Source organism: Cervus elaphus, chromosome 2, assembly GCF_910594005.1.
Source record: "Cervus elaphus chromosome 2, mCerEla1.1, whole genome shotgun sequence".
Taxonomy (NCBI): domain Eukaryota; kingdom Metazoa; phylum Chordata; class Mammalia; order Artiodactyla; family Cervidae; genus Cervus; species Cervus elaphus.
In genome coordinates this window covers 11,328,824-11,400,912 of record NC_057816.1, presented here as the reverse complement: position 1 = coordinate 11,400,912, position 72,089 = coordinate 11,328,824, and the positions used below count along the sequence as shown (strand labels likewise).

At 42.8% G+C, this 72,089-nt stretch overlaps 1 protein-coding gene and 2 pseudogenes across 1 annotated transcript; all 3 read right to left on the bottom strand.

Annotated features, from left to right (window-relative positions):
• LOC122704743 overlaps positions 1-2,001 on the bottom strand; it is an 8,764-nt pseudogene extending 6,763 nt beyond the window's left edge.
• A 30,775-nt stretch (positions 2,002-32,776) lies between these two features.
• On the bottom strand, positions 32,777-37,802 carry LOC122704738 (annotated as a pseudogene).
• Positions 37,803-52,226: 14,424 nt separating this feature from the next.
• Positions 52,227-61,905, bottom strand: LOC122704733 (pregnancy-associated glycoprotein 2-like). Its single transcript, XM_043919656.1, has 9 exons — positions 61,838-61,905; positions 60,556-60,706; positions 59,487-59,604; positions 59,291-59,409; positions 57,848-58,041; positions 56,834-56,950; positions 54,625-54,766; positions 54,440-54,538; positions 52,227-52,509 (listed from the first exon to the last, which is right to left on the bottom strand). Exons 1-9 carry the CDS (start codon positions 61,888-61,890, stop codon positions 52,372-52,374), a joined length of 1,131 nt encoding a protein of 376 aa, XP_043775591.1. The 5' UTR covers positions 61,891-61,905; the 3' UTR covers positions 52,227-52,371.
• Positions 61,906-72,089: the final 10,184 nt, after the last annotated feature.

The following is a 72,089-nucleotide window of genomic DNA, read 5'->3' as shown; positions in this document are numbered from 1 at the left end:
AGGGAAGTCCTGGTGCCTTCATTTGAGAAGCTCTGTAGTCTCTTCAAACCCAGCCTTAGCACCCCCTTCTCCAGGAGGTCCTTCTTGATCAACCTCAGCCACTCCCTCTAAACTCAGACCACATTCAATCAAGCACAGAGGTGACCCTTTCATTTGACATGATTTACTAATATGCCTATCTCTCGGGCCAGCATGAGCATTCTTGAAGACAGAATAAGCCCGTTTTCTAATCTAAAAGCAGTAACCACAATGTTAGATACTTATGGCCTTACACGGAATATGGGTTCAGTAACTTTTTACGGCTGTGGTTCTTGTCTGTGGAAACTGAATTCTTCTACCTGGGAATTCACAATGACTTTGCCATTGGTTCTGCCATTTGATCAGTGACGGTTCACTCTTCATCTGTAACTGACTGACTCACTTATTTCAGAGGGAACAATCTCCGTCAAATTAATGACACATATTTGACACAGAAATGGATATTTACCTGCCACCTGCTAATTTCCAGGCCCAGTCACAAAGAGCAACAGTTGAGGATGAGAGTGTGTTCTCCTCTGGGTGGGGTCCCTGTTTTCCAGAGTTTCTGCCTCCTGCAGGAACCCCAGCCCCAACATCTCACCTGGCACCTCCGGATGAGCCCTGGTGCTAGTCTAGAGCACCAGAGGGCGCTGTGGAGCACCATCCTCCCAAAATACTCACATCGTTGATGTTTCTCAGGGGGTGAGTAGTTGTGTTTGAGCCAGGAGAAGAAGTCAGGAAGAGTCTGTAAGCATGTTCCTTCAGGAAATTGTTCAGCATGTTTTTTTCACTGCGGGTTTTTCTCATGATATTCACTCTCGTTAGAGGTATTCTTTACCGAGCATTTGACAAAGAAAACAAAGAGGAAGCTACAGTTAGCTGTCAGTGTTAAGGTAAAACCGTCGTTGTAATGGCCCTGTGTATTTTCTAATCATTTTTATGAGGCATATTATTATCAGAATTTTATGCATATACCATGACAAAGACATAGGTTTAATTACGGATTCTGTTCTGCAATCTGGGATAAGCCATATGACCATGTGGTGTCTCAGTCTCCCCCTCGGTCAAATCCCCCTCCAAATAGAATATCCTGGGGGTAAATAAAGTGATGGATATAAGGTACCTGATAAATAGAAAGTCTCAACAATGACAGCCATTGGCATTGCTGTTGCCATCCCACTGTATCCTTCTCATAGAACCTCAAGGAAGGAGGTAGAAGGGGGACTCGTACTCTTTTACAAGGGAGCAATTTGAAATGCAAGAGGTTACTGAGTTGGCTGTGGTCACACTGCTTGTCAGATATAAATCAGTATATAAAACAGTGTATCTTTCTCCAAGTTGAAAGAGAAGGGGGAGTTGAAAGAAGAATCCAGGAGATAGGCAACAAGTAAGGGAAATTCAAAGGCTTGAGAAGGAAGGATGAGTCAAATGAAAAATTAAAACAACACAGAGAGAAATACACTCACAGAGACTTCCAAAGAGATGGAGAGGTAAATGATAGTGATACAGAGATGCAGACATAGACATATACACACTGAAGTAGACAGGGAACAAAGATGACATGTTGAATAAAATGTAGAAAAGTGCTATTCCACAGGACCACACCTACATCTGCATAGACTCTGCACTGAACAGTTGTAAGGAGTTGCATTTTCAATAGCTCATGACTGGACCCCAAGAGTTGTGCAACCATGCAAATCTACACCAACACCCTTGGGATCCACAGTTCCTAAAGCAAGCTACTTATCAATAAGTAAGGGTTGAATTTCAAGACTGTCAGGGAAATATTCATTCCCATCTAAACCTGATGGGTGGAAGAATAATCAGATGAAAAGAAAAATCCGAGAAAGGAAGATGATCAGCTTACAGTCCCCATACATACTTGACTATGCACTCTGAGAAGACCACCAGCCCGAGGAGCACAAGCCACTTCATGCTTCTTTCCTGGCTCCAAGTACTCAAGGAAGTTCAGGTTCTTAGCATGTACTGGTGAGCAGGAGCCCCTAGTTATATATGCTCTGACCTACCCTAGTTTTCCCCTTTATGCCACTAATAGATCTGATAAAAACACAAAGCTTTCGATAAAATCTTTACCTTCATCAGTGTCCTTGGCGAGTGGACTTTGAAGCTTCTCAGAATACAGACAATATAACTGCAATCTCTTCCTTGAAGCTTGGCTGAAGAATCTAACTGATCTGCATGGACATCTAAGGAGAAGGAGAACCTTGCTTACTTGGGGAAAAATCTGCTAAGAACATCATGAAAATGGTAACTAGGGACCATAATCAACATTCATGGTTTCATGTCATCTTCCTAGCCACTTCATGAGATATGCATTGCTATCTTCGTTGGAAAGGAGATTGCTAGGAGGATAAGTTGTCAAGTGGCAAAGTGAAGACTTCAGAGACAGCCCAGGGACATACAACTGGCATTAGGTAGTGGGTCTAATGGCAGAGATCAGGGCACCTGTGATGCCAGTCTGCATCAGAGACTTAGGGCAGAGCAGTACTTCCATTGCATTGGTTTCAGTATGGAAAAAATGTCATATGCCTACACAAGATATTTTATATCATCCAACAAATGTACAAGGAAGAACTGTGTGCTGGGTTCTGGGTTAAAGGCTTCAAAGTCAAAGCTGATCAAGACGAAAGTAGTCTTTATCTTAAGAGAGCCAGCAGTCTAGTTCTCACAAACTCATGGCCCCAGGAGGCAAAAGAAATGATAGTAGGACGAGGTGGCCATGCCGGACCCTGACCCCTGGGAGCACTCTTTCCTCCACTTAAACCATGCTGGAAAGCAGGCCAGTCGGCCATGTTTTCAAGAGAATGAGAAGGTTGGATATTTATGTACAATCTACTGATTTTAATGTTAGCAACTAATTTTTTTTTCCCGAAAAGTCAGTGGGAAGGAAATGTCCACAACGATGTGCTGGAATCAGCCTTCAGTCTCTGCAGGTTTTTATCTAGCCTACACTTGGGAGTGCAGTGGGGATAGAAAGGAATGTAATTCAAGATTCAAGCTGGTTGATTTAAAAAGAGACTGGATGCATATTGAACATGTTTGTTTCCTTTCTATTTATAAAGAAAGATCACTGGGGACATACAAAACAACTGAAGATATATGGATATATTTCTGATATAATTTCCCCTATAGGGTCTATACCATGAAAAATTTTGTCCGCCAAAGCAAACACACAAAAACTTAATTTTGAAAGGTCTTCCCAATCAAAGAAGACAAAACACCCGTGGCAGCCAAAGTAAAGACAACCGTGTTTAATGACTCATCCAGGACTCCCAGGGCCTATTCCTGCATGAGATTTATCCAGGCCTGTCCCTTGAATACAACAGGAGCCTCTCCTATTGCCAGGTGTATGTAGGTGGGGCTCTGTGTCTTAATTCTCATTTTTGCATATTATTTAAATTCTGTTTTGGTGGTTAAATCCCAACAGGGGAAATATGACATCACTGACAAATGACACACATATATGCCCTTTGAACTATGGCCTTGGAGAAGATTGGTTTTTTTTTCTTTCATTTATTTTTATTAGTTGGAGGCTAATTACACTATTGTAGTGGTTTTTGTCATACATTGACATGAATCAGCCATGGATTTACATGTGTTCCCTATATCGAGGCCCCCTCCCACCTCCCTTTCCATCCCATCTCGCTGGGTATTCCCAGGGCACTAGCCCTGAGCACATGTCTCATGCATCCAACCTGGGCTGGTGAACTGTTCCACCCTTGATAGTATATTTGTTTCAATGCTATTCTCTCAGAACATCCCACCCTCCCCTTCTCCCACAGAGTCCAAAACTCTGTTCTGTACATCTGTGTCTCTTTTTATGTTTTGCATATAGGGTTATCATTACCATCTTTCTAAATTCTACATATATGCGTTAGTATACTGTATTGGCCTTTATCTTTCTGGCTTACTTCACTCTGTATAATGGGCTCCAGTTTCATCCATCTCATTAGAACTGATTCAAATGAATTCTTTTTAATGGCTGAGTAATATTCCATGGTGTATATGTACCACAGCTTCCTTATCCATTCGTCCGCTGATGGGCATCTAGGTTGTTTCCATGCCCTGGCTATTATAAATAGTGCTGTGATGAACACTGGGGTGCACGTGTCTCTTTCAGATCTGGTTTCCTAAGTGTGTATGCCCAGAAGTGGGATTGTTGGGTCATATGGCAGTGCTATTTCCAGTTTTTTAAGAAATCTCCACAATGTTCTGCATAGCGGCCGTACTAGTTTGCATTCCCACCAACAGTGTTAAGAGGCTTCCCTTTTCTCCACACCCTCTCCAGCATTTATTGCTTGTAGACTTTTGGATAGCAGCCATCCTGACTGGCGTGTAATGGTACCTCATTGTGGTTTTGATTTGCATTTCTCTGATAATGAGTGATGTTGAGCATCTTTTCATGTGTTTGTTACCCATCTATATATCTTCTTTGGAGAAATGTCTGTTTAGTTCTTTGACCCATTTTTTGATTGGGTCATTTATTTTTCTGGAATTGAGCTTCAGGAGTTGCTTGTATATTTTTGAGATTAATCCTTCATCTGTTGCTTCATTTGCTATTATTTTCTCCCAATCTGAGGGCTGTCTTTTCACCTTGCTTATAGTTTCCTTTGTTGTGCAAAAGCTTTTAAGTTTCATTAGGTCCCATTTGTTCAGTTTTGCTTTTATTTCCAATATTCTGGGAGGTGGGTCATAGAGGATCCTGCTGTGATTTATGTCGGAGAGTGTTTTGCCTATGTTCTCCTCTAGGAGTTTTATAGTTTCTGGTCTTACATTTAGATCTTTAATTCATTGTGAGTTTATTTTTATGTGTGTGGTTAGAAAGTGTTCTAGTTTCATTCTTTTACAAGTGGTTGACCACTTTTCCCAGCACCACTTGTTAAAGAGGTTGTATTTTTTCCATTGTATATCCTTGCCTCCTTTGTCAAAGATAAGGTGTCCATAGGTTCGTGGATTTATCTCTGGGCTTTCTGGTGCTGGACTTTTGTTTGCTGGAAGATTTCTGATTACAGGTTTGATTTCCTTGCTTGTAATGGCTCTGTTAAGATCCTCTATTTCTTTCTGGTTCTGTTTTGGAAAGTTATACTTTTCTAAGTATTTGTCCATTTCTTCCAAGTTGTCCATTTCATTGGCATAGAGCTGCTGGTAGTAGTCTCTTATGATCCTCTGTATTTCAGTGTTGTCTGTTGTGATCTCTCCATTTTCATTTCTAATATTGTTAATTTGGTTCTTCTCCCTTTGTTTCTTAATGAGTCTTGCTAACAGTTTGTCAATTTTCTTTATTTTTTCAAAAAACCAGCTTTTATCTTTGTTGATTTTTGCTATGGTCTCTTTAGTTCTTTTGCATTTACTTCTGCCCTATCTTAAAGATTTCTTTCCTTCTACTAACCCTGGGGTTCTTCATTTCTTCCTTCTCTAGTTGCTTTAGGTATAGAGTTAGGTTATTTATTTGACTTTTTCCTTGTTTCTTGAGGTAAGCCTGTGAACGTTACCCTTAGCGCTGCTTTTACAGTGTCCCATAGGTTTGGGGTTGTTGGGTTTTCATTTTCATTTGTTTCTATGAATATTTTGATTTCTTTTTTGATTTCTTCTATGATTTGTTGGTTATTCAGAAGTGTGTTATTTAGCCTCCATATGTTTGAATTTTTAATTTTTTTTTCCCTGTTATTGAGATCTAATCTTACTGCACTGTGGTCAGAAAAGATGACTGGAATAATTTCCTTTTTTTTTTTTTTTCCTTTTTTCCTCTCTGCTTCATTTATTTCCACCTTTTTAATTTCTACCTCACTTATCCTATCTTCTGCCTCGGTTATTCTACTGTTGGTTCCCTCCAGAGTGTTTTTGATCTCATTTATTGCATTATTCATTTTCAGTTGACTCTTTTTTATTTCTTCTAGGTCCTTGTTAAACATTTCTTGTGTCTTCTCAATCTTTGTCTCCAGGCTATTTATTTGTAACTCTATTTTGTTTTCCAGATTTTGGATCATTTTTATTATCATTATTCTAAATTCTTTTTTAGGTAGATTCCCCTTCTCCTCCTCTTTTGTTTGGCTTGGTGTGCATTTTTCATGTTCCTTTACCTGCTGGGTATTTGTCTGCCTTTTCATCTCATTTAGATTGCTGTGTTTGGGGTGGCTTTTCTGTATTCTGGACATACATTTGGGGGGGGGGTTATAGTGTGTTATAAAAATGAAAATTAAGGAGTAATAGAGGAATAATAGAGGACATTAAAAAAAAGAAAGAAAACAATTTTAATTAAAAAATAATAATAGTAAAAATATATCTCGGAATTTCTCTGGAGTTGTTACAAGCTTGTGGATTCAGTTCAGTTTCAGATAGCTCCTTGTTCCAGCTTACACTTCTCAGTATCTATAGGCCCCTTCCAGTGTAGTCGGTATTAACTACAGAGATTTTAATCCATTGCACCTGTCACTTCTGAGGCGGTTCCCTTTGTTCATTTGGCTTCTGTTTGCAGGTCTCTTCAGTGTCTAATTTCCAGCCTGACACAAGTGGGCGGAGGTGGTCTCTTGTTTAGGTTCGCTTGTTCAGTGGTGCTGTGGGGAGGGAGGGGCACTGCAGACAAATATCACTAGTGTGTGTGGGGAGTACTCGCAGTGTTCTGGCCACACTGGGTTTGCCCCTGCTCACAGCATGTGTGCTTTCCCTGTCTACACTGCTCAGGCTCCAGTCTGGACTACAGGGAGCGGGCCCTGAGTTGTGTGCACTTCCCAGTCCTAAGCCACTCAGGTTCAGGTTTTTGGGTACTCCACAAAGGCCGAGACTCAGTTGGGCCTGCGTTTTGTGCCTTCCCCGTCCGAGAAGCTCAGACAACCAGGAGCTTGACGAGTGCACTCTCCCCGGGTGCAGTGTGCATTATTCCCTCCAGGGTCCCAGCCTCACTTTCCGGGCGCGCTGGTAAGGTGCACCGTGTGTCCCTTCTGGGGAGCTGATTTCTGGCTGTGACCCTCCCGGCAGATGCCAACCATCCAGAATCTCAGGAAGTCTTTGGTTAGAGACTGGAAGCCTGTTTGCAATTTGGTAGGGGATGCCGTCTCTGGGGCTGAGTTTGCCCCTTTCCCCTCCCTCCTGCCTCCAACCTCCGGCAGGGGATGGGCCAGTCTGCAGCCGGCTAGCTCTTCTCTGGTATTCGCTCAGTCCTTTCTTCTGGGAATGGGCGGGTAGTGCCTAAGTTTAGGGCTTTTCCCAGGTTAATTCTCTCTCTCTTGCTATCCCACAGTTTAAGTTGCTATCTCTTGTTAGCTTCCTTAGATTGCCCTCAGGGCTTTCAGGCCCAGTCCTTACCCTACGCAATGCCACCCGCTCCTCTCTGCTCAGCCCCCAATTGCTGCTGGCAGATGCGAGCGTCTGGGGTACTTTTCTGCTGGGAATTGTTTTTAGGCATGTAATCTGTGGGTTTTATTTATTTTTCCTCCTAATTAGGTTGCCCTCTGAAGTTCGGAAACTTCCCCCAGACCCGCCGGTGAGAGGGTGTCCTGGTGTTTGGAAACTTCCTCTATTAAGACTCCCTTCCCAGGATGGATCTCCATCCCTACTCTATTGTCTCTCTTTTTACCTTTTATATTTTGTCCTACCCCCTTTCAAAGACAATGGGCTGCTTTTCTGGGTGTCTGATGTCATCTGCTAGAGATCAGAAGTTGATTTGGGAAGTTTGCTCAGCATTCAAATGATCTTTTGATGAATTTGTGGGGGAGAAAGTGGTCTCCCTGTCCTATTCCTGCGCCATACTAACTCCTCCCCCTGGAGAAGACTCTTGAGAGTCCCTTGGACTGCAAGGAGACCAAACCAGCCCATCCTAAAGGAAATCAGTCCAGAATATTCACTTAAAGGGCTGATGCTATGTTGAAGCTCCAAGTATGTGCCCACCTGTTGGGAAGAGCTGACTCATTGGAAAAGACCCTGATGTAAGGAAAGATTGAAAGGAGGAGGAGAAGGGGATGATAGAGGATGAGATGGTTGGATGGCATCACTAACTCAATGGACATGAGCTTGAGAAATCTCTGGGAGTTGGTGATGGATAGGTAGAAGCCCGGCATGCTGCAGTCCATAGCATTGCAAACAGATGGACATGACTAAGGACTGAAGTGAACTGAACACATTGAGAACAAAGACTAATAAACCTAATTGCATAATGTTGGTGACTAGCTGCCTATAACAACACATTACTTAAGTGGCTTTAAAATTCAGGTTTATGACTACATTCAGAGTGGAATATCTTCTAAGGAAAAACAAAATTACTGCCCATCAAAAACAAAACCAAAGAAAACAAAAAGAAACAAAGGAAAGAAATCTGAAACTATATTCAACAACTTCTGTTCAGTTCAGTCACTCAGTCGTGTCCAACTCTTTGTGAGACCATGAACCGCAGCTTGCCAGGACTCCCTGTCCATCACCAACTTGTGGAGTCCACACAAACTCATGTCCATTGAGTTGGTGATGCCATCCAACCATCTCATCCTCTATCATCCCCTTCTCTTCCTGCCCTCAATATTTCCCAACATCAGGGTCTTTTCAAATGAGTCAGCTCTTTGCATCAGGTGGCCAAATATTGGAGTTTCAGCCTCAGCATCAGTCCCTCCAGTCAATATTCTGGACTGATTTCCTTTAGGATCTGGTTGGATCTCCTTACAGTCAAAGGAATGCTCTAGAGTCTTCTCCAACACCACGGTTCAAAAGCATCAATTCTTCAGGTCTCAGCTTTCTTTATAGTCCAACTCTCACATCCATGCATGACCACTGGAAAAACCATAGCCTTGACTAGACAGACCTTTGTTGACATAGTAATTTCTCTGCTTTTCAATATGCTGTCTAGGTTGGTCACAACTTTCTTTCCAAGGTGTAAACATCTTTTAATTTTATGGCTACAATCACCATCTGCAGTCATATTGGAACCCATAAAAATAAAGTCAACCACTGTCTCCACTGTTTTCCCATCTATTTGCCATGAAGTGATGGGACCAGATGCCAAGATCTTAGTTTTCTAAATATTGAGCTTTAAGCCAACTTTTTCACTCTCCTCTTTCACCTTCATCAAGAGGTTCTTTAGTTCTTCCTCATTTTCTGCCATAAGGGTGCTTTCATCTGCGTATCTGAGGTTGTTGATATTTCTCTTGGCAATCTTGATTCCAGCCTGTGCTTCCTCCAGCCCAGCGTTTTCATGATGTACTCTGCATATAAATTAAATACTCATGGTGGCAATATACAGCCTTGACATACTCCTTTCTTATTTGGAACCAGGCTGTTGTACCATGTCCAGTTCTAACTGTTGCTTCCGGATCTGAATACAGGTTTCTCAAGAGGCAGGTCAGGTGGTCTGGCATTCCCATCTCTTGAAGAATTTCCCACATTTTATTGTGATCCACACAGTCAAAGGTTTTGGCATAGTCAGTAAAGCAGAAGCATGTGTTTGTTTGTTTGTTTTTTAATTATCTTGCTTTTTCCATGATCCATTGGATCATGGCAATATGATCTTTGGTTCCTCTGTCTTTTCTAAAACCAGCTTGAACATCTGGAAGTTCACGGTTCATGTATTGCTGAAGCCTGGCTTGGAGAGTTTTAAGCAATTCTTTACTAGCACGTGAGATGAGTGCAATTGTGCGGTAGATTGAGCATTCTTTGGGATTGCCTTTCTTTGGGATTGGAACAAAAACGGACCTTTTCCAGTCCTGTGACCACTGCTGAGTTTTCCAAATTTGCTGGCATATTGAGTGAAGCACTATAACAGCATCATTTTTCAGGATTTGAAATAGCTCAACTGGAATTCCATCACCTCCACTAGCTTTGTTTGTAGTGATGCTTTCTAAGGCCCATTTGACTTCACATTCCAGGATGTCTGGCTCCAGGTGAGTGATCACACCATCGTGGTTATCTGGGCCGTGAAGATCCTTTTTTGTACAGTTCTTCTGTGTATACTTGCCACCTCTTCTTAATATCTTCTGCTTCTGTTAGGGCCATATCATTTCTGTCCTTTATAGAGCTCATCTTTGCATGAAATATTCCCTTGGTATCTCTAATTTTCTTGAAGAGATTTCTAGTCTTTCCCATTCTATTGCTTTCCTCTATGCTTTGCAGTGATCACTAAGGAAGGCTTTCGTATTTCTCCTTGCTATTCTTTGAAACTCTGCTTTCAAATGGGTATCTCTTTCCTTTTCTCTTTTGCTTATTGCTTCCCTTCTTTTCACAGCTATCTGTAAGGCTTCCTCAGACAGCCAGTTTGCTTTTTTCATTTCTTTTTCTTAGGGATGATCTTGATTCCTGTCTCCTGTACAATGTCATGAACCTCTGTCCATAGTTCATCAGACACTCTATCTATTAGATATAGTCCCTTAAAATTATTTCTCACTTTCACAGTAAAGTCATAAGGGATTTGATTTAGGTCATACCTGAATGATCTAGTGGTTTTTTCCACTTTCTTCAATTTCAGTCTGAATTTGGCAATAAGGAGTTCATGATCTGAGCCACAGTCAGCTCCCGGTCTTGTTTTTGCTGAATGTCTAGAGTTTCTCCATCTTTGGCTGCAAAGAATATAATCAATCTGATCTGGGCATCAACCATCTGGTGATGTCCATGTGTAGAGTCTTCTCTTGTGTTGCTGGAAGAGGGTGTTTGCTATGACCAGTGTGTTCTCTTGGTAGAATTCTATTAGCCTTTGCCCTGTCTCATTCTGTACTCCAAGGCCAAATGTGCATGTTACTCCAGGTGTTTCTTGACATCCTACTTTTGCATTCCAGCCCCCTATAATGAAAAGGACATCTTTTTTTGGTGTTAGTACTGCAAGGTCTTGTAGGGCTTCATAGAACTGTTCAACGTCAGCTTCTTCAGTGTTACAGGTCAGGGTGTAGACTTGGATTACTGTGACATTGAATGGTTTGCCTTGGAAACAAACAGATCATTCTGTCACTTTTGAGATTGCATCCAAGTACTGCATTTCAGACTCTTTTGTTGATTATAATGGCTATTCCATTTCTTCTGAGGGATTCCTGCCCACAGTGGTAGATAGAGTGGTCATCTGAGTTAAATTCACACATTCCAGTCCATCTTAGTTAGCTGATTTCTCGAATATCGATGTTCACTGTTTGACCGCTTCCAAATTGAATTTATTCAAGGACCTAACAAATCCAGGTTCTTATGCAATATTGCTCTCTACAGCATCAAATCTTCCTTCTATCACCAGTCCGATCCACAACTGGGTGTTGTCTTTGCTTTGGCTCTATCCCTTCATTCTTTCTGGAGTTATGTCTCCACTGATCTCCAGAAGCATATTGGGTACCTACCAACCTGGGGAGTTCATATTTCACTACCCTTTCTTTTGCCCTTATCATACTGTTCATGGGGTTCTCAAGGCAAGAATACTGAAGAGGTTTGCCATTCCCTTCTCCAGTGGACCACATTCTGTCAGACCTCTCCACCATGACCCATCTGTCTTGGGTGGCCCCAAGAGGCATGGCTTAGTTTCAGTGAGGTAGACAAGGCTGTGGTCCATGTGACAGACTGGCTAGTCTGCAGCCACTGCTCCTTACCTTAGAAGCAGGGTAGCTCATCTCGGCTGACGCCCCTGATCTTCAATGTGGGGAAGCTCCTCTCCACCACGCTTCTGCACTGCCTTTGCACCCACCACGTTTCTGCACCATCATAGCAGCTGTGGCTAGCAATAATTCAACAACTTATTCTTCATGATATTGTTTCTGTTGTTGTGACAGAATCGTATGTATCTTAATAGCTAAAAGCAAGACAATAATTAAAACTAATGCTCTGATGTAAGCCTTTCAGTGGCTAGAAAAAGAGGTTCACACATAAAATAAAGAAGTTTAATTAAAACCCTGCTGTCTTAAATTTTTTATACATTCTCTAAGGAAAATGTATACTTCCTCCTGTGACCACTGTAAAGCCTAGAAGCAAGAAAACTTGATAACAGTGACTGTTATGAGGTCTAACATGTAGCTTCTAAATATATTTCCCATCAGATGATCTTAAAGGGATAGCTGATTTCAGGACTGGGTCAAGAAATGCACAAAATCATCTTGGGAATCTTGAATGACAGGAACCTGAAGGACTTCAAAAGCCAGTGGGGACTGGACAGAAAGTTTAGGAATCCAAATGAAAAGGCCAAACATCTACCAGTTTGTTGTGCAGAATGATATTTCTGCTTCTTAACACACTGTTTATGTTTGTCAAAGCTTTCCTACCAAGAAACAAACTTCTTCTGATTTCATGGCTGCAGTCACAATCCACACTGAATTTAGAGGATACGATGAAGAAACCTGTCACTGCTTCCACCTTTTCTCCTCCTATTTGCCATGAAGGATGGGGCTGGATCCCATGATCAGAGTTTTCAATGTTTAATTTTAAGCTGGTAGATTGTGTCCAAATGTTAATAGGCAACACCTAATGTGTCACTGTGATAGACTGCTAGGGCATCAACTCACCATTCTGAGCACTGAGAAAGGAAATAATCATCAATATTTATGCTATTTTTGTTTCTATTAAGCATATGTTATGTAACTACAAACAGTTCCAAGAAAACAAGATAGACTGTCCCTTCTGGGGGTAATGAGAGAGTGAAAGAGAACAGCTATAATACAGATAAAGCCTCACTCACTGGCCTGCAGCTCACCTCCTGCTGCGGAGGTCTGGTTCCTAGTAGACCAAGGACTGATACTGGTCCTGGCCCACTGTGCTGGTATTGTGGACTCCTGCTCTAAACCCAATAATGGAACATTCTGGAAGACCAACCACCCTGCTTCCTCCCAGTTTCTGAACAAGTAAATGGCATTAAAATTGGGAGAGGTGCAGTTATTTTGTCTTAAAATAGATCAACCAAGTGCAATAAATGAGTACATTCTTTCAATAAACTGTGAAAAGACAACCGCTTTTTGAAAACCGGGGAAATTTGCATATGGACTGGATATAAGATGTTCATTTTATTGGGAACAAAAGAGCAATTTTTTCACATCCTATCATTTTACCCCAAATACTCATTATGTACATTTTGTGAAATGTTCATCTCGTCCCTAAAATATTTCAGAAAAAAATGAGTACGGAGTAAAAGAGAGAATGAAATGAGGGTCTATCTTGATTTACAAACAGATGTGTATAGCTACTATGGATTGAATTGTGTCCACCCTTGACTCCCAATATGATGGAATTAGGAAGTAGGGTCTTTGGGAGGTACGCAGGTTGATATGACGTTTTGATGGTGGTCCCTCATGATGGGATTAGCCTCTCCCTCTTTTTCTTTCTTATTCTCCCTCTTCGTCCTTCCCTTCCCCCACCACATGTGTGAACATAGCAAGAAGAGAAAGACCTGATGCAAGTCAAGAATGTCTTCACCAAGAACTCAAATGCCCACCACCTGGATGTTGCATAGTCTCCAGTCTATGACAACCTGTGGGACTAAGAGGTTAGTTTTGAAGTTATAGATGTCAAATGATGAAATATAGGGTTCATGACACTCTTCCTACTTATATTTGTTATGTGTGAAATCATTTAGTAGTAAGAAGTTTATAGAAAGTCCACTTTGAAGATTTTGTCTTAGTGATACCCTGAGGAAACCAAGATAGCAGATTCAGGCAGGTTCCCAGTGAATGAGTGATTGGAGGACCACATGCTCCTTACTCCAACTAGTCTCTTGTCATCTGAAAACTGTCCCCCACACCTAACAAACTTATCGCCCTCCCCCCAGCCCCTCCCCACCATCTGCATCTCCATTTCCCTGCTAAACTGAGTCGTCTAGCTGGAGATGTTGATTCAGGACAGGGTCTGGAAGCAGACAGAATGTGGACATTTTTAGAAAGAATGAACTGGGCAGGCCCCTCCTTGGTTTTCCCATCTTTAGTGCCATAGTCGGGTAAGGGATTGGGCCTTGGTAGGGAATGAGCCACAAGAGGGGCTGCATAGATATCTGCAAGTGAAGGGAGGAGGAATTCAGAACCCAGTAACCAGGAGGTGGACAGCTTGCACAGGACCCAGGATGGAAGGAAGAAGCACTGGAAATAGAATAGTGCCTAACAGAGGGCCAGACCTACCTGAGTCTTCTGGTTACACTTGGAGGTCACTTCCTTCCTGCTGGAATTCTTACTCCAGATGTGGAGGGGATGGATCTGTACTCACTGCCAAGCAGTCATGGGGAAATAGACAGCCTCTTCCAGAGGCCCTTATTCCACTCTAACTGTGGGTATCCTCCCAAGCCAGAGAGCAAATGACAGGCCACCCAAAAGATGACCTACTTGAAATAGTGTTTAAATACTAGAAAATTTGTCCAAGAGTCCTGCTATATCCTGTTCCCAGAGTATTTTAGAAGAGAGGATTCTTCACCCTAATTTGGGTTTCTGCTGAAGAATCTACAAGCTTCCCCATTGGTAACTTCTGACTTATAACCACCTGATCTCATCCCACAGAACCGAAGTGATGGTAAGTTGCAGGGGGCAAGGCCTCTAAGGTCCTCGGTGTCACAGCAGCTGTGTGCCAAGTGGTCTATCACTCCCAGTCCTGAGCCCAGGACCCAGTAACATCACCAGACAGTTACAGCCCCCGGCCCACCAGAGGAAGCCTCAGCATCCTTAGCAACACACACCTCTGAGCCATTTGTCCGCTGATTGGCACTGAGCGTCAGTCTGGAACAAGTGTGCTGGAACAAGTCCAGCCTCCCTCATCCAAGAGATGGCAAACAGAACCCTGGGAAGTGTGACTCAGCTTAAGGCTGCAGGTAAGTTAGTGAAGACTTGGGATGAAGAAACTCTGGTTCCCAGGCTAGGAGACTTCCAGGAAAGGCAAGATGAACAAAAACTCAATTGCATCCACTGCTGAGGAGTGCTCAGATGTCTGCAAGCACCAGAGTGGAAGTTCCTTTCCTGTTGCCCCTCAAGTCTGGTTTTGATTTTATCAGCAGACCTGTCTCCATGTAGCAGCAGGAAAGCCATATTGAGGGCTTTTTCTTCTGTGTTCAAGTAACAGTGGGGAATCCCCACCTATAGTGACCCCAGGAGGCTGTCATGCAGGTGGTGACTGACTCACTCCCAACTTAGAATCCAAAGAGCACCTGCTCCTCATTCACACAACATAGACCCTTGGCAGCCTGGGTAACATGAACCCACATTCACATTGAGAAGCATTCTCTTCTCAGCCTTCTGGCAACTTAGGCAAGTGTCTTATGTTTCTGCAGGGAACCCCTGGAACAGCAAAGTTGGGGTTTGAGACTAGCCTGGATTAAGGGGATCTGTTCCCTCTTTGATGCTCCAGGAGACCTTGGAGCTTCAAAGGCCTTCAGGAGGTTACAATGACATTTATGTTTTTCAGGCACTATGCTTTATGAATCTGGCTGGAGATAAAGGACAGAAACACAGGACAAGGCTGGACATCTCTGGGTCCCAGCTGATTGTGAGTTGAGTTTCAGCCTCAAGGCTTCAGAGTCAAGGGCTGATGTTATTCACAAGCCACCTTTGAAGAAGGAATAGAGGAAAGAGTTTTAGGGCAGACAGCAGTGTGGCCAAAGGGCCATGGGAATCACACAGGGTAAGATGAAACAAGAGTGATTACTTGTTTCTTTGCTCTATCAGTTCCTTGGAGTTTCTACGCCTGAGAACAAGTACATGGAGATAGTCAAGGCATTGGTGGTGCCCCTGGCACCTGATGCTCCTGGTGATAACCAGTTTGTGTACACGTCCCTGAGTCCAGAGCTGATTCAGCCTTGTGATAGCCCCAGGTTCTTCCTTCTTGGGAAAGTTGATATGGCTCATTGCTGCTAACTCACAACTGAAGTATGGGATGAGGTCATGGTGGTTGGCCTGTAGGCCACGTTTAGTGGAAAGGTAGCCATTTATTAAGCTCAGTTACCTTGGTTCTTAGCAGTGGCTACTTCCCACATCTAGAATGATTTTCTCCCAGCATTTTGCATGGCCGGGTCCTTCTCAACATTTAGCATCATATCAAATGAGTGTCTCTCAGGTTTGCTTTCCCTGGCCACTGTGCTCTCACAAGCACAGACTCTGATTCAAAAAGTGCCTAGAAACTTCCCTCGGTCAAAATAATAATTCTAGTTACCACAGTGGTAAGGTGAGAGAGGAATAAACTGATAGTGTGAGATTAATATATGTATACTACTATATTTACTAGATAATCAACAAAGACCTACTGTACATCACAGGAATTCTGCTCAGTAGTCTATAATATCCTGTATGGGAAATGAATCTAAGAAAGAATGGATACATGTGTATGTAGAAGGGAATTATTTTCCCATACAGCTAATATTAATACAATACTGTAAATACACTATAATCCTATATAAATTAAAAGCTCAATTTAGAAAAGAAAGGTTACCTGTAGAGACCCATGGGGTTCTTTAGACATGCAGGATTCCAGATATGATGCTGGAGATGGCAGAGTGGGTGCAGAAATCTAGACACGATCTGAGGTTGCATTTTCCTGAGCTTTGGTGTCTTTTGCTTCTAGTGTCACCTTTGACTTGTCTTTGGAGGATCTAATACAAGGGCTCGGAGACACCAGCTGGGTGAAGTTGCAGCATGAGAGGGAGGTGCTAGTAGGAGAGTGAAATCCCAGCTCTCTAGCCTTGGTTTGGGGCACGTTTGAGGCAAAACTTATGTCCCAAGATCCCTGTGAGAACAGACTGTAGCTTCCCTCTCCACGACTTGCATGAAATCAGACCCAGACTGGTTTCAGCCTTTGTCATGTCCTGCTTCCCCTGAGACCACACTGGTTTCTCTGGGAGGATTTATTTTTCTTTAATTTTGGCTGTGCTAGGTCTTCATTGCTGCTCCGGACTCCTCTATTTGCAGCAAGCAGGGGCTACTCTGTAATTGCAGCACACTGGTTTTCAATCCTGTGCTTCTCTTGAGCAGATCACAGGCTCTAGGGTACTCAGGCTCAGAAGTTGTGGCCCACCGGCTTAGTCGCCCTGGGGCATTTGCAATCTTCCCAAACAGGTCTCAAACACATGTCTTAAGCACTGGATCAAAAGGAAAAACACTCTGGAAGGAATTAGAAATGCAACACTTTTACATGTAACTTGCCCCCATGGCCTATTTATGAGGAGACTCATAGAGGATATTCCCCTGCTTCAAGCAACCTCCTGAGACCAGGACTGATTTAGGTTCCCTTCCCAAGTGTTCCTATAGCATCTTGACTGTCCTGCCATGTGTCTCTGTTCTTGCTTGAGTTTCTGAAACCCACACTAGACCACAGCTTCCAGAGTGCAGGGCTGTCACGTGACTCACTTGTAAGTATACGTTGGTAGATCTTGTCTCATTCAGACTCTAATGTCACAACAAGGCTAACACAAAGATCAGTTATTCTATCATAAGTGTTAGGTTACAGGTTCAACTACTGTAATCAAACCCTAAATTACATTGTCTTAAATACAATACAATTTCAATTATCTTTCATATAATGGTAGTGCTGGTCTCTCCAGAGAGATGGGGACCCACTTCTTTCTTGTTACATCTTCCACCTGTGCTACTTACCTCTGGTCTAAAATGGCTTCTCCAGCTCCTGTCATTACATCTGCATCCCAGCTCAGGGACAGAAAATAATACTTCCATTTGGAAGTGACTTATCAACTCTACTCAAATTCCACTGACCAAAGTATCTTCCATGGTCATGGCAAACCTGGGGGTGGTGGGCCCACAGAAGGGCAGGGGAATGTGAGCCTACTACAGAACATTCATGATGAGTCACAAGGGCCACCACCCTTCATTCATGTCCCCATAATTCATTTCTCCTGGGTTTTCCCCACACAGCTCTCAGTCTGTTTTGGCCTGCAGATATGGATATGGATGAGGTTATAAGACACGACATGGCCCAGGCTGTACAAATAAGAAAGGAAAGAAGATAAGGAAGTATAAAAATGCAAAATCTATAGGAAAGCATACTTGTAATCATAATTTTGCATTTATACAATTTAGTTACACCTGGGGGTTATAAATCAATTTATAAAATAAAAAATAAGAGAAATGTAAAATATAAATGTATTCACTAAACCCAACAAAATAATAAAGCTATATCATATTAATCACATAGTAGTATCAGGGTTAAGTTTGGATGCACATTGCAAAAAACTAGAACAACCATAACTTTAGCAAGATAAACTGGATTTTTCTTTCCCACTGAACCAAAGCTGGAGGTGGGCCCACAAGAGCTTCGGTATAATCCATCTCCAACGTTACATGATTGTCCAATTCAACTGCAAGAGTTCCAGCCATCACAACTAAAATCCAGGCAGCAGTTAGGAAGCAGGTAGGGAAGGGAAGAGACTCATCTCTCAGCTAAACCAGCTTCTTGAAAGCAGTCTTCCAAGAAATCCCTCTTACAGGTCTGTTTGCATCTCAAACCCACCAGTCATAACTAAGAGCACAGGTGTGCAGGAAATGCAGTCTGGTAGCTACTGGGCTCATGAGTATGTAACAAATTATTTTCAGTTTTTAAAGAAAAGCAGAGAATAGATCATTTTGTAGTCAGCCAGCAGCATCTGCCTTAAAGAACAATCCTTTTCTGAATAAATGAGGCTGAACTGCTGGGCACAGTGTGGGAACCAGGAGGAAAGAGCAGCAATGAGAAACAGCTAGATGGATCTGAATTGTGCTCCAGAATAAAGAGGCAGTCTAGTCAGTAGAGATCTTCTAAGGACTGAAGTGAGGATTATACATACCACGTGACCCAATTTGTTTTGAAAACTGCTTTTCCTCCTCAGGTCCCAAATCTCTCTCAATTCTTCAGCTTCTAAATACCTTGTCTTTGTTACCTCACATTCTGACCTACCTGTCTCACCTTCCTGATTTCTGTTCACATTACTTCTCCTTCTAGTCCACCAGTATTACAAGATCCAGTACTGAGGAGTTAGCAACTTTTTAGAAGTGGGGAGAAATACAATGACTATTTCTACTTTAGTATTTGTCTGTCCTGATCAAGGTCTTTTGAAGGACTGAGATGGGTACAATTATGGAGATCTCATGTTTCCTCTAAAATCCTTACCAAGAATTTGTCTTCCTTGGACCTGGAGGGGATGTGTTCACCTTTGCATCCACAGGTCTCAGCAGAACAGTAAGTCCACTGTATATGAACAAGTTACATTTCAAGAGGGGATTCAAAAATCCCAATTTCTTCATAAGTTCAGCAAAGTTACTTAGGTAGCCAAATAAGACAACTGCCTGTATATTAGTTTAAAATAGTAGTTTAATAGCTTTATGATACTTTTCACACAAGTAATACATAAAAAACAAACACAAACAATAAAACAAACATTTTTAATCTTGCAGTACCTGGAAAGGGCATGGCAACCCACACTGGTATTCTTGTCTGGAGAATCCCCATGGCAAGAGGAGCCTGGCGGACTACAGTCCGTATGTTGCCAAAGTTGGACACAGCTGAGCAACTAAGCACACCTTAAAAGTAGAGTAGTAGTACCATCTACTTCACCACTGCATTTATGCTTCTGTTCAGACAGCGTAGGCTTGAAATAAAATACCGCACTATTGTCCTCCATACACTTCTGTACAATAAAGTACACAAAACACACCCACCTGTCTGGGATGTGCCCACAACAATGTGTGTCAGATCTGTGAACTAACTGATGTGATTGCCAGTGCAAATAGACTTTTACATGTTTGAAAGTTTTCCACTTGAAGGTCTGTGTGTAACAGACTTGCTACACAGGCTTTCAGTGAATGTATGTAGTTAAGGAACAAGAGAGGAGAGTAAGGAGCTGCCTGTTCTTTCCTTTTTGCATGTATTATGGCCACTCTGAATAGGATTTCATTGGGTGTAATTGAGGCCCAGTGTATGGGAACATGGCTGCAAGTGGCAGAGGACCAGGATCCCAGGAGGTAGGACAAGAGCCATGGTAGGTTGAAAAGAGCCAAGAGTGTGAAATAGGAGGAAACAAGTTTTCACTGGTTTATGTGAAAGACTTGGCAAATATCATCTGGATTTGTTTGTAGTGATTGAGCGGTGGTTTAGACGAGAAGAGAGAGGGGACTGAACCGTGAAAATCAAACATTTATCCCAGGTCAAGTATCTCTAGTATTGAAGAGACGTAAGTCCTGTCAGTATATCTGCTCCCTCCTGAGAAGAATTAGAGTAGTAAAAGAGGGAAGGTCTGCACTATGCTATCACCTAATTCCTCTTCTGTCCAGTGGACATTGATTTCTAGTGCAATTTCTTTATAAATGGAGCATATACTTTGTATGATGGAAGACTTCAAATTTACTGTCCCATACAAACCTTTGGGGCTGTTCTGTTCCCAGGCACATGGGGCCCTGGAGACTGGCAGGCTCTGTTTCGGCTGCAGAGTGCAGTGTATGGGGATCTGCTGTCGTCTGGGGCCTGGGCTATATCTTCAGTCTGGGTTCACATCTGATGGGTTAACTCTAGTTGGGTTTAATTCTATCACCTTGCTCTTTATCTTCAATTTGTCCCATGTTCTTTCTTTCCACGTCTCTTTCTATCCCTGACTTCTTTGTGACTGAGTAGTTTTTATGATTCTCTTTTATATCCTTTGTCACTTTATTAACTGTAACCTTTCTTTAAGTAGTTTCAAGATCCATGGTAGGCATCTTTCACTTGCCCATCTATCCTTATCATGATAATTATTAATAATTATTAAATTATATATTTATTTGTCATTTCTTTGACCGTGTTGTTTCTTAGTGTGGAATGCAGGCCTTCCTTGTGGTAGGGATTCCCTATTTGAGGAGGGCAAGCTCAGTACTTGCAGCATATAAACTCTATTTGAGATACGCAAGGTTAGTTACTTAGTGGAATGTGGGATCTTAGTTCCCTGGCAAAGGAACAAACCAGCATCCCACGCAATGCAAAACAGTTCCTTAACAATTGGACCACCAAGGAAGTCCCTATATTTACCTTTTGATACATATTACATGTTTATCATTTTGGGTACTGTTCATTCCCCTGGAGATCCAGATTTCCACTTCCTTTTAAATTCATTCTGATTTGAGACCTTTTATAAAACATTTATTACATTGGTGTGTTGGTGGTGATGCAATCTTGTAGTTATTGTATGTCTGAGAAAGTATTTTATCTTGTTTTTGATATGTATTTTCCTTGGGTATAGAATTCTGAGTCAATTATATTTCTCTCAGCACTCTAAGATATGCTGCCAGTGTCCTCTGGCTAACATTGTTTCATAGCCCTAACCTGCTGCCATTTACATTTGTTGTTCTAATATTTCTGTTTATCCTTCTGGTTACATTACCTTGGTTGATTGTTTTAAACAATGAATTATGATATGCCTTTTTTTAGTTGTCATATTTCTTGTCCTTGAATTAATTGATATTCTGTGTTAACTGGTTTAAAGCTTTCATCATATCTGGAAAGTTTTCAGCCAATAATTATGAAGTTCTTTCCTCTATTCTCCTGTCTTTCACTTCCTGTAGGATTCCATTTATATATATTTTAGCACTCTTAAAGCTGTTACTAAGCTCTCTAATGCACAGTTAATTTTTTCCCACAGTCTTTCTGTTTCTATTTTACATGTCCCTATTCAACATACTCAATGTTCTTCACCTTCTTGAATATAAGGATTATTGATGTAGTAACCATTTTAATGTCCTTCCTTGCTAATTAGGTTATGTATATTTTACCTGTGTTTTTACTAATTGATTTTCACTCATGATGGATATTTTCTTGCTTCTTTACACATTTGGATTTTTTTTCTTTTTACGTTTATTTACTTATCTTAATCAGAGGATAATTACTTTACAATATTGAGATGAAACTAGGACAAATACTTTCACAATTTATATGGACATTTTAAATTGGATTGTGGATGTGATCATGTTTACCTTTTGGACGCTGGATTTTTTTTTTAATTTTTATAAATTATTCCCTTCGGGAGGAGCTAAGTTAGCAGAGGAATAGGACAGGGAGACCACTTTCTCCCCTACAAATTCATCAAAAGGACATTTGAATGCTGAGCAAACTTCACAAAACAACTTCTGACCACTAGCAGAAGGCATCAGGTACCCGGAAAAGCAACCCATCCTCTTTGAAAGGTAGGACAAAATATGAAAGATAAAAAGACAGACAAAAGAGCTAGGGACCGAAACCCATCCCAAGAAGGGAGTCGTAATAGAGGAAGTTTCTGAATACCAGGAAAGCCTCTCACTGGCGGGTCTGGGGGAAGTTTTTGAATCTTGGAGGGCAACCTAACTGGGAGGAAAAATAAATAAAATCCACAGATTACATGCCTAAAAGCAACTCCCAGAAAAGTACCCCAGACGCCTGCATCTGCCACCAGCAAGGTGGGGCGGAACCAGGAGAGGCAGGCGGCATTGTTTAGGGTATGGACCGGGCCCCAACGCCCTGAGGGCAATCGAAGGGAGCTAATGTGAGACAGCAATTTAAACTGTGGGATAGAAAGAGAGAGAGAGAGAAAATTAACCGGCCTGAACATACTGCCTGCCGTTCACAGAACAAAGGGACTGAGCAATTCCAGAGAAGAGCTAGCCAGCTGCAGACTGGCCCATCCCCCATCAGAGGCAGGAGGCAGGGGGAAGGGGAAAGGGGCAAACTCGGCCCCAGAGATGGCATCCCCTACCAAACTGCAAACAGGCTCCTAGTTACTAACCAAAGACTTCCTGAGATTCTGCACGTTCAACATCCACCAGGAGGGTCACAGCTAGAGGCCAGCTCCCGAGAATAGACACAAGGCAAACCCGACCAGCGCGCGCAAAAACTGAGGCTGGGACCGCAGAGGGAATAAGGCACACCGCACCCGAGAAGAGTGCACCCATCAAGCTCCTGACTGCCTGAGCCGCTCGGGCGGGGAAGGCACAAAACGCAGGCCCAACTGAGTCCACGCTTTTGTGGAAAACCCAAAAACTAGAACCGTACGCAACACAGGGCCCACTCCATATAGAGCAGCCGGGAGCCTGAGCAGTGTAGAAGGAGAAAGCACATGCCCGTGAGTGGGGGCAAACCCAGTGTGGCCAGAACACTGTGAGTTCTCCCCACACACACCAGTGATACTTGTCTGCAGCGCCCCTCCCTCCCCACAGCAGGACTGAACAAGCGAACCTAAACAAGAGACCACCTCAGCCCGCCTGTGTCAGGGCAGAAATTAGACACTGAAGAGATCGGGAAACAGAAGCCAAATAAACAAAGGGAACTGCTTCAGAAGTGACCAGTGCAAAAGATTAAAATCCCTGTAGGTAACACCGACTACACCGGAAGGGGCCTATAGATATCGAAAAGTGTAAGCTGGAATGAGGAGCTATCTGAAACTGAACTGAACCCACACTAACTGCAACAGCTCCAGAGAAATTGCTAGATATACTTTTACTATTTTTTTAATTAAAAAAATTTTTTTCTTTTCTTTTATTTTTTCTCTTTTACTTTCTTTTAAATTCCCTATTACTCCTCCATTGCTCCTTAACTTTCATTTTCATTTGCATATATTTTTACTATTTTTTTAATTAGAAAAAATTTTTTTCATTTCTTAGTTTTTCTTCTTATTTTCTTTTAAAGTCCTCATTACTCCTTAATTTTCATTTTCATTTCACTATAAACTTGCAAAAAAAAAAGAAAGAAAAGGCCCTATTTTTAAACTGAACTTCATATATATATATCTAAAATCTTTTGTGTTTTTGTTTTTGTTTTTAATATTGTATTTTTAGGAGTCTAACCTCTATTCTAGATTTTTAATCTTTGTCTTTCAGTATTTGATATCAATTTTGGACATTTTAGAATCCAATATTCAGTACCCATTTTTACTCAGGACTGTGTTGATTACTCTCTCCCACTTTTGACTCTCTGTTCTCTCCCTCAGATCACCTCTATTTCTGTCCTCCTCCACCTCTTCCCAATCCAAATCTGTGAATCCCTCTGGGTGTCTGGTCTACGGAGAACACTATGGGAACAGAGAACTGTGTAGATCTGTCTCTCTCCTCTAGAGTCCCCCTTTTTCTCCTCCTGCTCATGTCTATCTCCCTCCTCCCTCTCCTCTTCTTCATGTAACTCTGTGAAACTCACTGGGTGTCCCTCACGGTGGAGAATCTTTTCACCATTAACCTAGAAGTTTTATTATCAGTGCTGTATACTTGGAGAAGTCTTGAGATGACTGGAAAAATAAGACTGAAATCCAGAGGCAGGAGACTTAAGCCCAAAGGCAGAGAACACCAGAGAACTCCTGACTACAAGGAACATTAAGTAATAAGAGACCATCCAAAAGCCTCCATACCTACACTGAAGCCAACCACAACCCAAGAGCCAGTACGTTTCAGAGCAAGACATACGACGCAAATTCTCCAGCAACACAGGAACATAGCCATGAGCGTCAACTTACAGTCTGCCCAAAATCACATATAACACATACACCCATCTCAAAACTCACTGCTGGGCACTCCATTGCACTCCAGAGAGAAGAAATCCAGATCCACGCACCAGAACACCAACGCAAGCTACCCTAACCAGGAAACCTTGACAAGCCAATCGTCCAACCCCACCCACTGGGTAAAACCTCCAAAATAAAAAGGAACCACACACTACCAGAATACAGAAAGCCCGCACAAGACACAGCAATTGAAACAAGATGAAAAGGCAGAGAAATACCCAGCAGGTAAAGGAACATGAAAAATGCACACCAAGTAAAACAAAAGAGGGGATAGGGAATCTACCTAAAAAAGAATTTAGAATAATCATAATAAAAATGATCCAAAATCTGGAAAACAAAAGGGAGTTACAGATAAATAGCCTGGAAACAAAGATTGAGAAGATGGAAGAAATGTTTAATTACGACCTAGAAGAAATAAAAACAAGTCAATTAAAAATGAATAATGCAATGAATGAGATCAAAAACACTCTGGAGGGAGCCAGCAGTAGAATAACAGAGAAAGAAGATAGGATAAGTGAGGTAGAAGGTAAAATGGTGGAAATAAATGAAGCAGAGAGGAAAAAAGAAAAAAGAATCAAAAGAAATGAGGACAACCTCAGGGACATCTGGGAAAATATGAAAGGCCCCAACATTCGAATCATAGGAGTCCCAGAAGAAGAAGACAAAAATAAAGGCCATGAGAAAATACTCAAGGAGATAACAGCTGAAAACCTCCCCCAAATGGGGAAGGAAATAGTTACACAGGTCCAAGAAACCCAGAGAGTCCCAAACAGGATAAACCCAAGGCGAAACACCACGAGACAGATATTAATCAAATTAACAAAGATCAAACACAAAGAAAAAATATTAAAAGCAGCAAGGGAGAAACAACAAATAACACACAAAGGGATTCCCATAAGGATAACCGCTGATTATCAATACAAACCCTTCAGGCCAGAAGGGAATGGCAGGACATACTTAAAGTAATGAAAGAGAATAACCTACAACCTAGATTACTGTAACCAGAAAGGATCTCATTCAGATATGAAGGAGAATTCAAAGCTTTACAGACAAGCAAAAGCTGAGAGAATTCAGCACCACCAAACCAGCTCTTCAACAAATGCTAAAGGATCTTCTCTAGTCAGGAAACACAGAAAGGTTGTATAAACGTGAATGCAAAACAACAAAGTAAATGGCAACAGGATCATATCTATCACTAATTACCTTAAATGTAAATGGGTTGTATGCCCCAACCAAGAGACAAAGATTGGCTGAATGGATACAAAAACAAGACCCCTATATATGCTCTCTACAAGAAATCCACCTCAAAACAAGGGACACATACAGGCTAAAAGTGAAGGGCTGGAAAATAATATTTCACACAAATGCAGACCAAAAGAAAGCAGGAGTAGCAATACTCATCAGATGAAATAGACTTTCAAATAAAGGTTGTGAAAAGAGACAAAGAAGGACACTACATAATGATCAAAGGATCAATCCAAGAAGAAGATATTAAAATTATAAATATATATGCACCCAACATAGGAGCACCACACTATGTAAGACAAATGCTATGGAGTATGAAAGAGTAAATTAATAGTAACACAATAATAGTGGGAGACTTTAATACCTCACTCACAACTATGGATAGATCAACTAAACAGAAAATTAACAAGGAAACACAAACTTTAAATGACACAATGGACCAGCTAGATCTAATTGATATCTATAGGACATTTCACCCCAAAACAATCAATCTCACCTTTTTCTCAAGTGCACACGGAACCTTCTCCAGAATAGATGACATTCTGGGCCATAAATCTAGCCTTGGTAAATTCAAAAAAATTGAAATCATTCCAGTCATCTTTTCTGACCACAGTGCAGTAAGATTAGACCTCAATTACAGGAAAAAAAATATTAAAAATTCAAACATATGGAGGCTAAATAACACGCTTCTGAATAACCAACAAATCATAGAAGAAATCAAAAAAGAAATCAAAATATGCATAGAAATGAATGAAAATGAAAACACAACAATCCAAAACATATGGGACACTGTAAAAGCAGTGCTAAAGGGAAGGTCCATAGCATTACATGCTTACCTCAAGAAACAAGAAAAAAGTCAAATAAATAACCTAATTCTACACCTAAAGCAACTAGACAAGGAAGAAATGAAGAATCCAAGGGTTAGTACAAGGAAAGAAAACTTAAAAATTAGGGCAGAAATAAATGCAAAAGAAACAAAAGGGATCATAGCAAAAATCAACAAAGCTAAAAGCTTGTTTTTTGAAAAAATAAACAAAATTTACAAAACGTTAGCAAGACTCATTAAGAAACAAAGGGAGAAGAGCCAAATTAACAAAATTAGAAGTGAAAATGGAGAGATCACAACAGACAACACAGAAATACGTAGGATCAGAAGAGACTACTACCAGCAGCTCTATGCCAATAAAATGGACAACTTGGATGAAATGGACAAATTCTTAGAAAACTATAACTTTCCAAAACTGAACCAGGAGGAAATAGAAGATCTTAACAGACTCATCACAAGCACAGAAATCGAACCTGTAATCAGAAATCTTCCAGCAAACAAAAGCCCAGGACCAGATGGCTTCACAGCTGAATTCTACCAAAAATTTAGAGAAGAGCTAACACCTATCTTACTCAAACTCTTCCAGAAAATTGCAGATGAAGGTAAACTTCCAAACTCATTCTATGAGGCCACCATCACCCTAATTCCAAAACCAGACAAAGATGCCACAAAAAAAGAAAACTACAGGCCAATATCACTGATGAACATAGATGCAAAAATCCTTAACAAAATTCTAGCAAACAGAATCCAACAACATATTAAAAAAGTCATACACCATGACCAAGTGGGCTTTATCCCAGGAATGCAAGGATTCTTTAATATCCACAAATCAATCAATGTAATACACCACATTAACAAATTGAAAGATAAAAACCATATGATTATCTCAATAGATGCAGAGAAAGCCTTTGACAAAATTCAACATCCATTTATGATTAAAACTCTCCAGAAAGCAGGAATAGAAGGAACATAACTCAACATAATAAAAGCTATATATGACAAACCCACAGCAAGCATCACCCTCAATGGTGAAAAATTGAAAGCATTTCCCCTGAAATCAGGAACAAGAAAAGGGTGCCCACTCTCACCACTACTATTCAACATAGTGTTGGAAGTTTTGGCCACAGCAATCAGAGCAGAAATAGAAGTAAAAGGAATCCAGATAGGAAAAGAAGAAGTGAAACTCTCACTGTTTGCAGATGACATGATCCTCTACATAGAAAACCCTAAAGACTCTTCCAGAAAATTACTAGAGCTAATCAATGAATATAGTAAAGTTGCAGGATATAAAATTAACACACAGAAATCCCTTGCATTCCTATATACTAACAATGAAAAAACAGAAAGAGAAATTAAGGAAACAATACCATTCACCATTGCAACAAAAAGAATAAAATACTTAGCAGTATATATACCTAAAGAACCAAAAGACCTATACATAGAAAACTATAAAACACTGATGAAAGAAATCAAAGAGGACACAAACAGATTGAGAAACATACCGTGTTCCTGGATTAGAAGAATCAATATTGTCAAAATGGCTATTCTACCCAAAGCAATCTATAGATTCAATGCAATCCCTATCAAGCTACCCACAGTATTTTTCACAGAACTAGAACAAATAATTTCACAATTTGTATAGATATACGAAAAACCTCGAATAACCAAAGTAATCTTGAGAAAGAAGAATGGAACCGGAGGAATCATCCTGCCTGACTTCAGGCTGTACTACAAAGCCACAGTCATCAAGACAGTATGGTACTGGCACAAAGACAGAAATATAGATCAATGGAATAGAATAGAAAGCCCAGAGATAAATCTACGAAACTCTGGACATGTTACACAAAAACAAACTCAAAATGGATTAAAGATCTAAATGTAAGACCAGAAACTATAAAACTCCTAGAGAAAAATGTAGGCAAAACACTCTCCGACATAAATCACAGCAGGATCCTCTATGACCCACCTCCCAGAATATTGGAAATAAAAGCAAAAGTAAACAAATGGGATGTAATGAAACTTAAAAGCTTTTGCACAACAAAGGAAACTATAAGCAAGGTGAAAAGACAGCCCTCAGATTGGGAGAAAATAATAGCAAATGAAGCAACAGACAAAGGAGTAATCTCAAAAATATACAAGCAACTCCTGAAGCTCAATTCCAGAAAAATAAATGACCCAATCAAAAAATGGGCCAAAGAACTAAACAGACATTTCTCCAAAGAAGACATACAGATGGCTAACAAACACATGAAAAGATGCTCAACATCACTCATTATCAGAGAAATGCAAATCAAAACCACAATGAGGTACGATTACACACCAGTCAGGATGGCTGCTATCCAAAAGTCTACAAGCAATAAATGCTGGAGAGGGTGTGGAGAAAAGGGCACCCTCTTACACTGTTGGTGGGAATGCAAACTAGTACAGCCGCTATGGAGAACACTGTGGAGATTTCTTTAAAAACTGGGACTAGAACTGCCATATGACCCAGCAATCCCACTTCTGGGCATACACACTGAGGAAACCAGATCTGAAAGAGACACGTGCACCCCAATGTTCATCACAGCACTGTTTATAATAGCCAGGACATGGAAGCAACCTAGATGCCCATCAGCAGATGAATGGATAAGGAAGCTGAGGTACATATACACCATGGAATATTACTCAGCTGTTAAAAAGAATTCATTTGAACCAGTTCTAATGAGATGGATGAAACTGGAACCCATTATACAGAGTGAAGTAAGCCAGAAAGATAAAGAACATTACAGCATACTAACACATATATATGGAAATTAGAAAGATGGTAATGACAACCCTATATGCAAAACAGAAAAAGAGACACAGAAGTACAGAACAGACTTTTGAACTCTGTGGGAGAAGGTGAGGGTGGGATGTTTTGAAAGAACAGCATGTATATTATCTATGGTGAAACAGATCACCAGCCCAGGTGGGATGCATGAGACAAGTGCTCGGGCCTGGTGCACTGGGAAGACCCAGAGGAATCGGGTAGAGAGGGAGGTGGGAGGGGGGATCGGGATGGGGAATACGTGTAAATCTATGGCTGATTCATATCAATGTATGACAAAACCCACTGAAATAAATAAATAAATAAAGGAAGAAAATAAATAAATAAATAAAAGGAAAAAAAAAACAGGGAAGGTTTGCACTATGCTATCGCCTAATTCTTCTTCTGTCCAGTGAACATTGATTTCTAATGCAGTTTCTTTATAAACAGAGGATGTACTTTGTATGATGGAAGACTTATAATTTACTGTCCCATGTAAACCTTTGTGGCTGTTCTGTTCCCAGGCACATGGGGTCCTGGAGCCTGGCAGGCTCTGTTTCGGCTGCAGAGTGCAGTGTATGGGGATCTGCTGTCGTCTGGGGCCTGGGCTATATCTTCAGTCTGGGTTCACATCTGATGGGTTAACTCTAGTTGGGTTTAATTCTATCATCTTGCTCTTTATCTTCAGTTTGTCCCATGTTCTTTCTTCCCATTTCTCTTTTCATCCCTGACTTCTTTGTGACTGAGTAGTTTTGATGATTCCCTTTTATATCCTTTGTCACTTTAATAGCTATAGATGTTTTCTAAGTAATTTTAAGATCCATGGTATGCATCTTTAACTTGCCAGTCTATCATTATTACTTATGATAATTATTAATAATTATTAAATTATTTATTTATTTATCTTTTCTTTGGTTATCTTGGGTCTTATTGTGGCATGCAGGATCTTCCTTGTGGTAGGGACTCTCTATTTGAGGAGGGCAAGCTCAGTACTTGCAGTATGTAAGCTCTATTTCAGATATGCAGGCTTTGTTGCTCAGTGGCATGTGGGATATTAGTTCTCTGGCAAAAGAACAAACCAGCATCCCATGCATTGCAAAGCTGATCTTTAACCACTGGCCCACTGGGGAAGGCCCTATATTTACCTTTTAATATATATTACATGTTTATCATTTTGGGTACTCTTCATTACCCCTGTAGATATAGATTTCCACTTCCTTTTAAATTCCTTCTGACTTGAGACCTTTTATAAAACATTTATTGCATTGGTCTGTTGGTGGTGATGCAGTCTTATAGTTGTTGTATGTCTGAGAAAGTATTTTATCTTGTTTTTGATATGTATTTTTTGGGTGTAAAATTCTGAATCAATTATATTTCTCTTGTCACTCTAAGACATGGTGCCAGTGTCCTCTGGCTAACATTGTTTCATATGCCTAATCTGCTGTCATTCTCATTTTTTCTTCTACTATTTCTGTTTTTCCTTCTGGTTACATTTTATGGTTGATTTTTTTTTCATTTATTTTTATTAGTTGGAGGCTAATTACTTTACCGTATTGTAGTGGTTTTGCCATACATTGACATGAATCAGCCATGGATTTACAAGTGTCCTCCATCCTGAACCCCCCTCCCACCTTCCTCCCCATCCCATCCCTCTGAGTCATCCCAGAGCACCAGCCCCAAGCACTTTTCTCATGCATCCAACCTGGACTGGTTCTTAAACAATGAATTATGATATGCCTTTGTATAGTTGTCATATTTCTTGTCCTTGAGTTAATTGAGCTTCTGTGTTTATGGGTTTAAAGCTTTTATCATATCTGGACATTTTTAGCCAATAATTATGAAGTTCTTTGCTCTATTCTCCTGTCTGTCACTTCCTGTGGGATTCCATTTACATATATTTTAGTATTCTTAAAGTTGTTTCAAATTTCTGTGATGGACAATTAAATTTTTCCCAAAGTCTTTCCATTCCTATTTTCCATGTCTCAACTTAACATACTCATTATTCTTCAGCTTCATGAATGTAAGGATTATTGTATTAAGCATTTTAATGTCCTTCCCTGCTAATTATGTAATGTATATTTTTAATTGTGTTTATACTAATTGATTTTTCCATCATTATGAATATTTTCTTGCTTCTTGGCACATCTAGAAGAGTCCCCTCCCCTTTGACTAGCAAATTTCTTCTCATCTTCCAGATTCCAGCTTAATTGTCATGGACTCAGGAAAGTCTTTCCCCCGGTGTTTATCAGTCTCCTGTATTGGTCACTTTCTATAGACCCTACCTCACGTCTAGCATGTACCAAAGTGACAATTCACTATGTGGGTCTGTCATTTCTGTGCATCTGCCTTCTTAGATGTGAGGGCGAGTTTTATTCTCATTGTCTCCCTAAAGTGCCTGGCACACAGTGGATACACAACGCTTGTCTGTTGAACGAGTGAATGAAGATTGTGAAAATAATGAATGAGAAACATCCAGAGAGCCCTATCTGGTGGAGAGCAAATAACCAGTCAACCACAGGGTGAAGATGGAGATTCACAGGGGCAGCAGATTCTCATAGTGCTGGGAGAGAGGGGCTCCTCTGGGAGAGGGTGTCTCCCAGCACTGCTCCTACAACCAGCTCAGACCCTGAGATCCTGGCCAGGAAATACATGACTAGCCCACGGAAACTCCAAAGGACAGGTCAGCTTTTGTCTGAGCATATCACACAGAATCCTATCAGTTATTGCCTCTTGTCCTTAGGTCACTCCTGGATCCCACCTTTCTGATTCTCTCAGTTATAGCCCCTGCCCCACTCTGTGCCCAGGGATGTGGGGTGTCTTTTTTATTAGTTGCTTTCACGTCTTAAGACTGCAGCCAACCTCTCTCCACTGCTGGGTAGCTTCTCCATAAGGCGATCAGTTTTCCCCGTTTGCTTAGGACTGTCCCTGTTTTTAAACTGACATTTATCTGTACTGAGAACTTCCTTAGTCCTAGGTATACCTGGACAATTTGTCATCTTATAATGCTATCCAGGCTGGTGAAATCCTCCCTGATCCTGTTCACCACACTGCAGAGTCCTCTGACGGTGCTCCCCGCCTCACAGGGCAGCGGGTGCAAGGCTCTCCCAGCTGCACAGACCTCTCTGGACCCAGTAAGGATCCTGGTCAGAGCCCTGGTCAGGAGGCCTGGGGGTTATGAACCCATGGGCTGTTTGTGTATCTATGTGTTTGTGTGTTTCTGTGTATGTGTGTTTGTATGTGTCTCTGTGTGTGCTTCTGTGTCTCTGACTAGCTATGTTTGTTTATATGTATCTCTGTGTATATGTGTCTGCTTGTGTGTTTACATGTGTCTGTGTGTCTGTCTGTGTCATTGTGGGTGGTGTATATGTCTGTGTGACTATGTGTCTGAGAATCCATTTGTGAGTGTCTGCCTGTGTCCATGTACAGTACTGGGAGCATCACTTGGACTGACCCTCAGAGGGAGAGGTTTACTGGTCCATGTGTACACGCCAGTCACCTGATTGGATCAATGGTACCCAGTTGAGCGCTCCCTGGTAGTAGGCTAAGTCCACCCCACCAAACATCACCACACTGCCCTTCACCCTGCATCTGTCAAGAGAAGAGAGGGGGATATCTTTGGAGGACAGTGACAACAGGACTGTCTGAGAGCTGTGCTTGTCTACCCATCAAGGCCCTAATAAGGTCCCCATCTACAAATGCAGAAATCGAGTCTAGGAGCAATTGAGAACCACACTAAGGCCGGTTACTGGCTAGTGAGTGGCACAGAGGAGGTTAGAAGGTGAATCATTTGGCTGGGTTCCAGCCACTATGTCTTCTGAAGAGGCCCTGGACCTCCTGCTATCTGAGTACTCAGATTCCCTCACAGGATAGGGTGCTGAAGTGTTTTTGCTTTCCCCTTGTCCAGCTTGTCAATTTTCAGGGAAATCAAGGCCTGGGAGTGCTAACCGTGTGGGTTCAAGTCTCCCAGAGTTGGCTCTGCTGGCCTGTGACCTCTACTGTCCAAAGGGCCCCACACTCAGAAGGGCCCTCCACCTCTGCTCTTCCTGTCTTGAAATGCCTAATATTTCTTGATCAAGGGATCCCACACTTTTGTTTTGTGGCCCACACTTTCATTTTTCACTGGCACCTGCAAACTTGATAGCTGGTCCTGGGCTCCCAGTGAAATGCTAACGAGGAAGGAAAGATATTCACCATCCTTCTCCTTCCTTCCTTAACAAATTCATAAGCAAATCGTATTGCATTTTCCTCTAACTTGTTTCCTGTTGCCTTCCATTAGTCTTCCTCCTCACTCACCCCGCCCCCAGACCAAGTTACTGGTCTTGAGCCCAGGAGCATGGTTGTGTTCCAATAAAACATTATTTATAAAAACCAGTGGTGATGCCAGGTAGGGCCCTGGGCCAGTTATCCTGGGTTAGATTATCTCTCAGGATACTTCTTTATCAAGTGTTCTATAATTTTCGTGCAACTGAAAGCATCTTACAGATAATTTGGAGAAAGGGATTGTCCATCTCAGACTTACTTGCTCAAGTAGAAGGCAAAGACAGGCTCAGAAATGGCACCTTGATTCTTCAGGTTGTCAAAGATGGGGATGCCTCCAATGAAGGATATGTTGGGTTAGTTCAAGCCCAAGACTCCATCAAAAGGTATACCCTCAAACCCGTATTCTGCCACGCTTAGACCGAATGGCTGGTCAGTACTTACAAGGTTCCCAATCTGTGGGAGAGAAGAGTGTTCCCACTTACAGATACATGAACTGGGGATAGGACTGGACTGGGGTGCATTGCCATTAGATCCTCAGGGAAGAATTGAAGCTGGGCTGTGTCTTTGCTGGGCCTCAGATGGTTAGACCAAGCTGGGAGGGGAATTTGGGTTCCATTTGAGAGAGGCTATGAATTTTAAAACATCTGCCCCTCTGAAAAACACCATCTGAGTGAGTCAAATTGGCTTCGTGGCTTCTGTACAGGAGGGGCAACCAAGAGCCAGGCCAGGACGCATCGGTGCCCTCTTGTGGACAAAATGAGCCGAGAGCAAGGCAGCCTTCTGTTTGGCATCACTGTGACCTAATGACAGGAATAGACTGCATTCTCTGTAAGGGACTGTGGATTCTGCATCTGTCCAGGAAGAAAGAAGCCAAAAATACAATTTTGCTTGCAGGGATCTATGAAATTACTGCCTGGGAAATTCACTTTTGGGGATATGTGTGTAATTGTGTGAGTGTGTATGAGAGAGAAAGAGAGAGAGGGGTGAACTACTCAACTACTTTGGGGAGGCAGGCCATAGGCTTATTAGACTCTCAAGGGTCCTCTAGAGTGAGATATCATTTATCAGGTCCCCTGACATCTCTGGCCTCCAGTTTCCCAGTCTGGATACCTCTGAAGCCCTTGACTGCCCCCAGGGTCCCTAGATCAGTTTTATCCTGTTCCCAAACACCCCACAGCAACTTCAGTCCTGAAAAATCGGCCCAGCTCCACTGCTTACCACATGTGTGACCTCAGCAAGGCCCTTGCTGTCTGCACCTCAGTTTTCTCATATGTCTCATGAGCTAATCAGAGTAACTGCTATGTGGGGTTGTTGCAGAACTAAACCAGTTATCACCTGAAAGTGCCTGGAACAGTCCGAGAATATAAAATTGGGTGCTTTTTCCCCCTCTTCTCACTCCCAGCAAAATGAACCTTGAACTGCTCATGGGCAGAGAAGCTGCAAGTCCCCATCTCAAGCCACTCTCTGGGTTAGCTAAATTGTGTGCTCATGTGTCACCACAGGCACTGCCCCCCCAGGGACAGGATACTGTGGGTAAGATGGCCAATATCTATGGGAGTTAGGCTAGGAAGTGTCCTGCCAGAAGGTCCTACATTTGTTTTGCAAGCAGTGGTCACTCCACAGCCAGTCCTGACTCAGCATATGTTACACTGTTACTCAAACGGTGTCATGAGCAACAACTTCCTTCATCCTTCCAGAACCATATTCGATCCTGAAGGTCTTTCTGGTAGGCCAGAAGGTGGAAGACTCGAGATGTCTGAACCTAACACGTGTAGCTGCATACACAAGAGATAAGTGTCATCAGTTGCCAAGGGTGGAAAACAGGCTGGCAGGGCAAGTGAAGGATGCTCCGTGTATGGGTTATCTGTACTCACAACAGGTTGGGCTGGTGCAAAAGACGGATGGCACCCACAAGTTAGATGAGCCTGTGTCAAAGACAACATGGAATTCCTGAGGGGGTGTTTCAGTGGTGATGTTACCCACATATACTATCTACAGGGAAAAGGAGGGAGTAGGTTAGTGCAGAACTGGTTACCCTCTATTCCCACACTGATGCCTCCCTCTGGGTGTCACATATCTCTTGAGATCACTTTCTAACCACTGTGCAGCTCACAGCCTTTGAGGTGCCTGCATTTGATATATTTTTCCTGTGCTACATGGTATGCAGGATACTGACTCTATGACCAGGTGTTGAAGTGGTACCTCCTGCATTGGAAGCGCTGAGGCATAACCACTGGACCTCAGGACCACTGGACACCCAGGGAAGTCCTGGTGCCTTCATTTGAGAAGCTCTGTAGTCTCTTCAAACCCAGCCTTAGCGCCCCCTTCTCAAGGAGGTCCTTCTTGATCAACCTCAGCCACTCCCTCTAAACTCAGACCACATCCAATCAACACTACACAGGTGACCCTTTCATTTGACATGTATTTACTCTTTGCCTATCTCTCAGGCCAGCATGAGCATTCTTGAAGACAAAATAAGCCCTTTTTCTAATCTAAAAATAGTAACCACTGTGTTAGAATCTTATGGCCTTACACAGAATACGGGTTCAGTAACTTTTTACAGCTGTGGTTCTTGCTTCTGTGGAAACTGAATTCCTCTGCCTGGGAGTTCACAGTTGCTTTGCCATTGGTTCTACCTTTTGATCAGAGATGGTTCACTCTTCATCTGTAACTGACTGACTCACTTATTTCAGAAGGAACAATCTCCCTCAAACTAATGACACATCTTTGGCACAGAAATGGATGTTTACCTGCCACCTGGTAATTTCTGGGCCCAGTCACCAAGACCAAGAGTTGAAGATGAGAGTGCCTTCTCCTCTGGGTGGGATCCCTGTTTTCCACTGTTTCTGCCTACTGCAGGAACCCCAACCCCAACATCCCACCTGTCACCTCCAGATGAGCCCCGGTGCCAGGCTAGAGCACCAGGGGGCGCTGTGGAGCACCATCCTACCAAAGTACTCACATCCTCGATGTTTCTCAGGGGGTGAGTAGTTATATTCGAGCCACGAGAAGAAATCTGGGACAGTCTATAAGTACGTTCCTTCAGGAAATTGTTCAGCAAGTTTTGTTTGTTTGTTTGTTTGTTTTTTTACTGAGGGTTTTTCGCGTGATCTTCACTTTCATTAGAGGTAGTCTTTCACCAATCATTTGGCAAAGAAAACAAAGAAGAAGCTACAATTAGCTGTCAGTGTTAAGGTATAACTGGCATTGTAATGGAACTGTGTATTTTCCAGTCATTTTTATGAGTCACCTTGTTATCAGAATTTTATGCATGTACCATGGCAAAGACATAGGTTTGAATAAAGGTTCTGTTTTGTAATGATGGGTAAGCCATATGACCATGTGGGGTCTGTCTCTCCCTCGGTAAAATGGTGGAATGTAATAATTCCCACCCTCCAAATAGAATATTTTGGGAATAAGTGAAGTGAGGGATATAAGGTACCTTATAAATAGGAAGTCTCAACAATGACAGCCATTAGCATTGCTGTTGCATTCCCACTGTATCCTTCTCAAAGATGCTCAGGGATGGAGGTAGAAGGGGGATTATTATACAGTTTTTCCAGGGGAGGAATTTGAAATACAGGAAGTTTGTGAGTTGGCTGTGGTCACACTGCTTGTCAGATGTAAAACCGTGTATAAGTAGCTCTCCCAATCTTTCTCCATGTTGAAAGAGAAGAGAGGGTTGAAAGCAGAATCCAAGAGATAGGGAAAATATTAGGGACATTAAGAGGCTCTAGGGCAAAGAAGAGTTAAAATTGAAAAATTAAAAGTAAGGAAAAACAACAGAGTTATCTGCAGGCACAGAGACTTCCAAAGAGATGGAGAGATAAATGAGAGAGATACAGAGATGCAGACATAGACAAATACACACTGAAATAGAGAACAGAGAAGAGATATAGAAAAAACTTCAGAAAAGTGCTATTCCACAGGACCATACCTACATCTGCGTAGGCTGTGCACTGAACAATTGCAAGGAGTTCCATTTTCAATAGGTCACACGTGTGGGCCCCAAGAGTTGTGCAACCGTGCAACTCTATGCCATGACCCTTGGGACCCACAGTCCCTATAGCAAGGGGCTTATCAATAAGTAAGAGTTGAACTTTAAGACTGTCAGGGAAATATTCCTTTCCTGTCTAACACTGATGGGTGGAAGAATAATCAGATGAAAAGAAACATCCCAGAAAGGAAGATGATGTGGCTTACAGTCCTCATACTTACGTGACTATGCACTCTGAGAGGGACACCAGCACGAGCAGCCCAAGCCACTTCATGCTTCTTTCCTAGATCCAAGTACTCAGGGAAAAATTGGTTCTTAGCATGTAGTGAAGACCAGAAGGGTCTAGTTATATATGCTCTGAATGACCTAATCGTTCCCTAGGCCACTAATTGATTTGATAAAAATACAAACCTCTCAAAAATGTTTACATCCATCAGTGTCCTTGGGGAGTAGATGTTGAAAACTTTCAGAATACAGAGAATTCTACTGCAATCTCTTCCTTGAGGCTCAGCTGGAAAACCAAAGTGAACAGCATGGGCATCTAAGTGTATGGGAAACTTGCCAAATTGGAGAAAAAACTGCTAAGAACATCATGAAAATGAATATTAGGGACCATGTTAGACTTCCGTGATATCGTGTGGTCTTCCAGGCACTTCATGAGATGCTCATTGCTGTCCTCATTGGAGAGTTGATTGCTAGGAGGAAAAGCAGTCAAATGGCAAAGTGAAGGGTTCAAGGGCAGCCCAGGGACATATGACTGGCTTTAGGTAGTGGGTCAGATGGCAGATATTAGGCACACCTATGATGCCAGCCTGCATCGAAGATTTAGGGTAGAGCAGTATTTCAATTGCATGGTTTCAGAATTGAAAGAAATGTCAAATGCATCCACAAGATATTTCATATCAGGCAACAAACCTACAAGGAAGACCTGTGTGCTGGGATCTGGATTAGATGTTTCAAAGTCAAAGTTGATCAAGACATAAGTGGTCTTTATCTTAGGCAAGCTAGCAGTCTAGTTCCCACAGACTCATGGCCCCAGGAGGCAAGAGAAATTATAGTAGGACTAGGTGGCCATGCTGGACCCTGGGCAGCACAGGCCTGACCACTGGGAGCAGCCTTTCCTCCACTTCAACCATGCTGGAAAGCAGGCCAGTTGGCCATGTTTTCAAGAGAAGTCAGAAGTCTAGGTATTTATGTACAATCTACAGATTTTAATGTTAGCCACTATTCTTTTCTTCCAGAAAAAAATATAGTGAGAGCCAAATCTCCACCACAGTGTGCTGGATTCAGCCTTCAGTCTATGCCTGTTTTTATTTCTGGCCTAGAGTTGGGAGTGCAGTGGGGATGGAGAGGGATTTAATTCAAGTTGGTTGATGTTAAGTGACTGAATGCATACTAAACATGTTTGTTTCCTTTCTATTTATAAAGGAAGATCACCAGGAACATATAAACCAACTAATTTAATAATGTCCATTTGCTGAAGATAAATGGATACATTTCTTATGTGATTCCCCAGTAGGGTCCATGCCTTAAAAAATTTTGTCTGCCAAACCAAACATACAAAAAAATAATTTTTAAGAATCTTTTCAATCAAAGAAGACGAAACCACTCAAATCTCCTGCTCAGCCTGAGATGAATAGGGCTAGCTGCAAACTGTTACTGCAGCCAAAGTAAAGATGATAGTGTTTTATGACTCCTTCCAGGACTCCCAGGGTCCATTCCTGCATGAGATCTATCCAGGCCTGTCCCTTGGGTCCAACAACAGAAGCCTGGCCTGATCACCAGGTGTGTATAGATGGGGCACTGTGTCTTAATTCTCATTTTCGCATATTGTTTAATTTCAGTTTTGATGTTAAATTACAACAGGAGGAGTATGACAGCATCTAATAAATGACACACACTTATGCCCTTTAACTCAGCAGTTTTACTTTTATGGATCTATCAAAATGATACAATGGTGAAAATATGAAAAGCCATCTACACAATCTATCTACTGCACGTTGTTTTTAAAAGCAGAATATCTGTAGACCAATTTATTCCTAAGTATTTTACTCTTTTCATTGCAATGGTGAATGGGTTTTTTCTTTAATTTGTTTCTGATTTTTCATTGTTGGTGTATAGGAATGCGAGGGATTTCTGTGTATTCATTTTCCATCCTGCAACTTTACTATATTCATTGATTAGCTCTAGTAATTTTCTATGGTGGTGGTGTCTTTAGGGTTTTCTATGGAGAGGATCATGTCATCTGCAAACAGTCAGAGTTTTACTTCTTTTCCAATATGGAGTCCTTTTCTTTCTTTTTCTTCTGATTGCTGTGGCTAGGACTTCCAAAACTACGCTGAATAGTAGTGGTGATGTGGGCGCCCAAATATTTAGCAATAAATTTACCTAAAGAAACAAAAGACATATATACAAAACCATGAAACACTGATGAAGGAAATCAAAGATGACACAAATAAATGGAGAAACGTACCATGTTTGTGGACTTGAAGAATCAGTATAGTGAAAATGAGTATGCTACCCAAAGCAATCTATAGATTCAACACAATCCCTATCAAACTACCAGCGGTATTTCCCACAGAACTAGAACAAATAATTTCACAGTTTGTATGGAAACACAAAAAAACCCCAAGTAGCCAAAGCAATCTTGAAAAAGAAGAATGGAACTGGAGGAATCAACTGCCTGACCTACTCTACAAAGTAGGCTCTACTACAAAGCTACAGTCATCAAGACTGTATGGTTCTGGCACAAAGACAGAAATATAGATCAATGGAACAAAATAGAAAGCCCAGAGATAAATCCAATCACCTATAGACACCTTATCTTTGACAAAGGAGGTAAGAATATACAATGGAGAAAAGACAATCTCTTCAACAAGTGATGCTGGGAAAATTGGTCAGACACTTGGAAAAGAATGAAACTAGAACACTTTCTAACACCATCCACAAAAATAAACTCAAAATGGATTAAAGATCTAAATGTAAGACCAGAAACTATAAAACTCCTAGAGGAAAATATAGGCAAAACACTCTCTGACATAAATCACAGCAAGATCCTCTATAATCCACCTCCCAGAGTAATGGGAATAAAAACAAAGATAAACAAATGGGACCTAATTAAATTTAAAATCTTTTGCACAATGAAGGAAACTACAAGCAAGAGGAAAAGACAGCCTTCAGAATGGGAGAAAATAATAGCAACTGAAACAACTAACAAAGAATTAACCTCCAAAATATACAAGCAGCTCATGCAGCTCAATATCAGAAAAATGAACAACCCAATCAAAAAGTGGGCAAAAGAACTAAACAGACACTTCTCCAAAGAGCACATCAGATGGCTAATAAACACATGAAAAGATGCTCAACATAGCTCATTATCAGAGAAATGCAAATCAAAACCACAATGAGGTATCACCTCACTCCATTCAGAATGGCTGTCATCAAAAAGTCTACAAATAATAAATGCTGGAGAGGGTGTGGAGAAAAGGGAACCCTTGTACGCTGTTGGTGGTGCTGCCACTATGGAGAACAGAGGGAAATTCCTTTAAAAAGTGGAAATAGAACTGCCATACAACCCAGCAACCCCATTGCTGGGCAGAAACCCCAAGGAATCCAGAATTGAAAGAGACACATGAACCTCAATGTTCACTGCAGCATTATTTACAATAGCTAGGATACAGAAGCCACCTAGATTTCCATTAGCAGATAAACAGATAAGGAAGTTGTAGTATATATACACAATGGAATATGACTCAGCTAAAAAAAATGGAACACATTTGAGTCAGTTCTAATGAGGTGGATGAAACTGGAGCCTATTATACAGAGTGAAGTAAGTCAGAAAGAGAAACACAAATACTATTTATTAACACATATATATGGAATTTAGAATGACGGTAACAACCATTCTACATGCAGGGCAGTAAAAGAGACACAGATGTAAAGAACAGACTTTTGGTTTCTGTGAGAGAAGGTGAGGGTGGGATGATTTGAGAGAATAGCATTGAAAAATGTGTATTACCATATGTAAAACAAATGACCAGTACAAGTCCAATGCATGAAGCGGGGCACCCAAAGCAGTGCTCTGGGACAACCCAGAGGGATAGGGTAGAGAGGAAGGAGGGAGGGGGTTTCAGGGTGGGGGAGGGGGAACATGTGTTCCTATGGCAGAATTATGTCGATGTATGGCATAAACCATCACAATATTATAAAGAAATTATCCTCAAATTAAAATAAGCAAAATAGTCAAAAAAAAAAAAAAAAAGGCAAAATATCAACAAGATACCAGAAGTGATCATCCACAGGGGCATGTGGAATAAGTCACAGGGCATCCCAATACCTGGGTATAATGTGGATGGAAGGAGGAGTGGAATGGGTGACTTCAGGTTGCACTATGTATTTAGTTTTAAAAAGAAGAAGGTCCAAAACAGTTCTTATAGTTTGTTGCTTCTACATACACATCTATGTTTATTTTCATTTTTTAAAAATATAAGAATAATCCATAAACTATTGAAATATAATTTACAGATGAGGGGCAGGGAAGTGAGATTTTTCTTGTTTTATACTTTGATTCGCAACCATGCGAATGTGTTGCAGAATCAAAAAATGGGTAACTACATGTGTCAAAATTGAGAACAAAGACTATAAGTCAAATTGTATCAAGTTGATGACCAGTTGCACATAACAAAACATTACTTAAGTGGCTTTAAAATTCAGAATTATGACTACATTCAGAGTGGGATATCTTCTAAGGACAAAGACAAACAAAAATACTGCCCATCCAAAACAAAAGCAAAAGAAACCCAAAAGCAGAAAAGGAAAGAAATCTGAAACTTTATTCAACAACTTGTTGTTGCTGATATTGCTTCTGTTACTGTGACAGTATCGTATGTATTATACAGGTAAAAGCAAGTCAGTAATTAAAGCTAATATTGTTCTGAAGTAAAATTTTCAATGGTTAGAGAAGAGAGGTTCACACATAAAATAAAGAAGCTTAAGTAAAACCCTGCTGTCTTAAATCTTGAACTGAAAGCATAAGTTTGTACAGCCAGCTATATCCCCCCCCCCTTTTTTTTTTAAGGAAAATATATGTTTCCTGACTCTGAGCACCAAAAAGCCTAGAAGCAATGACAACTTGATTTAACAGTGACTATCCTGAAGTCTAACACATAGCCTGTAAATATATTTCCCACCAGACGATCCATGGATTCTCAAAGACATGACTGATTTCAGGACTGGTAAAGAAATGCAGCAAATAATCTTGGGAATCTTGAAATACCAGAAAGTTGAGGGACTTCAAAGACCAGTGAGGACTGGACAGAAAGTTTAGGAATCCATTTGAAGAGGCCAAAATTGGGACAATTTTAGCATTGCATCCAATCCATTGATACAAATTAAATGTATAAATGTCAGAAATTCCAAATACTATGTTGTTGTTCAGTCACCTAGTCGTGTCTAACTCTTTGCAATCCCCATGGAATGCAGCATGCAAGGCCTCCCTGTCCCTCACCATCTCCTAGAGTTTGCTCAAGTTCATGTCCATTGCATTGGTGATGCCATCCGGTCATCTCATCCTCTGATACCCTCTTCTCCTTCTGCCCTCAATCTTTCCCAACATCAGGGACTTTTCCTATGAGTCAATTGTTTGCCTCAGGTGACCAAAATACGGGAGCTTCAGCTTCAGCATCAGTACTTTCAATGAGTATTCAAGGTTAATTTCCTTTCAGATTGACTAGTTTGATCTCCTTGCTGACCAACGGACTCTAAGGAGCCTTCTCCAGCACCACAGTTCAAAGGCATCAATTCTTTGGTGCGCCACCCTCTTTACGGTCTGGCCGTCACAACTGTACATGACCACTGGGAAGACCATAACCTTGACTATACAAATCTTTGTTGGCAGAGTGATGTCTCTGCTTTTCAACACTCTTTCTGTGCTTGTCATAGCTTTCCCGTCAAGAAGCAAACATCTTCTGATTTCATGGCTGCAGTCACCATCCACAGTGATTTTAGAGGCCAAGATGAGGAAATCTGTCACTACTTCCACCTTTTCCCCTTCTATTCGCCATGAAGTAATGGGGGTGGATCCCATTTAATATTTAGTTTTAAGCCCACTGAAGGTGTCTAAATGTTAATAGACAATATCTAATTTATCACTGTGACAGATTTCTAAGGCATCAATTCTCACTATTCTGAGCACTGAGAAAGGAAAATAATCAGTGTTAGTTATGTTATTTTTGTTTGTATGAGGCATAGTTCATGTACTATAAACAGCAAAGGGAACCTCATTTTTATTGAAGAATTTCAAGAATTAATTTAGAAGGAATGGTAGAAAGAGGAAACCTCTATTTTGAAATATCCTCATAAAATGATTTTAGGCAAATGTCATCAATGAATGCTGGAACCGAAAGTGAAAGATAGAAGGGGAGGTATATAATGGATACATGAGGTTGACAACACTAGAATCCACGGCATTTCAGCATCTCTCAAAGTGAGACAGAAGGAAATTATGAGCCTCTTGGGTGGAACCATAAGAAATATATATCTGCATATGAAATATTCCAATAAAATCTTTTGAACTCAAGTATAGATCTAACTCGGAGAAGGCAATGGCAACCTACTCCAGTACTCCTGCCTGGAAAATCCCATGGATGGAGGAGCCTGGTAGGCTGCAGTCCATGAGGTCTCAAAGAGTCGGACATGACTGAGAGACTTCACTTTCACTTTTCACTTTCATGCATAAGGAAATGGCAACCCACGCCAGTGTTCTTGCCTAGAGAATCCCAGGGATGGCGGAGCCTGGTGGGCTGCCGTCTATGGGGTCACACGGAGTCAGACACCATGCAAGTGACTTAGCAGCATAGATCTAACTACCAGTTTCCAGGAAAAAACACAGATAAAGGAATGGAGAAGCAATCCTCTAAACAGGTGGTCCCACAACTTTTTGGCACCCGGGGCTGGTTTCCTAGAAAAAAATTTTTCCACAAACCTCAGTGGGGGGATGTTTTCTGGATGATTCATGGTTATTTCTTTTATTGTGCTCTTTATTTCTATTACTATTACATTGTGACATAAAAAGAAATGATTATACAACTGTCCATAATGCAGAATCAATAGGAGCCCAGAGCTGGATTTCCTGCAATTAGACTGTTCCATCTAGGGGTGATGGGAGAGCGCTGGGGAGCAGCTGTAAATACAGATGAAGCCTCACTCACTGGCCTGCTGCCCACCTCCTGCTGTGCTGCCTGGTTCCTGGTAGACCAAGGACGGGTACTGGTCCTGGTACCGGTGTTGTGGACACCTGCTCTAAACCCAATATTGGGACATTCTATAAGACAAACCACCCTGGTTCTTATCAGTTTTTAAACAAATAAATGGCATTAAAATTTCAAGAGAAAAATTATTCCATCTTAAAAGATAATAACCAAGTACAACATATGAGTACATTCTTTCAGTAAACTGTGAAAAGACATCTGTCTTTAGAGAATCAGGGAAATTTGAACATGGGCTGGATATAAGATGTTTATTTTCCTTGGAACAAAATAGTATTTTTTGCACATAATATCATTTTCTCCCAAATATTCATTATGTGTAACTTGTGAAATGGTCATCTCTTCCCTTAAATACTTCAGAAAAATGAATAAAGAGTAAAAAGAGAAATTAAATGAGGGTCTGTCTTGATTTAAAAACAGATCTGCATAGTTGCTATGGATTGAATTGTTTGTGTCCACCCCCTAATTCTGATGTTGAAAACTTGACTCCGATGTAATGGTATTAGGTGGTAGGGCCTTCAGGCAGTAACTAAGGTGATATGGGGTTTCAACAGTAGGGCCCGCATGATGGGATTAGCCTCTCCCTCTTTTTCTCTTTTATTCTCCCTCTTCCTCCCTTCCCATCTCTACCACATGTGAGAATACAGCAAGAAGAGAACTGAAGCAAGTCAAAAAGAGTGTCTCCAATTGTTCACCACCTTGATCTTGGCTTCTAGTCTCCTGTCTATGACAACCTGTGAGACTAAGTGAGTAATTTTGTAGTTATTGATGCCGAATGGTGAAATACAGCATTCATGATACTATTCTTTCTTATTTTTGTTATGTTTTAAATCACTTCATTATAAGAGGTTTACAAAATGTCCATTTTGAAGTTTCTGTCTTTAGTGATACCCTGCAGGGCCCGAGAAAGAAGATTCAGAAAGGCCCCCAGGGAGTGAGTGGTTAGAAACCCACCTGCTCTCTATCTCCCTCTTCTGTCATCTGATCACCATCCTTGACACCCAACAACCCCACCCCCAAACCTATCTGCATCTCCACTCCCTTGCTAATCTGCTTGTCCATCCAGCTGGAGAGTTTGATGAGCCAGGTCAGGGCCTGGAGGTAGAAGGGATATGGACATTACTAGAAAGAATGATTTGGACCACCCCTTCCCTGGTTTTCTCTTTAGTGCCATCTGCAGGTGAGAGGCAGGGCCTGGGTAGGGAGGGAGCCACAAGTGGGGCTGCAGGGATATTTCCAAGGGAAGGGTGAAGGAGTTCACATCCCAGTAACCAAGAGGTGGGCAGCTTGGTCAGGACCCAGGAGGGAAAGAAGCACTGGAGAAAGAATGATGCCTACCAGAGGGCCAGACACAGCAGGGGTTTCCAGTTAACCTTGCTGGAGATCATGTTCTTCCAGCTGGACTTCCTCCTCTGGACATGGAATGTCTAGAGCTGAACTCACTGCTAATGATCCATGGAGAGAGGAAACAGTCTCATCCAAGGGCCTTTTGAGTCCACTATAACTGTTGGCATCATCCCAAGCTAGACAACAATATGACAGGTCATCCAAGAGATGACCTATTCAAAATACTACAAAATTTAACAAAGAGTCTTGGCATGTCTTGTGTCCAGAGTTCTTTTAGTAGAGCTGATTCATCAGCCCAACTTGGGTTTCTGCTGAGAAACCTACAACCTCCCAGTTAGTAATTTCTGACTTATTATTACCTGATCTCATCCTTCAGAAACCAAGTGGTGGAAAATTCCAGTGGGCAAGGTATCTAAGGTCTTCCATCTTACAGCAGCTGTTTGCCAACTGGTCTATCCTCTCCACCCTTTTCTGAGCCCAGGATCCATGGACTTCACCAGGCAGTCACGGCTCTCTGCCTATCAGATGCAGTCTCAGCAACACGTAACTCTGAGCCACTTGTCCATTGATTGACATTGAGCTTCAGTCTGAAGCGAGTGCTCTGGAACAAGTCCAGTCTCCCTCAACCAAGAGATGGGAAACTGAACCCTGAGGTGTATGACTCACTCTAAGGCTGCAGGTGGGAAGGGGAAGTGCTGAGTCCCAGGGCTCCTTTTTCTTGGGCTGGGAGAGCTCCAGGAAGGGAAATATCATAGAAAGCTCAATTACATCCTCTGCTGAGCAGCTCTCAGAGGTCTGCTGATGACAGAGTTGAAGTACTTTTCCCTTGCTACTTAGACTGGCTCTGATTCTATCAGCAGACCTGCCTTCTTGTAGCAGCAGGAAAACAATACTGGGAGCTGGGTCTTCTGGGTTCCAGGCACAGTGAGGGCAGCCCCCACCTGGAGTGGCCCCGGGAGACATTGGTGCAAATGGCACCTGACTCACTCCCAGCTCAGCAGCCCCAGAGCTCCCTCTCCTCATCCACACAACACAGACCATTGGGAGGCTGGGTCACATGGACCTGCATTCACAGCAAGGAGTGTTTTCTGCTCAGTCTTCTGACAACTTTGATGCTGTGTCTTACTGTTTCATCAGGGAACCCCTGGCTGAGAGAGGTAGGGGGTGCTGAGACTAGCCTGAATTCAAGGGCTGTATTCCCTCTTTGATGCTCAAAAAACACCTTGGAACTTTGAAGGCCTTGTTCAGTTCAGTTCAGTCACTCAGTCATGTCTAACTCTTTGAGACTCTGTGAACTCAGCATGCCAGGCCTCCCTGTCCATCACCAACTCCCAGAGTCTACCCAAAGCTATGTCCATCGAGCCATCCAGCCATCTCATCCTCTGTCGTCCCCTTCTCCTCCTGCCCTCAATCTTTCCCAGCATCAGGGTCTTTGCAAATGAGTCAGCTCTTCGCATCAGGTGGCCAAAGCATTGGAGTTTCAGCTTCAACATCAGTCCTTCCAATGAACACCCAGGACTGATCTCCTTTAGGATAGACTGGTTGGATCTCCTTGCAGTCCAGGGGACTCTCAAGAGTCTTCTCCAACACCACAGTTCAAAAGCATCAATTCTTCAGCGCTAAGCTTTCTTTATAGTCCAATTCTCACATCCATACACGAACACTGGAAAAACCATAGGCTTGACTAGACGGACCTTTGTTGGCAAAGTAATGTCTCTGCTTTTTAATACGCTGTCTAGGTTGGTCATAACTTTCCTTCCAAAGAGTAAGCATCTTTTAATTTCATGGCTACAATGACCATCTGCAGGGATTTTGGAGCCCAGAAGAATAAGGTCAGCCATTGTCTCCACTGTTTCCCCATCTATATCCCATGAAGTGATGGGACCAGATGCTATGATCTTAGTTTTTCTGAATGTTGAGCTTTAAGCCAGCTTTTTCATGCTCCTCTTTTCATTCTCATCAAGAGGTTCTTTAGTTCTTCTTCACTTTCTGCCATAAGGGTGGTGTCATCTGAATATCTGAGATTATTGATATTTCTCCTGGCAATCTTGATTCTAGCTTGTGCTTCCTCCAGCCCAGCATTTCTCATGATGTACTCTGCATATGAGTTAAATAAGCAGGGTGACAATATACAGCCTTGAAGTACTCCTTTTCCTATTGGGAACCAATCTGTTGTTCCATGTCTAGTTCTAACTGTTGCTTCCTGACCTGCATACAGGCTTCTTGTTGGTCCTTTATTGGACCGGAACCTGGTGGTCCAGAGTCAATGATGAGAGAGTGAAAGAAGGAAAGAGGCTAATATTCCCTGGGTTACACAGCCGGCTTTTGCACTCCAGGGAATCAGCCAGAAATAGAGAGAGAGAGAAAGAAATAAAGAAAGACACAGGGAACAAAGCTCTGATGGAGCAAAGGTGTTTTAATCAACATGGTGTGGGCATATATATACTGTCTTACAAGGTAGTTATTCTCAGCAAAGATAAAGATTAAAATTCCAGACTTACAAAACACAAGGCAATCCCTTCTAAAGAGAGATGAGGGTACTTATCACCATAATGAGAAACTAACAAAGGAAATGCCTGGATTCCTCAGCCCTGGGAAAGGCATGCCTCTCCTCTTAATTCCTGAATATTCAGAAATTAATAAGGACCAAAGGATTCCTGACAGATCCAAAACAGCACACAGGAAGCCTCCTGTTAAATGCTTCCTGACAGTTTCTCAAGAGGCAGGTCAGGTGGTCTGGTATTCCCATCTCTTTCAGAATTTTCCACAGTTTGTTGTGATCCACACAGTCAAAGGCTTTGGCATAGTCAATAAAGCAGAAACAGATGTGGGGGTTAAATAGTCATGTTCTTTCAGGACTTTGCTTTATGGACCTAATTGGAGAAAAAGGACAGACAACAGGACATGGATGGACATCTCTGGGTCCCAGACGGTTGTGACATGAGTTCCAGCCACCAGGCTTCAAAATCACGTGCTGATGCTAGCTACAAACCACCTTTGGAGAAGGAATAGAGAGGAAAGAATTTTTGCCCAGAGAGCAGTGTGGTCAGGGGACCACAGGATCACACAGGGCAAGATGAGACAAGAGCGATTGCTTGTTTCTTTGCCCTACCAGTTCCCTGGAAGTTCCACCCCTGAGGACAAGCACACAGAGATTGTCAGAGTCACTGGTGGTGCCCCTGGCACCTGATGCCCTTGGTGATACCCGTTTGTGTACACAATCCTGAGCCCAGAGCTGACTCAGCCCTGTGACAGCCCCAGTCTCCCTTCTGAGGGGGATGAGATGGCTCATTTGTAACATTGTATGGGAAGCGGACACCTAAAACATCCCTAAGAAACAGAAATGTGAAAAGGCAAAGTGGTTGTGTGAGGAGGCCTTACAAAGAGCTGAGAAAAGAAGAGAAGCTAAAGGCAAATGAGAAAGGGAAAGATATACCCAATGGAAAGCAGACTTCCAGAGAACAGCAAGGAGAGATAAGAAAGTCTTCTTAAGTGAACAGTGCAAGAAATAGAGGAAAACAATAAGATTGCAAAGACTGGATATCTCTTCAAGAAAATTGGAGATACAATAGGAACATTTCATACAAAGATAGGCACAATAAAGGACAGAAAAGGCCAGGCCTAACAGAAGTAGAAGAGATTAAGAGGAGGTGATAAGAATACACAGAACTATACAAAAAGTCTGAATGACCCAGATAGATAGGCATGATGGTGGGGTCACTCATGTAAAGCCAGATTGTGGAATATGAAGTCAAGTGGGCCTTAGGAAGTAGCACTCCAAACAAAGCTAGTGGAGGTGATAGAATTCCAACTGAGCTGCTAAAAAGCCTAAGAGATGATGCTGTGAAAGTGCTGCTTTTGATATGTCAGCAAATTTGGAAAACTCAGCAGTGGACACAGGACTGGAAAAGGTCAGTTTTCATTCCAATCCAAAAGAAAGGCAATTCCAAAGAATGTTCAAACTACCATACAATTGCGCTTATCTCCCATGCTAGCAAGGTAATGCTCAAAATCCTTCAAGCTAAGCTTCAACAGTATATGAACTGAGAAATTCCAGATGTACAAGTTGGATTTAGAAAAGGCAGAGGAACCAGAGATCAAATTGCCAACATTCATTGGATCATACAGAGAGCAAGGGATTTCCAGAAAAACATCTACATCTTCTTCACTGACTATGCTAAAGCCTTTCACTGTGTTGACCACAACAAACTATGGAATATTCTTAAATAAATGTGAGTACCAGATCACTGTACCTGTCTCCTGAAAAATCTGTATGCAGGTCAAAAAGTAATGGTTAGAACCAGAAATGGGACAACTGAATGATTCAGATTGAGAAAGGAGCATGACAAGCACTCTGGTTATTTAACTTATGTGTTGGATACATCATTCTAAATGCTGGGCTGGATAAATCTCAAGCTGGAATCAAGACTGCTGGGAGAAATATCAACAACCACAGATATGAAGGTGATACCACCCTTATGGCAGGAAAGGAAAAGGAACTAAAGAGCCTCTTGATGAGGGTGAAAGAGGAGAGTGAAAAAGTTAGCTTAAAACTCAACATTTAAGAAACTAAGATCATGACATCCAGTCCCATCACTTCATGGCAAATAGATGGGGGGCAAGTGGAAACAGAGGCAGATTTTATTTTCTTGGGCCCCAAAGTCAATATGGGCCTTGACTACAGCCATGAAATTAAAAGACACTTGCTCCCTGGATAGAAGAAAAGCTATGACATACCTGGACAGTGTATGAAAAAGCAGAGAATCACTCTGCTGACAGAGGTCTGTAGTATCAAAACTATGGTTTTTCAAGTAGTCATGTGCAGACGTGAGATTTGGACCATAAAGAAGGGTGAGTGCCAAAGAATTGATGCTTTCGAATTGCAGTGCTTGAGAAGATTCTTGAGAGTCCCTTATACAGCAAAGAGATGAAACCAGTCAATCTGAACGGAAATCAACCTCTGACCCCTGCTGTCCCAGCTTTGGTCTCTACCAAGGGTATCCAGGTGGAAAGAACTGATGCTTTCACTCCAATAGTGCCTAACCATGGCAGCTCCAACCAAATGTTTTGCAGTTCTTCCCTTGGAGGAAGCTCAGAAAAGCTGAAGGCTCTATGTATCCTGGGTCCCCCATTGTATGAATGTCAACCTCCCCAGCAGCACTGGAGGCCTTATAAAGGGGTGTGCTGGGCCCTGGAGGACGGGGATGGGTCAGGCATCTGCAGGGGCGGTCACTTGCCGAGTGGGACTGGAAAGGACCCACCAGGCATGTGTGGCAGAGAGCTGATGACTGGATAGGGGTGGGGGGTGGACATAAGGGAACCAGCCCAGTATAAAGGACCTCACCCAGAATCCCCTGGAGCAGAAATCCACTGACAAAGTTCATCTGAGATGGGACAAATAGAGTCTATTTTCATTACCCCTTATAATCCCTCTGAATGAGGAGGTGGTGGAGTTGGTGGTGGCATCATAAACTCTTTCATGGACTAAACCATCCACCAGGCACTATCTTTGGGGCTCCTTCTCTCCAGCTCCAGTCATGTGGCTTTTTGAAGAAACTGACAATCATGTTTGCTACAGGGACAGGGAGGGCCATGTGACCTTGTAAAGCCAGTCATAAGACCCCATGGGTCTGCCAGGATACTTGGTCCAGGGCTGGACTTGTGATCTGAGATGGGCCATTCAGAGCACTCCCTTGAACCTTGATATCTCTAAGCTTCTTCCTGGTTAGATGCCTTCAGGATATAAAACCCTAGGGTGGGTAGCTTTGGAGTCCCTCACTAGGTGTAGAAGCCTTAAGGAAGAAAGCTGTCAGGCTAAGACAAAGAAGAGAGAGGGGAAAGAGTGAGGATGAGAAAGAGAGAACTGATGACTTCTGATTTCTTGGGTCCAGTCACTGAGATCTTTGAATCTGCTCTGGTTCCTGTGTCCCAGATCCCCAGAATTCTTCCAGTAAGTCCCCACTTTCCTGGAAGCCATTTGGAGTTGGGCTTCTCTCACTTGTGATTCAGACTTGGTCTTAGATTCTCCCTGATCATTATGCACCTTCCAGACACAAACAGAGGCATCCATTTGTTTTAGAACCATCAAGAGTGAAACCTTTTATTCTTTAGTGAGAATATGATTTGCAGAGCACCAAACACAGTTTACCAGCATCCTGGGCAGGAGTGCCCTAAGTGTGAGTAAGTGTGTGTTAGGAGTGGCCCGAATGATTCCTGAATAAGTCCAAGCATTTACACAGCAGGAGCCAGGCCAATTCTGTTATTTCCTCGGTCGTAAACTGAGAAATACAGCCTCAGGAAGACGTCACCCAGGATCCAGCTGGATGTGTCAACCCCATAAAAGCTGCTAAGGCATAAGCTATTGGAAACCTGGGGGAGACAGAAATACACACCAGTTAGCCTAAGCCCTTGCCTGCAACCCTCCTCAATATCCAGACCTGGCATATTTCTTGGTTTCATTTCCTTCTTTTGATAAGTATTAAGTGGTTTCCTCAGCAGCTGGGGATGTGAGAGTTCATGCAAAAAGTTAAAGCGCCAAGACATGTGGCTGCCATGAGGAAGGGTGTGGGGGAGGCAAGGATTGGGAATTTGGGATTATCAAGTGAAACTAATATATACAGGATGAATAAATAGCATAGTCCTACTATATAGCACAGGGAACTATATTCAATATCCAGCAATATACTGTGAGGGAAAAGAGTAAGAATAAGAATGTATATACTTGTTTTTGTGTAACTGAGTCACTGTGCTGCACAGGATAACTTAATGCAACACTGAAGATAGCTACACTAAAACAAATGTTTAAAAGAATGAACAAGAGAGGTCACAGTTCCCCTCAGTCTCTGTTTCTTTCAGTCCACTGTTCACTGCTTTCTCTGCAGAGAATGCCTTTTCTTTCTCCTACTTTTCCATGACCTGTTTTTTGTTTTTTTAAAAAAACTGTTTATTTTGTATTGGAGTATAGCCGATTAACAATATTGTGAGTTTTAGGTGGACAGTTAAGGGACTCAGTCATACATATGCACATATCCATTCTCCCCGAAACTCTCTTCCCATCCAGACTGCCACATAGCATTGAGCAGAGTTCCCTGTGCTATACAGTAGGTCCTTGTTAGTTATCCATTTTAAATAGATCAATAGCAGTGCCCACAATACATTCTTTAAGACTGCTCTCAGGCCCTCTTGGCAGCCTTCCTGGACCCACAGTCACCCTCCCTGAAGACTTCAGACTGGGTCAATGACTTACCCTGGTTCTGCCATAGTCTGTGGCCCTCATCACTCCTAATCTGTTCCCAGCACCCCTTTGCACAGCTCCTGTGGTACCATTTGCATGGAATCCAGTATAGATTTGCCTCAACCCAAGCAGGTCTCCTCATTCCTCTATGAGGCTAGAATTACTGAAATTCCCTCTCTTCTTCAAAGCCTTCTTTGAGCTCACTAGCCTGCTCTGACCTCCCACAGGGAGCTGATAGGAAGCCTCCACCCTGTACCAGGGCTGTGCAGTCACTGTGCACACTTTATTCACCTTAGCATCCAACCTCCCCAGAGAGGGGACTGGTACCCCAACTCACAGAGAGAGCACTGAGGCTTAGCTTAGCAAGCGGAAGTTGCAGCCAAGTATTAAGGTAATCATGTAATTTATCATCTCAATCTGGACATTTCTGAGATGGGATGGGAGACTGCTAATCATTACGGTGGGACAGCACACTGCCAAACCCACTTGTCACGTGGTCTATTTCAGGGATTGCTAGAGCTGACTTTCCGTGTTCATGCACCTGAGGGCTCTGGTTGAACTGAAGCTCTCTAAGGACTGAGGCCCTTAGTGTTCCCCTCTCCTTGTGACTCCCACCAGGCCAGCACGGGGTGGTATCCCCACATTTATTTCTGGATGATGGAAGTCCCAGACTGCCCTTTACTCTCAAGGGGTTGGTTTTGTGGGAGGCAGTGGCCCAGCCACAGGGGCTCAGCATCGTCTGCAATGAGGTGACCTGGCCTGCAGAGGGACCCCCTCCTCCCAGCAGCGACCGAAGGGTTCTTGCCTGTGTGCGAGCTAAGTAGCTTCATTCATGTCTGACTCTGTGCAGCCATATAGACTGCAGCCTGCCAGGCTCCTCTGTCCATGGGATTCTCCAGGCATGACTACTGGAGTCGATTGCCATGCCCTTCTCCAGGGGATCTCCTGATCCAGGGATCAAACCCGTGTCTCTTACATCTCCTGCATTGGCAGGCAGGTTCTTTACCAGTAGTGCTATCTGGGAGTCCCAGAATTGAGAAGCAGCTCTCAGGATTGTCCCCTCACCTTATGGATGTAGGCTTCAGCAGGCACTGAGTAATCGATGCCGTTGATGGTGAAGATGACAGGAGGCAGGGTACTGATAACAGGACATGAAACCACGTACTGTTGGGGAAAGAGGGAGAGAGGTTGGCCCAAGAGACCCTTGTTGTGGGGGGAGACCGGGAGAGACCTGTGTCATGACCCTTCACCTCAGAACCATAGGGCGTGGCGTGGATGAGCCTCTGGATGTTGGTGACCAGTTCTGCTGGACCATTGATCAGTGACGTCCCAGTGTCCACAAGAGCCTCGCAGCCGTTTTCACAACCTATCACTCTCCCATTCATGGAGATGCTGAGAAACAGTGGGACAAAGTGGGCATCAAGATTACTCGGAAGTCTCCCTCACAGCTGCCCCTTCCCCAGCTGACTCCCAAACAGTCCTTCACCTCTTGCCCTGACTCTGTTTTTCTTTGCTCTCATCATGTCTCCTTTGACATCTTTAAATGCAATACTTGAATAGGCTCTTTCCTGCCTCTGGACCATGACACAAGCTGGTCTTCCTTCCTAGAAGACCCCACTCCCTTTTGACTAGCTAATTTCTCCTTGTCTTTCAAATTCCAGCTTAACTGTCATGGTTTCAGTGAAGTCTTTCCCCCAGTGTATCAAACTCCTGTCTTGGTCACTCTCTGCAGACCCTTCCTCATGTCTAGAATGTACCAAAGTGACAATACACTATGTGTGTGAGTCATTTCATGTACATCTGCCTTCTTAGATGTGAGGGCAAGTTTTATTGTCATTGCCTCACTAAAGTGCCTGGCACACAGTGGATGCACAATGAGTGAATGAGTGAATGTGAAAATAATAAATGAGGAACATCCAGAGAGCTATATCCAGTGTCTCAGTGATAACGGGTCAAACACACAGTGAAGATGGAGCTTCCCTGGGGCAGCAGATTCTCATAGGTGGAGACAAGCTGCCCTGGGAGAGGGTGTTTCCCATCACTGCTCATTCACCCAGCTCAGTCATTGAGGCCCTGGCCAGATGATACCTGATAGCCCACGGAATCTCCAAAGGACAGGGCAACTTTTGTCTGAGGGTATCACAGATATTCCCATCAATTACCGTGCTAGTTATCAGGCCACTCCTGGATCCCATCTTCCTGATCCTGTCAATCACAGTGCCTACTCCACTGTGTGCTCAGGATGGGGGTGGGGGGGTGTAGCTATTGGTTACGTGGAGTGTCTCTTTTTATGAGTTGCTTTCAGGTCTCAAGACCGCAGCCAATCTCTCTACATAACTGGGTAGCTTCTCCCTAAGGAGACCAGATTTTCCCATTTGTTCAGGACTTTCTCTGTTTTTAAACTGGCATTTGTATGTACTGAGAACTTCCTCAGTCCTGGGTTCAGTTCAGTTCAATCGCTCAGTCGTGTCTGACTCTTTGCAACCCCATGAACTGCAGCACGCCAGGCCTCCCTGTCTATCACCAACTCCCAGAGTCTACCCAAACTCATGTCCATTGACTCAGTGATGCCATCCAACCATCTCATCCTCTATCATCCCCCTCTCCTCCTGCCCTCAATCTCTCCCAGCATCAGGGTCTTTGCAAATGAGTCAGCTCTTCACATCAGGTGGCCAAAGCATTGGAGTTTCAGCTTCAATATCAGTCCTTCCAATGAACACCCAGGACTGATCTCCTTTAGGATGGACTGGTTGGATCTCCTTGCAGTCCAGGGGACTCTCAAGAGTCTTCTCCAACACCACAGTTCAAAAGCATCAATGCTTTGGCCTTCAGCTTTCTTTATAGTCCAATTCTCACATCCATACATGACTACTGGAAAAACCATAACCTTGACTAGATGGACCTTTGTTGGCAAAGTAATGTCTTTGCTTTTTAATATGCTGTCTAGGTTGATCATAACTCTCCTTAACCTGGACAATCGGTCATCTTATCACAACTCTGTTCAGGCTGAGGAAATTCTCCCTGATCCTCTGTTCACCACACTGTAGGTTCCTCTAACCATGCTCCCTGCCTCACAGGGCAGTGGGTGCAGCCCTCCCCCAGCTGCACAGACCTCTCTGGACTCTGTGAAGGACCCTGGTCAGAGTCCTGGTCAGAAAGCCTGGGGGTGATTAGGAACCCATGGGTGGTTTTTGTATCTATGTGTTTGTGTGTGTTTGTATGCGGCTTTGTGTGTGTGTCTGTCTGTGTGCTTGCGTGTATCTGTCTGCCTAAGTGTGTTTATATGTGTGCCTACATGTGTGTTTATATGTGTCTGTGTGTGTTTATATGTGTGGCTTTGTGGGTGGAGCAGATCTCTGTGTGTGACCATGTGTCTGTGCATGCGTTTGCGTGCCTGCATGTGTCTATGTATAGATGTGGGGGTGTCACTTGGGGTGGCATTCAGAGGAAGAGGCTTACCGGTCCACGGTTATTAGCCAGCTTTTGGTTCGGGACACTGGTATCCAGTTGAGCTTTCCCTTGTAGTAGGAGTGGTCCACCCCACCAAACATCACCACACTGCCATTCTCTTTGTGACTGTCAAGAGAATAAACGAGGGGGACTCTTTGGAGGACTGTTATGCTGGGCAGTCTGAGGGTTGTGCTTGTCCAACCAACAAGGCCCTAATAGGGTCCCCATTTTACAGATGCAGAAATTGAGGGATTGAGAACCCAACCAAAATTGGTCACTGGCTAGAGTGGTACAGAGGAGGTTAGAAGCTGAGTCATTTGGCCAGGCTCTACCCACCCAGGCTTCTGAAGAGGCCCTGGACCTCCTGCAACCTGAGTGCTCAGAGACACCCTCAGAGGACAGTGTGCTGAAGGGTTTGGGCTTCCCCTTTGTCCAGGCTGTAATTTTTTCAGAAAAATCAAGGCCTGAGTGTGCTAGGGGTACGGCTTCAGGTCACCCAGGGTTGGTTTCACCTGCCTGTGACCTGTGCTATCCATGGGGCCCCACATTCAGCAGGGCCCCCCACCTCTGTTATCTCTGTCTGTAAATTCCTAAGACTTGTTGGATAAGGTGTCCCACACTTCCATTTTGCACTGTCTCCTGCAAATTGTGTAGTTGGCCCCGGTGAAATGTTAGTGAGGAAGGAAAGATTTCCACCATCCCTCTCTTTCCTTCCATTTCAAATTTGTCAGCAAACTGTGTTACTTTTTCCTCCAACCTTTATCCTGACACCTTCCATTGCTCTGCCACTCCCCTCACCCCTGAGACCAAGCCACTGCTCTTGAGCCCACAAGCTAGGTTGTGTTCCAATAAAACTTCATGTACAAAGACCAGTGGTGAAGCCAGGTGAAGCCCTGGGGCCATAGTTATCCTGGGCTACACAGTCTTTCGGGATACTTCTGTAACAAGTGTTCTATAATATTCATCCAACTGAAAGCATCTCACAGCTAAGTTGGAGAGAGGGTTTGTCCAGCTCAGACTTACGTGCTCAAGTAGAAGGCAAAGACAGGCTCAGAAATGGAACCTTGTTGCTGCAGCTTGTCAAAGATGGGAATGGTTCCTGGGACGGCGAGGCTGGGGTAAGACAAGCCCAGGATGCCATCAAAGGGTACATTATCAAACCCGGATTCCTGCAGGCTTAGGCCAAACGGCTGGTCAGTGCTAACAAGGTTCCCAATCTGTGGGAGAGAAGAGTGTACCCACGTAAAGGATTGGAAGTGGGACTGTGCTACGGAGGTGCAGATGTCATTAGGACCTCAGAGAAGAACTGAGTCCTGGTTGCGCCCTAGGTGGACTTCAGACGGCTAAAACAAGCTGGGACAGGAATTCTGGCTCCATTGGTGTGGGGACGTGAATTTTAACCAACACCAGCTATTTCTGCAAACACCGTCTGAGTCAAATTATCCTCATGCCTTCTGTACAGGTGGGGAAACCAAGAGTCAGGACTGGACCCAATGGTGCCCCCTTGAGGACAAAATGAGTAGAGAGCAGGGTAGTCCTCTCTTCCGCATCACTGTGATCTGATGACAGAAATGGACTGAATTTATTGCAATGTATTATGGACCCTGCCCCTGCCAAGGAAGGCAGGAGCCCATTTTACAATGTCACTGGCAGGGTTCTTATGAATATGCTACCTGGGAAACACGCATTTAAGGGTGTGTGTGTGCGTGTGTGTGTGAAAGAGAGAGAGAGAGAGAGAGGGAAAATCCTCAGGCACTTTGGGGAGGGAGGCCATAGATTTTATTAGACTTTCAGTGGCCCCCTAGAGTGAGAACCCATTTATCAAGTCCCTCCCATATGTGTGGGCCCCTGCTTTCACTGCCTGGATATCTGAAGCCCTGGGCTGCCCCCAGGGTCCCCTGATCAGTTTTATTCTCTCTCAAACAACCCCACATCAGCTTGAGTCCTGACAAGCCAGCCCAGCTACCACGTCCCAGATGTGTGACTTTGGCAATGCCCTTGCTCTCTATACCTTAGTTCCCGCATGTGTCTCATGCAACTAATTATAGTAACTTCTGTGTGGGGTTGTTGCAGGATTAAACAAGTTATTACCATGAAAGTACCCAGCACAGTCTGAGAATATAAAAGTGGGTGCTTTGTCCTCTGTCCCTGCTCCCAGCAAAATGAACCTTGAGCTGCTCATGGGCAGAGGAGCTGCAGGTCCACACCCCAAGCCGCTCTCTGGGTTAGGCACTCTGGGAGTTCGTGTGTCAGCAGGGGCCTTATCTCCCCAGGGACAGGATTCTGCAGGTAAGGCAACTAGTCACAAGGGGAGTTAGGGAAGGCTGGGCCCTGCCAGCTGGTCCTGCATCTGTTGTGTAAGCAGTGGTCACTCCATAGCCAGTCCTGACCCAACGTAGGCCATCTATGGGGACCTAGAGGGGGTTGGTTAGTGCAGATCTGATTAAACTTCTGTTTCCATGTTACCCGAACAGTGTCATAGACGAGAACTCCGGTCATCAACCCAGATCCGTAGAGGATGCGGAAGGGCCTGCGCGTAAGCCGGAAGGTGGAAGATTTATGATGGTCGAAGGTAATATGTGTATCTGCAGACACGAGAGATGAGTGTCAGTCAGGTCATAGGGTGGAGGGGATGGATCAAGATGGGGGAGGCGGTACTCACGACAGGCAGGACTGATGCACTTGATGGAGGGCACCCACAAGTCAGATGAGCCTGTGTCAAAGACTACCCGGAACTCCTTAGGGGGTGTTCCAATGGTGATGTTACCCACGTAGGCCATCTAGAGGGACCAGGAAGAAGTGGATGAGTACAGATCTGGCTCCCCTCAATTCCCAGACTGCTGCCTCTCTCTGGGTGTCACATGTCTCTTGAAATCGCTTTCCAACCACCATTCAGCTCACAACCATTGCTCACAGAGTGCCTGCATTTGATATTTTTTCCTGTGCTATGTGGTATGCAGGATTTTAACTCTATGACCGGCATTGGAGCAGTACCTCCTACATTCGAAGCCCAGAGTCATAATCACTGAACCCGCAGGAATGTCTGGTGACCTCACCTGAGAAGCTCTCTAGTCTCCTCTTCAAACCCAGCCTGAGCACCTCCTTTTCCAGGAAGTCTTCCTTAATCAACCCCAGCCACTCCCTCTAGACTCAGACCATGTTTGATCAACACCACACAAATGGGCCTTTCACTAAACATGTATTTACTCTTTGCATATCTCTCAGACTAGCTTGGCCATTCTTGAATAAGAGATGAGAACTTTTCCAAATAAATAATAATAACTATAGTGTTAGATTCTTATGGCATCAAGTGCCATAGGGTTTCAGTAAATTTTTGCTGTTGTGATTCTTGGATCTCTGGAGGCTGAATTCCTCTACCTGGCGATTCACACTTGATTTCCAGTTGGCTTTATTTTTTATTAGAGATGGCTTACCTCTTCACCTGTAACCGAGTGACTCACTTAGTTCAGAAAGAACAATCTCCCTCAAACTAATGCCAAATCTTTGGCCCAGAAATAGATGTTTACCTGCCACCTGGTCATTTCTGGGCCCAGTCACCACAGACCAAGAGTTGAGGATGAGAATGTCCTCTCCTCTGGGAATGGGGCCCCTGTTCCCCACTGTTTCTGCCTCCTGCAGAAGCCCCAGCTCCATCATCCCACAGATGAGCCCCAGTGCTAGGCCAGAGCAACAGGGGGCGCTGTGGAGCACCAGCCTCCCAATGCACTCACGTCCAGGGCGTTCCTCAGAGGGTGAATAGATAATTTGGGGTCACTAGCAGAATCATCGGACAGTCTATTGGCTTGTTCCTCCAGGAAATTGTTCAGCAAGTTTTTTTCCCTCAGGATTTCTCGCATGGTCTTTGTTTTAGTTAGAGGCATTCTTTCACCAAGCATGAGGAAAAGGAAACAAAGAAGGAGGAGCAGTCAACTGTCTGTGTTATAGCAAAATAGTCATACCTGGCATTGTAATAGCACTGTGTATTTTCCAAGCATTTTTTTTTTTGAGTGCCATCTGTTATCAGAATGCTGTGCAAACACAGGGCAAAGACATAGATTTGAGTACAGATTCTGTTGTGTTATCTTGGGTCAGCCATATGAACATTTGGAGTCTCAGTTTCCCTATCGGTAAAAAGGTGGAAGGGATAAACCCCACCCACCCCCCCATATAGAATGCTTTGGCTATTAAGCAACATTATGGATATAATGTACCTGATATATAGGGAGTCTCAACAAAGACAGCCATTACCGTTGCTGTTGCCACCCCACTGTGTTTTTCTCATAGAAGCTTGGGGTGGGGGAGGAAGAAGGGGAATCCTCATCCTCTCTTTACAGGGGAGAAATTTGAAATGCAGGGAGTTTGTGACATGACTGTGATCACACTGCTTGTTCTAGGTAAAAACAGTCTAGATGTAGCCCTCCTAATCGTTCTCCAGAGTTGAAGCAAAAGAGAGGGATGAGAGAAGAATCCAGGAGAAGGGGAACAAATTAGAGAAATTAAGAGGCTAGAGAAACAAGAAAGAGTCAAAATTGAAAAGAGAAAAGAAAAGGAAAAAAAACACAGAGAGATCTACATGAACAGAGACATCAAAGAGATGGAGAAATAAATAGATGAAGAGTTAAATGAGAGAGATATAGAGATGCAAGCATAGACACATACACACAGAAGTAAAGAGAGAATAGAGAGGACACCTAGAATAAAATGTAGAAAATGCTACTCAACAGCACCACACATGCTGTTTGCATAGGATGTGCACTGAACAATTGCAAGGTGTTCTATTTTCACATAGGTCATGACCGCACCCCCAGAGTTGTACAACCCTGCAGGTCTACCTCAAGACCCTTGGAACTCACATTTCCCATGGCAAAGTACTTGCCAATAAGTGAGAGTTGAACTTTAAGACCGTCATGGAATGATTATAATTCCTTCTAACCCTGACAGGTGGAAGAATATGAGGAAGATAAGGAAAAAAAACAGAAAGGAAGTTGATGCTGCTTAAGTCCCCGTACTTACATGACTATGCACTCTGAGAGGGCCACCAGCCCGAGGAGCACAAGCCACTTCATGCTTCTTTCCTGGCCCCAAGTGCTTGCAGAAGATCTGGTTCTAGTCTGCAGTCATAAGCAGGCCCTTCTAGTTATATATGTTCTGAACTACCTTAATTGTTGCCTTTAGGCCAAAATAGATTGGGTAAAAATAGAAACCTCTCCATAAAATCTTTACCTCAATCAGTGTCCTTGGGGAGTGGACTTTGAAAATTCTCAGAATACAAAGAGTCTACTATAATCTCTTCCTTGAGGCTTGGCTAGAAAACCAAACTGAACTGCATGGATTATCTGAGAGTATGGAGAAATTTTCCAACCCAGAGACAAAACACTGCTATTAACGTGATAAAAGTGAGCACTAGGGGCCATGCTAGACATTCGGGATCTCATGTGGTCTTCTTAGCCACTTCATGAGATGTGCACTGATGTCCTCAGTTGGAGAGGAGATTGCGAGAAGGAAACACTGTCAAAAAGACTTTAGGGGCAGCCCAGGGGCATACAAGTCACTAGGTAGTGGGAGAGATGGCACAGACCAGGGGCACCTGCGATGCCAGTCTGTATCAAAGAGCTAGACTACAGCAGTATTTCAATTGCGTGGTTTCAATTTTTGAATAAACGTCATGCATCCATAAGATACTTTATATAATCGAACAAGCTTATACAGAAAACCCTGTGTGCTGGTGTCTGGGTTAGATGCTGGAAAGAATCAAAGAGAATGAAGACACAAGTGGTCCTTATCTTCAGCAAGCTAGCAGTCTAGGGCAGTTCTCACAAATTCATGGCCCAGGAGGCAAGAAAAATGAATACAAGGACTAGGTGCCCATGCTAAACACTGGGCAGCACAAGCCTTACCACTGGGGCAGCCTCTCCTCTGCTCCAACCATGCTGGAAAGTGGGCCAGCAGGCCAAGTTTTCAAGAGAAGTCAGAAGTCTGGATACTTGTGTACAATCTCCTGATTTTAATGTTAGCAACTTTTTTTTTCTTTTTTCAGAAAAAAAAAATAGTGAGAGCAAAATCTCCACGATGGAGTGCTGGATTCAGACTTCAGTCTATATAGGTTTTTATTTCTGGCCTAGAGGTGAGAGTGCAGTGAGGGCGGAGAGGGATTTAATTCAAGTTGGTTAATGTAAAGTGACTGAATACATATTAAACATATTAGTTTTCTTTCTATTTATAAAGAAAGTCACCAGGGACATATAAACCAATGAATTTAATACTATCCATTTGCTGAAGATAAATGGATATATCTCTGATATAATTTCCCAGTAGGGTCCATGCTATGAAAAATTTTGTCTGCCAAACCAAACATATAAAGAAATAATTTTGGAATGTCTTATCAGTCAAAGAAGACAAAGAAAACCACTCAGAGCTCCTGCCCAGCCTGAGATGAACAGTGAAAGTCGTTCAGTCGTGTCCGATTCTTTGCCACCCCATGGACTATACAGTTCATGGAATTCTCCAGGCCAGAATACTGGAGTGGGTAGTCTTCCCCTTCTCCAGAGAATCTTCCCAACCCAGGAATTGAACAGGGGTCTCCTGCATTGCAGGCAGATTCTTTACCAACTGAGCTATCAGGGAAGCCTGAGGTGAACAGGGTTAACTGTTAAATTCTTACTTCAACGAAAGTAAAGACAATAGTGTTTTATGGTTGCTTGCAGGACTCCTATGGAGAAGGCAATGGCAACCCACTCCAATACTCTTGCCTGGAAAATCCCATGGACAGAAGAGCCTGGTAGGTTGCAGTCCATGGGGTCGTCAAGAGTTTGACACGACTGAGGGACTTCACTTTCACTTTCCACTTTCATGCATTAGAGAAGGAAATGGCAACCCACTCCAGTGTTCTTGCCTGGAGAATCCCAGGGAGAGGGGAGCCTGGTGGGCTGCCATCTATGGGGTCGCACAGAGTCGGACACAACTGAAGCGACTTAGCAGCAGCAGCAACAGGACTCCTAGGGCCTATTTCCGCATGAGATCTATCCAGGTCTGTCCCTTGGATACAACAGTGGGAGCCTGGCGTGCTCACCAGGTGTGGCTAGATGGGACATTGTGTCTTAACCCTCATTTTTACACATTGTTTAAATTCAATTTAGGTGGTTCAATACCAACAGAGGGAATATCTAACAAATGACACACACATACACCATTTAACTCAGCAATTCTACTTCTAGGGATCAATCCCAACTATACACACTGCCGAAAATATAAAAAACCATCTGCACAAGCTGTCTACTGAACATTGTTTTTAAAAGCAAAATATCAGCAAAATACCAGAAGTGACCATCCACAGGGATGTGTGGAATAAGGCACAGAGCATCCCAACAACTGGGTAAAATGTGGATGGAGTAAGGAGTGGAGTGGGTGAGATGTTCAGGGTGTAATGTGTATTTATTTTTTAAAAGAAGGTCCAAAAAAGTTCTTATAGTTTGTCGCTTCTATATACACATATATGTCTATTTTCATTTGGAAACAGTAGAATTAGCCAAAAACAACTAAAATATAATGTATGGGTGAGGGGCAGGAAAGTGAGATTTTTCTTGTTTTATACTTTGATATAGGAAATGGCAACCCACTCCAGTACTCTTGCCTGGAAAATTCCATGGACTGAAGAGCCTGGTAGGCTACTATCCATGGGGTCACAAAGAGTCGGACACGACTGAGTGACTTCACTCATGTAATGCAAATGTGTTACAGAATCAAAAAATAGGTAATCACATCTGTCAAATTGAGAAGAGTAATATGTCTATTTGTATCAAGTTGATGACTAGCTGCACATAACAAAGCATTACTTAAGTGGCTTTAAATTTCAGCTTTATGACTCCACTAGGGTGTCTTCTAAAGACAAAGACAAACAAATATACCCCCCTCATTCAAAACAAAAGCAAAAAATCTGAAACTATATTCAACAGCTTATTGTTGCTGATACAACTTCTGTTATTGTGACAGTATCATATGTATGTTACAGGTTAAAGCAAGTCAGTAATAAATGCTAACATTGTTCTAAAGTAACGCTTATAGAGGTTAGAGAAAAGAGGTTCATACATAAAATAAAAAAGCTTAAGTAAAACCCTGCTGTCTTAAAACTTCTATTGAAAGAGTAAGTTTGTACCAATCAAATTTTTCATTTTTTTATTTTTCACAGAGTATCTGAATTCCTGGCTGTGACCACTGAAAAGCCTAGAAGCAAAGATAACTTGATAACAGTAGCTATCCTGAGGTCTAATTTGTGATTTCTAAATGCATTTTCCACCAGAGGATCCATGGATTCTTAAAGAGATGACTGATTTCAAAACTGGGTAAAGAAATGCACAAAATAATCTTGGGAATCTTGAAGAACCAGAAAGTTGAGGGACGTCAAAGACCAGAGGGGACTGGATAGAAAGTTTAGAAATCCACATAAAGAGGCCAAAAGAGGGGCTATTTTAGCATAACATTCATTCAATTGGAACAAATTTAAAGCATAGAAATCAGATATTCTAAATGGTAATAGACAACATCTAATTTGTCACTGTGACAATTGCTAGGGCACCAACTCACCATTATGAGCCCTGAGAAAGGAAAATATCATCAATATATATGTTTTTTCTTTCTATGAGGCATATTTCATGTAATTACAAACAGTTAAAGGAATCTTCTTTTTAATTGAAAGTTTTCAGGATTTAAATCCAGAAAGAGTGGTGGAAACAGGAAATCACTGTTTTACAATATTTTTTGAAACTATGGATCTAGGCAAAGGTCATCAATGGGTGCTGAAACCATAAATGAAAGGTAGAAGGTGAGTATAAAATGGCTGCATGAGGTTGGCAACTGTAAATACAGATGAAGCCTCACTCACTGGCCGGCTGCTCACCTCCTGCTGTGCTGCCTGGTTTCTAATAGACCAAGAACTGGTACTGGTCCTGGTACCAGTGCTGTGGACCCCTGCTCTAACCCCAGTATTTGGGACATTCCATAAGACAAACCACTCTACTTCCTCTCACTTTTTGAACAAATAAATGGCATAAAAATTGGAGGAGAGACAGTTATTTAGTCTTAAAAGAGAACGATCAAGTGCAACATATGAACACATTCTCTAAACAAACTGTGAAAAGACATCTGTTTTTTGAGAATCAGGGAAATTTGAATATGGACTGGATATTAGATGTTAATTGTTTTGAAACAAAATACATTGTGGTTATGTACATTTTGTGAAATGGTAATCTCTTCCTTAATATATTTCAGGAAATTTAATAAATAGTAAAAAATAACTAAGTGAGGATCTGTCTTGATTTAAAAACAGATCTGCATAGCTGCTATGGATTGAATTAGTGTCCATCCCCCAATTCTGATGTTGAATCCTTAAATCCTGATGTGATGGTATTAAGGGGCAGGGCTTTGGGAGGTAATTAAGTTGACATGGAGTTTTGATGGTAGGGTCTTCATGATGGCATTAGCCTCTCCCTCTTTTTCTCTCTTATTCTCCCTTTTCCTCTGTCCCCTCTCCTACCACATATGAGAACACAGCCAGAAGAGAAATGATGCAAGTCAAGAAGACTGTCTTCACCAGGAACCCAATTGTCCACTGCCTTGATCTTGCACTTCTAGTCTCCGGGCTACAATAACCTGTGGGACTAAGAGGGTGGTTTTGCAGTTATTGTTCTGAATGACAAAATACAGGGTTCATGACACTATTCTTCATTATTTTTGTTATGTTTGAAATCATTTTGTAGTAAGAAGTTTACAAAATGCCCATTTTGAAGTATCTTTCTTAATTATACCCTGAAAGGCCCAAGAAAAGCAGATTCAGGCAGGCCCCCCGATGAATGAGTGGTTGGAGACCCACCTGCTCTTTATCTAGCTCTTCGGTCATCTGATCCCCATCCCCCACACCCGACAACCCCCCCTCACCCCCATCTGCACCCCCCTGCTAACTGCTTGTTCATCCAGCTGGAGACTCTAATGAGCCAGGTCAGGGCCTTGAGGTGGAAGGATTGGGGACATTTTTTTAAAGAATGAACTGGGCAGCCTCCTTCTTGATTTTCTCTTCTTTAGTGCCATCTGCAAGTGAGGGAGAGGGCCTGGGTAGGGAGGGAACCACTAGTGGAGCTGTGGGGACATTTGGAAGGAAAGGGAGGAGGAGTTCATAACCCAGTTACCAAGAGGTGGGCAGATTGCTCAGGATCCAGGAAGGAAGAAGCACTGGGAAAAGAATGGATCCCACCAGAGGACCAGGCCTACTGTCTTCTGGTTAACCTTACTAGAGGTCACTTCCTTCCTGCTGAAATTCCTGCTCTGGACATGAAGGGATAGCGCCGTAATCACTGCTAATGACCCATGGGGAGAGGGACAGCCTCCCCCAGGGGCCCTATGATTCCACTCTAACTGTGTGCATCATTCCAAGCTGGACAGCAAAATGGCAGGTCATCTAACGCATTTAAAACATTTCTTAATTTATCTAAGAGTCCTGGCATGTCCTGTTCCCAGAGTTCCTTTAGGAGAGCTAATCCATCAGCCCAACTCAGGTTTCTGCAGAGGAATCTACAGCCTTCCCGTTGGTAACTTCTGATTTATAACTACCTGATTTCATTGCACAGAACCCAAGTGGTGGAAAGTGTCAGTGGGCAAGGCCTCACACAGCTGTGTGCCAAGTAGTCTGCCACTCCCAGTCCTGAGCCCAGGATCCATGGACATCACCAGGCAGTCACGGCCCCCTGCCAACCAGAATGCAGCCTCGGCATCCTTGGCAACATGCACCTCTGAGCCACTTGTCCACTGATTGGCACTGAGCTTCAGTCTGGAACAAGTGTTCTGGAGCAAGTCCAGTCTCTCTCATTCAAGAGATAGGAAACTGAACCTTGGGGTGTATGACTCACTCTAATGCTGCAGGTAAGTTAGTGAAGACTTGGGACCCAGGACCTCTGGTTCTTGGGCTGGGAAACCTCTGGTAAAGGAAAGATCTGAGGAAACTCAATTGCATCCACTGCTGGACAGCTCTCAGAGGTCTGCAAGCACCAGGGTGAAAGTCCTTTCCCCTTGTCCCTCAAGTCTGGCTGCAATTCTATCAGCTGACTTGCCTTCCAGTAGCAGCAGAAAGGTAATACTGGGAGCTGATTCTGCTGGGTTCCAGACACAGTGGGGGCAGCCCCAGCTGGAGTGGCCCCAGGAAGCAGTCATGCAGGTGGTGCCTGACTCACTCCCAGCTCAGCAGGCCCAGAGCTCCCACTCCTCATTCACACAACACAGACCCTTGGGAAACTGGGTCACATGGGCCTGTGTTCACAGCGAGGGATGTTTTCTGCTCAACCCTCTGGCAAATTCAATGCAGTATCTTACTGTTTCCTCAGGGAACCCCTGGATGAGTGAGGTTGGAGGCTGAGATTAGCCTAAATTCAAGGGATATGTTCCCTTTTTGACGCTAAAAATAGATCTTGGAACTGTGAAGGCCCTTGAGAGGGGGTGAATCAGTCATGTTCTTTGAGGACTTGGTTTATGCATCTGGTTGGAGAAAAAGGACAGATGCACAGGACAAGGCTAGGCATCCCTGAGTCCCAGCTGACTGTGAGTCAAGTTCCAGACATCAGTCTTCAGGGTCAGGTGCTGGTGTTATTCACAAGCCACCTTTGGAGAAGGAATGGAGGAAGCAGATTTTGTCCAGAGAACAGTATGATCAGAGGGCCATGGGATCACACAGACGACGATGAGTCAAGAGCTATTACTTATCTCTTAGCTCAATCAGTTCCCTGGGGATTTAGGGGGGAAGGACAAGCACATAGAGAAGCTAAGAATCATTTGTGGTGTCCCTGGTGATAACCACCTTGTGTACTGGACCCCAGGCTCAGAGCTGACTCAGCCCTGTGACAGCCCCAGGGTTTCCCTCCTGGAAGGTTGAGATGGATCCCTGCTGGTATCTCACGAGTGAAGTATTTGAGGAAGTCTTGGTGGGTGACCTGTAGCCAAGTTCCAAGAGTGGAAGGAAGATTGGAGGTGGAAAAGTAGAGATTTATTAAGCTTGGTTACCTTGGGCCTTTGCAATGGTTATTTCCCACATGTAGAATGTTCTTCTCCCAGGTTTTTGCATGGCTGGTTCCTTCTCCACATTCAGCATCATCTCAAATGTGTCTTCCTCAGGCAGGCCTTCTCTGCACACTCCAGTCTCACAGGCACAGAGCCTGATCCCTTTGAAAAACCCATAGACACTGACTGCATTTACCTGTGTGCTTTTCATGGGTACCTTGAAAGCTTGAAATTGTCATTAATTTACAGATGAGGAAACTGAGGTTGAGAGGCGTTAAGCATCTTCCTGGAGGATATAGAGCCAAGTCATAGAGCCAAGATTTGAATTCAGATCTGTCTGATGGTTAATCCAGGTGCTCCATAGTCCTGGGCTTAGGGGACCTGGAAGCAATGCAGAGAAGACAAGAGGGTGGGGCATGGAGGGAGACACTGAGAAAGGATCTCACTGTTGTCTGGGGCTCTGACCTGGGACATTGTCTTCCTGGGATGCAAACTGATGAATGCTTCACCATCTGCAGTGTCACCAAATGCCATGGCAGGGGGAAGAGCATGTGCTAATTCATGGACTGACTGGTGTGAATGAAAACTGTTGCCTGCCATTTGTTGTTGTTGTTTAGTCGCTCAGTCGTGTCTGAATCTTTTGTGACCCCCATGGACTATAGCCCTCCAGGCTCCTCTGTTCATGGAATTTCCCAGGCAAGAATACTGGAGTTGGATGCCACTTCCTCCTCCAGGGGCTCTACACATAACAAAACATTACTTAAGTGGCTTTAAAATTCAGAATTTTGACTCTACTCTCAGACTGGCATGCTACTTTGCTGTTGGGGGGGCTGGATATAAGTTCTCTCCACCTGGAGTGGAGACAGTATTGAGGACAGGATCCCAGTGGTATTAATATTTCCTGAAGCTGACTATTTGTCATGTGATTTAAAACATGTGTTTTGTTTTGGGAAGTAGTAGAACAATATTCATTTGATGCTGAAGCTGAAGATCCAATACAGAGTGCCTGAGGAACTGTGGATGGAGGTTGGTAACATTGTACAGGGACAGTGTCCAAAACCATTCCAGAGGGGAAAAAATGCAAGAAGGCAAAATGGTTGCCTGAGGAGGTTTACCAACAGCTGGAAAAAAAGAGAAGTGAAAGGCAAATGAGAAAGAGCAAGATATACTCAACTGAATGCAGAGTTCCAGAGAATAGCAAGGAGAAATAAGAAAGCCTCCTTTAGTGAACAATGCAAGAAATAGAGGGAAAAATAGCATGAGAAAGACTAGAGATATCTTCAAGAAAACTGAAGGCACCAAAGTAATATTTCATTCAAAGTTGGGCACAATAAAGGACAGAAAAGTCAAGGACCTAACAGAAGCAGAAGAGATTAAGAGGAGATGGCAAGAATACATAGAACTAGGCAAAAAAGGTCTTAATGACCTGGATAAGCTTGATACTGGGGACACTCACATACAGCCAAACATCCTAGAGTATAAAGTCAAATGGCCCTTAGGAAGCATTACTAGGAACAAAGCTGGTGGAGGTGAGTTATTAAAAATCCTAAAAGATGATGCTGTTAAAGTGCTGCCAACATCCAGTAGATCATAAAGAAAGCAAGTGGATGTTTTTCTGAAATTCCCTCTCATCAGTAAGTACAAACCTACTCTCTTAGTCCCACAAGTTGTCATAGACCAGAAACTAGAAGTGCAAGATCAATGTGGTGGACAACTGGATTCCTGGTGAGGACACTTCTTGACTTACATCAATTCTCTTCTTGCTATGTTCTCATATGTCATAGGGAGGGGGAGGGAGGAAGAGGGAGAATAAGAGATAGAAAGAGGGAGAGGCTAATCCCATCATGAGGGACCACCATCAAGACCATATCAACTTAATTACCTCCCAATGGCCCTACCCCCTAACCATCATATCAGAATTTAAGGATTCAACATCTAAACTAGGGGGTGGACACAATTCAATCCATAGCGGCCACGCAGACCTGTTTTCAAATTAAGACAACCTCATTTATTTCTTTTTTTTACTATTTATTAATCTTTCCTGAACTATTTTAAGGAAGAGATTACCATTTCACAAAATAACCACAATGTATTTTGTTTCCAAAATATTAACATCTAATATCCAGACCATATTCAAATTTCCCTGATTCTCAAAAAACAGATGTCTTTTCACAGTTTGTTTAGAGAATGTGTTCATATGTTGCACTTGGTTGTTCTCTTTTAAAACTAAATTAACTGTCTCTCTCCCAATTTTTAGGCCATTTATTTGCTCAAAAAGTGGGAATAGGTGGGCTGGTTTGTCTTATAGAATATCCCAAGTATTGGACTTAGAACAGAGGTCCACAACACTGGTACCAGGACCAGTACCAGTCCTTGGTCTATCAGGAACCAGGCAGCACAGCAGGAGGTGAGCAGCCGGCCAGTGGGTGAGGCTCCATCTGTATCTACGGCTGCTCCCTACTGCTCTGTCATCACCCCTAGATGGAACAGTCTAGTTCCAGGAAAACAAGCTCAGGGCTTCCACTGATTCTGCATTATGGATAGTTGTATAATTATTTCATTGTATATCACAATGTAATAATAATAGAAATAAAGTGCACAATAAATGTAATGCCCTTGAATCCTCCCAAAACCATCCCCTGACCCTGGTCTATGGAAAATTGTCTTCAAGGAAAGCAGCCCCTGGTGCTAAAAAGGCTAGAGACCACTGGTTTAGAGGATTGCTTCTCTGTTCCTTTCTATGTGTTATTTCCCTGAAAACTGGTAGTTAGATCTACACTTGAGTTCAAAATTTTTTATTGGAATTTCATATGCAGATACGTATTTCTAATGGCACCACTTCAAGAGGCTCATAATTTTTAGTTTCTTCACTCTGATAGATGCTCATATGCACTGGGTCCAGATGTTGCCAACCTCATGCATACATTATGTACTCCCTCTCTACCTTTCATTCATTGTTTTAGCATCCATTGATACCCTTTGCCTAGATCAATTTTTTCATGAAGATGTTGCAAAACAGTGGTTTCCTGTTTCTACCACTCTTTCTGAATTTAATTACTGAAATTCTTCAATTAAAAAGAAGATTCCTTGGAGATATTGGCCAATACACTCCAGTATTCTTGCCTGGACATGGGGAGAGGGGAGGAGAGGGTAAGATGTATGGAAAGAGTAACATGGGAACTTACATTATCATATGTAAAATAGATAGCCAATGGGAATTTGATGTATG

Bases quoted from the DNA above. Each gene is read 5' to 3' on its own strand.
- LOC122704733 (XM_043919656.1), bottom strand. From the start codon at position 61,890: ATGAAGTGGCTTGTGCTCCTCGGGCTGGTGGCCCTCTCAGAGTGCATA. The intron at 59,410-59,486 runs GTGAGTACCGCC...TCGTGTCTGCAG, and splicing joins GTGCATCAGTCCTGCCTGTC to ATACACATATTACCTTCGAC. The intron at 54,767-56,833 runs GTAAGCCTCTTC...ACTGTTTCTCAG, and splicing joins TGGCTAATAACCGTGGACCG to CATCTCCATGAATGGGAGAG.